The sequence below is a fragment of the Rattus norvegicus genome, chromosome 1 (genome assembly GCF_036323735.1).
Source record: "Rattus norvegicus strain BN/NHsdMcwi chromosome 1, GRCr8, whole genome shotgun sequence".
Classification (NCBI taxonomy): Eukaryota; Metazoa; Chordata; class Mammalia; order Rodentia; family Muridae; genus Rattus; species Rattus norvegicus.
Window position 1 is genome coordinate 38,688,765 of NC_086019.1, and position 72,089 is coordinate 38,760,853.

Below are 72,089 nucleotides of genomic sequence, written 5' to 3' on the forward strand. Positions count from 1 at the left end.
CTGGCTTCTGCTTCTCTAACTTTCTTATATATACTAGGCTCACCGGCCTAGTAATGGTGAGTCACCACTGCCTGAGTCCTCCTACATCACTCATCAATCTAGGCAGTTTCTGACAGGTATATCCACAGGCTAATCTTATCTGGGCTATCTACTAGTTGGTAGTGCTTATATGTATTAAGGGATGGCCATTTGGCATTGCAGTCACCTAGTACATGGTTCATATTTGAAGAAGACATTTGCCTTTTTTCAGTGTCCACTAATTGCCTTTTATGAAAGAGGCCATGTTAGACTTCCCTTGTTCACATTGGCATATCAACTGCTATTATCATTGTGTATATCTTGCATCAATAGCAATAATTTTAAAATATTGTAAGTTCAGCCTCCCTGTCATTCCTACAAAACACCATCTCTCAGAAGTTCCTTGGTTATCTGGCTCTTAGAATCTTCCTGTTCCCCCTTCTGGATATTTCCTTAGAGTCTTAGATACAAGTGTCTTACTGTAGATGTACTAGTTGTGCTTTGGCATACCATGCTCAGTTGTTCTCTGATGAGTTGTGGATTTAAGCAACAGTTTCTGTAGTGATGTAAATGAGAATGCCCAATATTATATTTGGCATTTGAAGACTTTGTCCACATTTAGTGGAATTGTTTGGGGCAGCTAAGGAGGTGTGGCCTTGCTAGAAGAAGAAAATCATTAAAGGAGTTACTTGAGAATTTATAAACTTGCCATTTTGAGTTTTTCTCTCTCTCCTTTCTGTACATGGTCTCTCAGCTTAATATTTTAGTCACCATGTTTGCCTGATAGCCATGTTTACCTGTCATAATGTGTTGAAATCTCATCATTGTGAAACCATAAGCTCAAATAAATGCCTACATGTATAAGTTGCTTGGGCCAAAATGTTTTTATCAAAATATAATAGTAACTTATACAATCTCCAACAATTGCCAATTGAATCTTCCTTTATGAAAACTGAAAACTACATGTTCTGTTGGTATAAGGTTAAGTACGTAGAGTGTAGTTAGAAATTATACTGATCTTGGAAACTGGCTGTAGTGGGTTCTCATCTAGGACCCATGATCTCACCATTTATAGTTTGGCTGATTTTACAGTACTCAGTACAAATGCCCTCCCATTGAGAAGGCCATAAATTACATTAGATTACTGTTGGCTCTTCTCAAGAAATAAGTTCCACTATAACATCCTTGAAGTCATGCTCATAATTATTGTTCATGTGCTTTACAGCTATTTACTGTTTTAATGAATATTCACTCTTAATTGCTTTCTCCTTTGACAGTTTCAATACTTTGAATACTATGAGAGCTAGCCCTCATAAGTAAGGTTTCCAGTGTAGTTCCACCTCTATTCCTACAAGTCCTGCTGTCTAAAATGTGGTGTCTCAAAATAATATGGTCTCATTTTCTCGCCCTGGGTATCAAGTAAGGGCAATTGCAGTAGTATGTATTATTTTGTGAATCTCTTTAATTTTCCCTCAGGAATAACCTGAATCCCTATTGTTGTAAAAAGATTAAAAAATGTTTTCCTACAGCTTTCTCAAGCATCATTTATGTTATATATCCTTCTTCCTTTACAGTCTATATTGGTCTGCCTATCCACTTTAAGCAGATTTCCCATTTCGCATAGTATAACTCAACAGGATCTGTGTCTTAAATCACCTTTACAAAAACCTCTTCTCCACTACACTGATGGCTCTTTTTAAATTTCCTTTTTTTATTTATTCCAGATTATGTATTTATATTCAAAGTTTCAGAACAGGAATATAAAGGTAAGGGTGAACACATGGCTTAATCTTTCTGGCTCTGAGTTACTTAAATCACTCTTCTGGTCTAATCTATTTGGAGTTCTGAAGACTTTTTGTATGTTTATGGGCATCTGTTTCTTTAGGTTAGGGAAGTTTTATTTAATTTTGTTGAACATGTTTAGTGGCCCTTTAAGTTTCTATTCATATTATCCTTAGGTTCAATCTTCTTATTTTGTTCTGGATTTCCTGGATGTTTTGGGTTAAGGGCTTTTCATTTTACATTTTCTTTGATGGTCGTCTCTATGTTTTATATGGTATCTTCTGCCCCTGAGATTCTCTCTTCTCTTTCTTGTATTCTTTTGGTGATGCTTGTGTCTGTGTCTCCTGATCTCTTTCCTAACTTTTCTATCTCCAGGATGGTCTCCCTTTGTGATTTCTTTAATGTTTTTCTTTCCATTTTTTGATTCTGGATCGTTTTGTTTAATTCCTTCACTATTTTTGTTATGTTTTCCTGTTATTCTTTAAAGGATTTTTGTGTTTCTTCTTTAAGGGCTTCTATTAGTTTACCTGTGTTCTCCTGTATTTCTTTAATTCTCTTGTATTTCTGTATCTGTTTATGTTCTTCTTAAAGTCCTCTACTGTCATCATGAGATGTGATTTTAAATCCAAATCTTGCTTTTGTGGTGTCTTGGAATATCCATTATTTGCTTTGGTGGGAAAACTTATCTCTGATGATGACAAGTAGATTTGGATTATGTTGCTTTGGTTCCTGTGCTTGCCTCTTGCCATCTAGTTATCTCCAGTGTTAGGTGGTCTTGCTGTCTCTGATGGTAGCTTGACTATCCTGTAAACTTCTGTGTCAGCACACCTGGAGATAGGCTTTCTCCCAGCAGGCTCTGGGTACAGAGAGGTGTATCACAGGGTCAGCTCCTGGCTCAGGCAGAAACCTGAAGGATCCTTTCCCAGTCTGCTCCCAGATTCTTGTATCCAGAGGGCACCAGATGGGTTCCTGTTGGGCCAGGAATGTGAGCAGAAGTGGTGGTCTCCCCTGTGCTTTCAGGATTGTCCGCACTTCTGAGTGTCCTCCTCTTTCCCCATGCGATCTGGATACAGAGACCTGTGGGACAGTGTCAGCTCCAGACACTGGCTGAAACCAGAAGGATCCTGTCCCAGGCTGCTCCTGGGTTCTTGTGTCCTGAGGGTTCATGTCAGGTCCCTCAAAGCAGAAGTGGTGGTCTTACCTCTTCTCTCAGATGTGTCAGTGCTGCTAGGGACTGGCTTTCAACTCTGGGTACATGACTAAACTGAAAAGATCCTGTCATAGTCTGCTCCCAGGTTCCTGTATCCAGAGGGCTCCAAGTGGATTACTCTTTGGTCAGGAATGTGAGCAGAAGTTGTGGTCTCCCCTGTGCTCTCAGCATTGTCCATACCTCTGAGAGTTAAGCTCTCTCATCCATGGAATTTAGGTACAGAGAGCTGTGGGACTGGGTCAGCTATGGGCACAGGCAGAAACAGGAAAATTTTTCTGTAATTCTTACTAGTAATATGTTAGAAACATTTAATCAATGTTACATGCTTTTTAAAATTATTTTAAATATTTCTCATATTCTTAAGATTGTAGTAAGTATTCGTTTACTATTTTGAATAAATATTATTTATGTTTGCTTTGTAAATTTTAGGTGCAATTATTATGTTTCTTTTACATATCTTTGTTGTTTGTTGATTTTTTGAGCGTGGTCTTGTGGAAAATTATTTTTTTCACGGACTTGAAGTTCTTGTCATACAAATCTTTTCCATGTTCGAATAGAGATACAAGATATTTTCTATTATTTGCGGCTAAGATGAAGGGTGCTGTGTTCTAAATTTCTTTCTATTCTCATTTGTCATTTATACTATGTAGAGCTCCTGATTTGAGTTAATTTTATATCCGGCCATTTTCTTGACAATGCTTATAAGCTGTAGGAATTTTCTGATAGATATTTGGGGGTTATTTCCATATAATATCAAATCACTCGCAAATAGGGATACTGTGACTTCTTCCCTGGAAATGTGTGTCCACTCCATCTCCTTTTGTTTTCATGTTCCTCTAGCTAGAACTTCAAATTATATAGTAAATAAATAGGGAGAAAGTGCACAACATCATTTTGTCCCTGATTATGAAGGAATTTTATTCATTTCTTTCCAATTATTTGATTTGATTATTTGCTTGCTGTGTATTGCTTTTACTATGGTGAGACTTGTGCCTTGAATCACTGATATCCCCAAGACTGAGTTTATCAAAGGCTTATTCATCATCTAATAAGATGATCATTTGATTTTTATTCTTTTATTTTTTTTGCACAGTGGATTATGTTGATGGATTTTCATATATTGAACCATCCCTGCCTCTCTGGTATGAAGCCTACTTGATCGTAGTACATAATGTTTTTGATATGTGTGGATTTGGTTTGCAAGAATTTTATTGTGTAATTTTTTGTCAAAGTTCAAAAGTGAAATTGGTCTGAAGTGCTCTCTCTTTTTTGACTCTTTGTGTGGTTTAGCTATCAAGGGAACTGAGGCCTCAGAAAATGAATTAGTGTCCTGTCTGTTTCTATTTTATGGAATAGTTTGTGGAGTACTTCTTTGAACATTTGGTGAATTCTGCACTAAAATGATCTGGCCCCATGCATTTTTGGGGGGAGGGATGAGAAAAATGTAATGACAGCTGCTATTTACTTTGGGTAAACAGTGTTGTTTAGATTGTTTACTTAATCCTGAAATAACTTTGGTATGTGAAATATGACTAGAAATTAATTTATTTCATTCATATTTTCCAGTTTTGTGGAGTAAAGGCTAGACAAGTCAGAGATAATGATATTTTGGATTTTCTAGGTTTCTATTCTTATGTCTCGCCTTTTATTTCTGATTTTGTTATGTGTATATTATCTCCATTACTTTTTACTAAGTTTGCTAAGTGTTTGTTAATACTCTTGATTTTCTCAAAGCACAATCTCTTGGTTTTGTTGATTATTTTTATTGTTCTCTTTGTTTTCAATTGATTGATTTCATCTTGAGTTTGACACCTTTCTGCTTTCAACACCTCTTGAGTATATTTGCTTCTTTTTGTCCTAGAGATTTTAGGTATAGTGTTAAGTTGCTAGTATTAGATCTCTGCATTTTCTTTATGAGAGCAGTTAGTAGTGTAAATTTTCCTCTTAGCACTGTATTAACTTAGTGCCTTAAGTTTGGATGTGCTGTGACTTAAAATTGATTGAATTCAAGAAAGTCTTCAATTTCTTTATTTCTTTACTGACCAGGTGATCATTGAGTAGAAAGTTGTTCAATTTCCATGAATATGTAAGCTTTCTACATATTCTTCTGGTTTTTGTTGAAGTTCAGCCTTAATATGTGGTGGTCTGAGAGAATGCAAGGTGTTATTTCAGTCCCTTGTATCTGTTGAGGTTTGCATTGTGCCTGATTATATTTTGGAGAAGGATCCCTGAGGTGCTGACAAAAACATATACTATTGTGGGTTTTTGTGAAAGTTTCTGGGAATATCTGTTAAATATATTTGTTTAAAAACATTTGTTACTTTTATTGTGTCTCTGTTTAGGTTCTGTTTTAATGACTGTCCAATGACGGGAATGGGATGTTGAAGTTTTCCTCTTCTACTTTGTCGTGTGGGGTTCAATATGTGATTTTTACTTTAGGAGAGGTTTTCTGTTGTTGCTGTTTCTGTTTGTGAATGTGAATGTGGTGGATTTTTTTTTTCAATTTGGGAAGTAGATGTTCAGAATGGAGATGTCCTCTTGGTGGATTTTTTTATGATGACTCTGAAGTGTTCTTGTACATCTCTTTTGATAACTTTGGTTAAAAGTCAATTTTAGTAGATAATACAATGTCTACTATTGCTTGTTTCTTGTGGGTTTTTTTGGGAGAGGGGGTGGGTTGGAAAACCTTTTTAAACCATTTAATCTGAGGTAATTTTTTTTGTTGCTGTTGTTTAGGTACGTTTCACATATGTAGCAGAATGATGGATCCTGTTTAATTATACAATCTGTTAGTCTGTGTATTTAATTGGAGAATTGAGTTCATTAATGTTGAGAGTTTATTATTGACTAATTATTGTTAGTTCCTGTTATTCTGATGATTGAGGTATTACTATATGTATATGATTTTGTCTTTTGGGTTTGCTATGAGGTGATTAATTTCTTGTAATTTCTTGGCTGTTGTTATCCTCCTTGCATTGGAGTTTTCCTTCTAGTAGCCTTCCTGGAGCTAAATTAGTAGAAAGATACTGTTTTAATTTTATTTTGTCAAAGAATATCTTGGTTCCTCCATCTAAGGTGAATGAGAGTTTTGCTGGGTACAGTAGTCTTGGTTGGCATCTGTATTGTCTTAGGGTCTTCAAGACATCTGTGCAGGATCATCTGGCTTTTAGAGTTTCTGATGAGTAGTCAAATGCAATTCTGATAGGCCTGCCTTTATAGGATCTTGACCATCTTTCCTAATAGATTTTAATATTCTTTCTTTGTTCTGTCCGTTTAGTGTTTTGACTATTATGGGGCAAGCGCATTTTCTTCTCTGGTCTAGTCTGTTTGGTGTTCTAAAAATTCCTTGTGCTAATGTACTGTTGTTATACCTGTAGATCGGTGCCATGTTCAGCCTTCATCAGAGAAGCTGTCTTTCAGTTGATGGGAACTAATGTAGAGTTCAGATAGTGATGGAATTTTGAGCTCTTTAACATAAGTGAGATTTTTTTTTATCATACCCCTTACCTAAAATGTCTGGCATCTATATGGAAGAGGAGGCAGGAAGAATGAAAGAGCCAGAGGTATTTGATGACTTCAAAGAAACCGTATTTTCAAAACACAATCATACAGATACCCATATGAAGTCATAGGAACTGTGACAGCTTGTATAAGTTCTGCGTAAGCTCAAACTAGATTAAAAATCTAGCACGGAGAAGGAAACATATATACATAGTCTCATCCCCAGGCAAGAAGCTGTTGGTGATTGAAACTTGCTGACAAGGTGAAAACCAATTTTCTCCAAAGGAGTATCATGGTATATCATTTTCACTCACCAGAAAGGATAAAAAAAAATGCTCTGGAGTGTTGGGCAGCACATCATTGACTCTACAATTCTTTGTGTGTCTCTGTGTATACCTTGTCTTATTTTGTTTGTTTGGGTATTATTTTGTCTTATTACTTTTGTGTTTATTTTTAGTTGATTTTTGGGTAGGCTTTATATTCTTGTGAAAGGTAAAGAGTTCTAGAAAAAGCATAAACACGGATTTGTAGATAGGTTTAAAGTATTTGTGTAGATTTCAATGAGAAGAAAAAATATAGCCAAAATGTATGTTCTGTAATTTTATTTTGTTAATTAAAGAAGTAAAACTTTAAATAGATAAATAACAAATAAGGTAGGAAAGAAATGAAGAAGACATTGGATGTCAACCTTTAGTTTCTACAGTCACCTATACCAAAAGGAATGCACACTAAGTAAACACTAAATTTCTACAAATAACAGTGGATAATAAAAACACTATACTCACATAAATAGAAAAAATTAGGGTTTATCAAGTAACATATAGAAAATATCATTGTATTGCCATAAAAATTTACTTAATCTTGTATGTTTTAGAAAAGTTAGAAGGCATAAAAGGTTTGACTCTTCAGGCCTTTTTTTTGGTTTTAGAAAAGAGTTTAATTTAAGAAACACGTCTACCTGCAGCATGGTCTTTATACTGGAAGCACAAATTCTTTTTCTTTTTCTTTTTTTTTTCGGAGCTGGGGACCGAACCCAGGGCCTTGCGTTTGCTAGGCAAGCGCTCTACCACTGAGCTAAATCCCCAACCCCACAAATTCTTATTTTATTCTTTTCATGGCTATTTATACACATCATGGTGATTAATTTTGTTGTCAACTTGACAGGATCTAAAATCACCTAGGAGACAAACTTCAGGAAATATCTGTAATGTGGGTTCTGAATTTAATTGATTAATGGGGAAAGACTCCACCTATGTATAGGCAACATCAGCATTCACCTCTTTCTACTTGCTGACAATAGAGGGTGGGTTACTAGCTGTGTATTATTACTTCTCCTGTGCACTGTATCATCAACTCTAATCTCAAATAAGCCATTTATTTGTTAAGTAGTCTTTTTCAGATATTTTGGCATAAGAACAGGCAAAGGAAAAAAGATATTTCATCTGTAATTTGTCATAATTATACAGGTAGGATGTTAGAAAGAAACATGGTCCTTTGTCCTCATGTCCAATGATAGTGGCAAGATGGATCCTTAGATAATCCCAATTTGGTCCTAACAAATATTCCTTGGCCCTAAGGTAAAAACTATCTTTAATCTAGTCCTAGATTATATTTGATATTAAAAACAATATTGGACCCTTACGTAAGTTTACATACATCTATTTCTTGACCTTGGCTTTATCTTCTCTGTAAAGTATGGCATGGGTATGTCTGAATATATGTTTCCTATTTATGTGGTAGAATCTTTAAATAGAAGAACCTAGCTTTATGATAACACATACTGCTTTTTTTTTATCTTTATTAACTTGAGTACTTCTTATTTACGTTTTGATTGTTATTCCCCTTCCCGGTTTCCAGGTCAACATCAACCTAACCCTTCCCCCTCCCCTTCTATATAGGCTTCCCCTCCTCATCCTCCCTCCAGTACTACCCTCCCCCCAACAATCACGTTCACTAGGTGTTCAGTCTTGGGAGGACCAAGGGCTTCCCTTTCCACTGGTGCTCTTACTAGGCTATTCATTGCTACCTATGAGGTTATAATCCAGGGTCAGTCCATGTATAGTCTTTGGGTAGTGGCTTAGTCCCTGGAAGCTCTGGTTGGTTGGCATTGCTGTTCATATGGAGTCACGAGCCCCTTCAAGCTCTTCCAGTCTTTCTCTGATTCCTAGAACAGGGGTCCTGTTCTCAGTTCAGTGGTTTGCTGCTGACATTTGCCTATATATTTGCTGTATTCTGGGTGTGTCTCTCAGGAGAGATCTACATCCGGTTCCTGTCGGCCTGCATTTCTTTGGTTCATCCATCTTATCTAGTTTGGTGGCTGTGTATGTATGGACCACATGTGGGGCAGGCTCTGAATGGGTGTTCCTTTTGCCTCTGTTCTAAACTTTGCCTCTCTATTCCCTGCCAAGGGTATTCTTGTTCCCCCTTTAAAGAAGGACTGAACACATACTGCTTTTAGTGTGTGTGTGTGTGTGTGTGTGTGTGTGTGTGTGTGTGTGTGTGTTTGTGTGTGTGTGTATGTGTGATATATACAATGATAATGTATGGGTATGTTTGCTGACAGAGGACAGAGGAAGACATAATGCATCTTTCTCTACCACTCTTTCTTTTTCCCATGATACAGGGATGCTCTGTCCTAAATTTTGCAGACATATTAATAAATATTTTTCCATAGCTACTCAATTTGAACCATTACTTGTACGGGAATTTCCCTTAATTAATTGATTGGCTAATAAAGATGAAAAGAAGTCAATCATTGAATGAAAAGAGGAGGTGAATCTTCTGTGTCCTAGAGAGGAAAAGGGGACTAAGGAAGAAGAAACAGGCTTTATAGAGGGAGGCAAGAATGAGAGGAAGCAGGATATAGACTGGGAACTGTTAGCCCTGGTAGCAGCCTCCACCACAAGAAGATTTCTAACATAGAATAATTGGTAAGTTTAGGAAGATAGATTCCACACCAAGTGGTTGTGTCATCTGTTTATTTTAAATAAAGAGTACTGGAGCTTTCCATTCTCAGTGACATAGATGAGCATGAGGGAAAGAACATAGTCAGGTGGCATTCAGCTAGGGTTTTGAATGGGAAAACTGTACAAAAGTCCAAGCTCCAGAGGAGAGGAAACCAGTGGAGAGAGCAGGCTGGCAAGAATGTGCCCGTTACTGGCTATGGGGTGGTGAACTGGCAAGAGAGTGATTTTGGCGATCTGTAGAGGTCATTTTGGCATTTGTGAGTGAGGCGTTGGCTAGGAAAAACACACAGTCATGAGTCTCAGACTTTGTACCAGGATAGGAAGAGAGACCGCCAATGCCAGTACATAGCTGACTTTAGCATGGGTCCATTTTTAAGCCTACATGGCTACAATTATTCATATCCTCCAAAGTGTGTGAATAGTCCAATGGACATAGTAAGGTTTTTCAAAATTTGGCTTAAAATGTGTACCTTGTTCCATCGGCTATACTATAAAGAATGTGTAAAAAAACAAATCTAGCTATAATCCCAGTAAGGAAAATATACATTATTTATTTGTTTTGATGAGCATTCATTTTTTTCTATGCCTTTTATAAGTTTTGGTATGTCTTGATAGAAATTCATATTAAAAAATGTTCGTACCACAACTTTTGGTCTCAATTAGTCTTCTAGTTTTCTTTATGTGCTATGAAAAACATTAGAACTAAAAGCAACTTGGGAAAGAAAGAGTATATCTAGCTTAGACATTTAAGTCAAACCCCATCATTTAGGGAAAGGTTGAAGTAGGCTCTTAAAACAGTAACAATGGAGGCAGGCTGCTTGAGGGCTCACTCTGGTTTGCTCAGGCTCATACTTAACTAACTTTATAATACATCCTGAGTGAACCTATAGAGAGATTGGTGCCACCAATAATAGACTGAGTCTTTCTAAATCAATGACCAAAGCAGTCTCTTACAGACAGGATGTTGAAGACAGGTTATTTCATTGAGATGTCTTTTTTGGATGAATCTTGGACATGTCAAATTCACAGGTCTAGGGATGTCATATACTCCCTCTATGTCCACAAATGCACACTGATCTGTTTTATAAATTGGTAGGTTTCTTTCAGGAATACATGTTTAATAAATTTAGAAGAAAACTATTACTAACTTTATAGAACTATTACCCTACTTAGAAAATCTCATCATTAGCAATTTTCTGAGGAACCAACACAAGACAAGGGAATTATGGCATTTGTACACACACACACACACACACACACACACACACACACACACACACACACACACGAATTGATAATAGAGAGACAAAGTTCTGATTTTTCTCTAAGAAGACACCATTGGATTATATAGAGCTGAATATTATATTTTATGAACACAGTCAAATAAATTGGTTTTCCTGAAACTCATAAAGTTACAGTCTGAACTTACTTATCAAATAGTTATATACATGCTTGTTGTGTATCTGTGAGAATTGGCTACTGAAAAATGTCTCGGTTTCTCTTGGAGATCCTATCTGATATCAGTGTTGTTAGTGAGCTAATGATCATTAAGACAATTTCAGCAACTAACCCAAATACTATAATATTTGAGTTTTCAGAGTACTCAGGATATGTAGTGGAGACAAAAATGAGATTAATTTATTTAATATTTGTATGAAACAAGTTTTAAAAAGTTTTATTTTTTTCTACATTTGTGGGTACATATATATGCATGTGGACAGATGAGAGCAGTCGCTCAAAAAATTCAAAAGTGGGCACTGGATTTTTCACAGTTGAATTCACAAACTCTTGCTATCGACTAAGTGTGTTTGCTACAAACTGAACTAGAGTCCAGTGAAAAGCTGCAAGCACTCTCAACTACCAAGTGATCTCTCCACTTCTTATATAGTATACTTTCAATTATCACCTGAGGCATTATTAAATCTTTCACTGAAAATAGCATGAGCATTCTTCTTACCAGAAGAATCTTTGCTTAAATTTGTTTTTGACAAAATGTGTAGGAAAAGTTATTCATGTTTCCACAGTCACCAAAATAGCCGAAACACACACACACACACACACACACACACACACACACACACACACACACCCTGTTTCTCTCCCTTATACATTCAACCAATGTTGTGTTGAGACGATTGAGTGCAACCATTGATTGTAAAAGTTTAAATTCACAGAGGAAGGAAGGAAGATGGAGGAAGACAAAGATGATCCAGATTCTGTGTGGCTTTAAATAGCCCACAGGTAGCTATGAATATCTTATAAGGGATGGATAATTGCAGGACAATTTGCCTTATCTAGTTCCAGAGGGAGAAGACTTCATCATGGCTAGGAAGTACCAAAGTAGGACGAAAAGCTGCAAGATCACATCTTGTAACAGAAATCCAGAGCAGACAGAGAGAACCAGAAGTAAGCTGCCTCAGGCTCCTGTCACCATAGCCAGAGCTGCTCTGACTGCCCTGCCTTCCCCTCCTCCATGAGGCGGGTGTCCTAACTGGCTTCCTCAAACAAACCATGGATAAGTTGCTTTAGTCAAATATGTTGTCACAGCAATGAGAAGAATAACGAATACCATCATCTCCCTGAAGCAAGAAGTGCTGGCCACCTCAACAGATTCCTGACTTTTCACAAAGCATTCATTCACAAGAAAGAAGTGAGTCTCTGGTATCATCAAAAGACCAAAGCTGTTAAAAGTCAATATTTGTACAGTTTCCAGGGATGACAAGTTCAGGTTGAAAAGAGAGCATCAAAGTTAGTTATTAAAAAGCTCTTAATGTTGCACAAAACCATTTTCACTACAAAGCCTTAATTAAAAGTTGCCACTTAATTATGTATGTGCCACCCAGTGCATTCCCATGATTTCCCAAGAAGTGGCAGCTAACCTTCTGCAGAGTAGAGAGCATTGCATACAGTGACTCCATGACATTCATTCAGACTACTCCCTGGTTCTTACAGTCTGCCTTCAGCTGCAGAGTAAGCTGAGAGCTAATGAGGACTCCATGAGATTAAGAGCTCAGAAAGTGCCTGTATTTGGGAATACTCATTGAAGGCCCAGAGAAATGTAAAACACTAAGCTTTTTGTTTGTTTGTATTGTTTTGTTTTTGTTTTTTGATTTTTTTAAAAACTCAGCTCACAGGAGAACAATCAGGCTGAGACTGGAGTAGATTTTAAAGAACTAATAACAACCCTGGGGAAAGTAAAGTGATCAAGTTATCTAATGCAGCCTCCTGGTGAGCAGACTGACCCTGAGGTGGCAGGTTTGTCTGGCAAATTCCAGCCCAGGGAAGCTGAGCTAAGAACACTTGAGAGAGAAGGATCCCAATCCAGGCCATCTCCTTAGTCCCCAAAGCAAAGAGCAAGGTTTCATGGGATTCTTACATTGCTAGCTCTTGGAGGGTGGAAGCAGGAGGAGCAAAGTGCTCAAGGTCATCTTTGGCTACATCAGTGTGTTTGAGGCCAGGCCGAGCTTTGTAACACCTTATCTCAGAAAGCAAATATGCAAAGGAAAATCCCAGAAAACAAACAAATGAGCCTTATAGGCACTCACAACACCTCCAGCATCCTAACAGGACAGGAGAAATGAGCCGCATAGGCACTCATAACAACTCCAGCATCCTGACAGGATCGGAGAAATGTCTTTCCACTTTGAAATCTATAGCAGGAAAGCTACAGACCATGAACTTTCACATTTTGATGAGTAGAGAGAAAAATTGAGGATGTATCCTGGTGTCCACGAAGCAGGTCAGCCAACATCTGTGCAGCTGCTGGTGGGAGGTGGTGGGAGAAGGCATTGTGGGAAGCTCTGTGACTAGTGAGACTCAGGATAGGAAAACATCCAGTCTGTAAAACTGAATTTTGGATTCCCAAATACGGAGTCAAAAAAAAAAAAAAGAAAGAAGGAAAAAGAAGGAAAGAAAGAAGGAAAGAGAGAAAAGGAAAAAAGAAAAAAAAGGTCAGGTTTAGGGCTTTTGGTCTTTCAGTGATTTGAGTGAAGTCCTTGATCCCTTTGGAGTTGACTTGTGTTCAGGGTGAGAGATATGGATCTACTTTCATTTCTCTGTATGCTGCTATTCACACCATCTGTCTGTCAAGATGCTGACTTTTGGGGTTGGGGATTTAGCTCAGTGGTAGAGCACTTGCCTAGCAAGCACAAGGCCCTGGGTTCAGTCCCCAGCTCCGAAAACAAAAAACAAAACAAAACAAGATGCTCATTTTTTCCCAGTGTGTAATTTTGTTTTCTTTGTCAAAAACAAGGTGTTTTTACATGTATGGAATTACATCTGGATCTGAGTCTTCAATTCTCTACATTGATCAATGTGTCTATTATGTCAATAATATGCTTTTTTTTTATTACTGTAAGCTTTGTAATACAACTTGAAATCTGGGGTAAAAAGTTTAAATCCGCTGTAATGACATGTATTCACTGTTTTTCTACAGTTTACCATACAAAGTTATCCCTTCTACCTTTTCCATGGACATAAATATCAATAATTTATCAATTAAATTCAAATACATTCATTTAATCAAAATCAGGTTAGTCTACCAAATCAACTGCAAGACCTCAACTCAAATATGAGGGATGATTTCTACCACAGAAATCATAACTTTTAACAACTTATGACATCTATAATTTATTATTTGAGTATGTGCTTAGACAATATGCCCTGTAAACTTAGCTTGGCTTAAAACTCATGAACAATAAAATGTAGCAGTTTGATCCAGTTCTTCCACACAGTACCATGCTCTAAGTCTGAGTCTAAGACTCAGACTCAAGACATATTTACAAATACCTTGACTATATAGTGAGGCTCTTCTCTAACTAGATCACAATTTAGAAGAACTGACTTATTTTAACCTACATTCTGTAACATGCCTACTTAACCATGTTCAGGTACTATGAGTCTCTCTCCTCACATCTTCCAAGGTGAATCTCATGTCGCGTTCTATCTCAGAATTATGATTTCAACTAGATTTCCCACTTCTTATTTACCACCTAAATAATAAGCCATCAGATTTATTATTAACAACTGCCATAGTCTTATAGACATTAGATATTCTCTCAATAACCCCCCTTTGAAGTACAATAAATGTCTCTTTTTCAAATATAAATTGAATAAAAATATAAAAATTATAATAGTTATAAGGTATGATATATATTTACAATGTCAAGTCCATAGTATGTGGTAATTAAGAAAAATATCCTATTATCTATCCTATCCTGGTGAGTTCAGAGTTCTGGATCTAAATCAAATGTTATCCTAACTTGCATTAACAACGTAAAACCATCTATATAGGTCTAATAAATCTTCTTAAATATAACAACTTAAGCTTTTATTGAGACTATGATTATCTTGTATTCAAACCCAAAAGACATCTAAGAAGAAATATTTCCTGATTAAGTAGGAAGTGCAGACAAACGCTATCAAAGTTTTGAAAATGGCAGATAGTTGGATGTCGAGACCACTTCAAAGTATTCTAAGACATTGGAGCACTGTCTTCAGCCCTCTTCTTCAAAGTATCTGACAAACCTTATGTGAAGCAGGAATTACCAAGGATTTGGTTACCCTGTATTGGCAAAGCTTGGCAATCAAGTTCCATGCATTTGTTTTTGTTTTGTTTGTTTTCTTTTCTGGATGGCATTCTGTCTCCCGATTAAGTTAGGGCACTTTCTTTGCCCAGAGGCTGTCTTGCCACAAATGAAGACAGCTCTAAATGGAGTTTCTTTGGAGCTCATTATCTTCTTCTTCTAAGTTTAATGATGTACAGCTGGGATCTGATATGTTTTGAAAGACCCTCAGACTGAGGAGACTCTCGCTCCAATCCTGAGGACACCAACCACCCCACAAACACGCGGGACTCAGTCTTGATGGAAAAACAAGAGGTTTACTTTGGGATACCAATGCACTGGGGCTTGACATGGTCCTCACGCAGGAGGGATGTGAAGAGCCCAGACCAGCAGAAATGTACAGCTTATATAAACATTTAAGGTAACACAGTTTCTTTAGCTCAGCTATTTTGGTGCCAAGGATATATGACTAGGCAGATGCTTCTTGTTCTGGAGTTGCTGGGACAAGGATGTACCCATATCAACACAGCCATTTAAGTACCAAGGATGTCTGACTTGATATATGTTTTTCTGTCCTGGGGTTCCCAGGCAAGGACCAAGGATATCTGACTTGGCAAATGTTTCTCTTCTGGTGTTCCCAGGACAAGCTATAGCTATGTCAGCAAAGCTATGTCAGTACCAAGGACATCTAACTTGATATATGTTTTTCATCCTGCAGCACAATCTATAGTGGTCAGTCAGGTGCCCAGAGATATTTCTAGCCTTGTAATTGCCCTGCAGCAAATACGATCTATACCATCTGTTTTATGGTTGGGTACCTTCCTAGAGAGTGGGTGGAAAAGTGCTTTCTGTACTCTCTGGTCTATTGTCTAACGTCTAGGTGCTAAGCATAGTACAGCTTCAAAGATTCTCTTTCTTAAGAAATGGTTGCACTCGATCAATTCTTATCACCTTGTACAAAGCTTGGGCATATACCCAAAAGTTGCCCCAACATATAACAAAGACACGTGATCCACTATGTACATAGCAGCCTTATTTATGAGAGCCAGAAGCTAGAAAGAACCCAGATGCCCTTCAACAGTGGAATGGATACAGAAAATGTGGGATATCTACACAATGGAATACTACTCAGCTATCAAAAACAATGACTTTATGAAATTCATAGGCAAATGGATGGAATTGGAAAATATCATCCTGAGTGAGGAAACCCACTCAAAGAAAAACACACATGGTATGCACTCATTGATAAGTGGATATTAATCTAAATGCTCGAATTACCCTAGATGCACAGAAGACATGAAACTCAAGAAGGATGGCCAAAATACGAATACTTCACTCCTTAAAAGGGGAACAAGCATACCCTTGGCAGGCAAAGTTTAGAATAGAGACTGAGGGAACACCTATTCAGAGCCTGCCCCACATGTGGCCCATACATATACAGCCACCAAACTAGATAAGATGTATGAAGCAAAGAAGTGCAGGCTGACAGGAACCTGCTGTATATCTCTCCTGGTAGACACAGACATAGTATGGCAAATACATAGGCGAATGTCAGCAGCAAGCCACTGAACTGAGAACGGGACCCCCATTGAAGGAATCAGAGAAAGGACTGAAAGAGCTTGAAGGGGCTCAAGACCCCATATGAACAACAATGCCAACCAACCAGAGCTTCCAGGTACTAAGCCACTACCCAAAGAGTATACATGGACTGACCCTGGCCTCCAACCGCATAGGTAGCAATGAATAGCCTTGTTAGAGCACCAGTGGAAGGGGAAGCCCTTGTTCCTTCCAAGACTGAACCCCCAGTTAAAGTGATTGTTAGGGGATCGGTAATGGCTGGGAGATGGAGAGGGGAACACCCATATAGAAGGGAAGCAGGAGGAGTTAGGGGGATGTTAGCCCAGAAACCAGGAAAGGGAATGACAATTGAAATGTAAATAAGAAATACCCAAGTTAATAAACATGGAGAGAAAAAAAAAAGAAAAGAATGGCTACACTAATATCAAACAGGTATCTTTCAGTTTCAATATAAATAAAGTACTTAAATTAATAAAATTATGTTTAAATGCCATATTCTCTGAGTGTTTGGTACTTTTGAAGGACTTCTACTTATAGCCTATTTGAACAAAGAAACATCGTTAGGCCTTTTTATAAAGGCTTAACCTGTAGGATTGTAAGAATTATCTGGAATAGCCTTCATGCCATAATGCCCATGAAATTGTATTTTAATGAACCTATATTGCTAAACATCATCAGTTTTAATCTGTAAAGGTATAACTAAGATAGCCATCATTTCTAATAAATGTGTAATCTCAGCATTATCCTGCTCAGAACTCAAGGCAGAAAGCCATTGTAACATTTACCAATGTTATAATGTATCAAATTTTCCAAATAAAATTAAAAAACAACCTATCGTATGGCATTGCTTTAATTTAGGATTAATAAGCAGAATCTGGATTCCAATTTCAATATATTATATGCCTACGAGCTGCCATCTTAATTTCTCAAGCTCCCGTGGAACCATTCTAACTGGAACTACATTTTTTTATTTTACTATAGTAAATTACAGATTGTATTCTTCCGAGGGTTTCCTGTTATGATTTAAAGATGCTTTCAACCTGTTTTATTATCTTTAATCTAGTACTTAATTTCTCAATCTCCCACATCTTCCTTATTCTGATTTCTTTTCAAAGAGCAAAAAATTGGTAACAGTGTCTTCTATTGTGATATGGCTTCTATAAATTGAGGGGATGGACATGCTTCATGAAGCTCCCACACCCACACTAGAGATGAGGTAGAAACTGCAAGCTGGGCCTGTAGTTGTTCTCAAATAGTGGGCTGTATCCTTTCTCAATTGCTCTATCAAGTGTATGTAAGACAAAGCCTCCTGAATCATTGGAGGGTCACAATCACACAACTGTTTCTGCCTAGTGAAGAAAATATTCAAGAGAATTCAGCCTGTCTATGGACTGCAATAACACACCTCAAATGCATGAAAAGAAGATGGAAAGAATGAGCCGTTTAGAAATTCATTTGTCAAACACTGCATACTATTATTCTTCTCTAATATCCAGTTTGTACCATATTTCTCACCAACAAGGACTAGAGATTATTCACATAATAGCCAATGTCTATGCTTCAGAATAAGTTGTTTTCAGTTCCTTTGATTTAGGCACAAGCATGTAGGACACTCAAAGCAAATGACAAGCAAACAAAGACCACTGAGATACTTGCAGGAAAGTGTTTCTGCATTCTTTAAACAAGGCTTTGGAAGAAATGCCTTTTAATGCCCTATTGAGTATGTATAAAATTGTATGTGAAGTCGTGATTCTCCGCAGCAATTTTGAAACTAATAGAGCAATATGAGAGCAAGCAGAACTATTAGTGAAGTGCAGAGAGAAGAGAGGAAAGATATTTGCTGTGACTTAATGAAAGTTGGATATTTCAAATATGATGAGATTTATTATCCAACATTAAAAATTAATTTTCCAGGTTGTAGAGATGTCTAAGTGGGTCATAACCCTTGCTATGCAAGCATGATGTCCTGAAATCAGATCTAAACTCACAATTTATTTTTAAGTCCCTGGGATTCTTTCCAAGAACAAGAGGTTACATTTCACTGGAAAAAAAATTCCACAGTTCATTGTGTTCTCTTATCTCAATATGCATTCTTTTGAAGAATGCTGACCCATAAATAAGTTTGGAAATTTATCAAGAAATGAACCTTCAAGGTTATCATAATGATTTGGTCACTTTAAACTGACTGCCACTATAATCTTTCTGTCAGATTTCACATGCATCCTTCAAAGGATTTTTGCATTTGTGTAGCCTGTTTTCTTAACTATTTCCTAACTGTTATGGACATTTTGAAGTACCAGAACAGGCATTCAGTCATAGTACTTTCTGTATCTAGCATAACATTCTAGAAGCTGATGGACGTCTTAAAAATTATTGCTCAATTAAAATACAAATTGAAACACTTCATATCTTACATTATGCTATAGATATAGCCCTTTGAACTAGATAATGTGAGAGGTTAAAAATGCAATAATTTACCCACGATTTGTTGGACTTCAATGTTTCTTTTGTACTTTTTGTTGTACTGATTCATCCCTAGGGTCTTTACTCTTCACATATGTATTTAACTTCCCAGGTTTGTGACACTGCCTTTTCCTCTCTTCATTGTTCTTTAATCTCCTAAGCCAAGCATTACATTATTATGACAAATGTTCCAGGAACTGAAAATTAATTTTGATTTATGGGATGGGCTATTTTTAAAATTCAATTAATCTGCTCTTTTAAATGGCTCCTGAATTAAAAAAGAGACACATTTCATTTTATTTTTAATTCAACATTTAGATCAGCTCTACCATGCCTAAATAACTCTTGAGAAAATCCCACTCTTATCAAACCTTTGATAACTTCTGAAATACCCTTCAGTGACAATCCTGATTAATACATATATATATGTGTGTGACTGTTACTTTCTTGTGTATGTGTGTGCGTGTGTGTGTGTGTGTTTGTATTTTATATATGTTTATGCCTTCGTGTACAAAGTTCATGTATGTATGTATGACAAGTTTGGAGATGAGAATCAAGCACAGCGCATCTTATTTTCATTATGTATGTATGTATGTATGTATGTATGTATCTATCTATCTATCTATCTATCTATCTATCTATCTATCTACCTATCATCTATCTATCTATCTTTTGAGAATGGTTTTAGAGTTTCCAGACTCAGCTACACCATAAGTCCAGCAAATTTTAGGGGTATACTTGTCTCTGCTCCCTTTGCACCCATGCATACTGCTAAGGTTACAGACTTGTATAATCTAGGTCTTCATAGATGCTCAGTACCAAAAGCCAAGGCATCATGTTTTGATTCTGCCCACTGAACCATGTGTCCAATCCTGCCTACTACTGTCTCAACATAAATAATTGTTGAACACAGCTCTTTACACTATGAGTCAAATCATTTACAATGAGCCAGACTACTTCTAGAAACTTTCTTGGACTGCTATTGTGCAGTATATGGAAGAATTGGAGGGTTGATAAAATATTTAAAATGCCATTCATAATATAACTCTCTAACAATCTATAGACAAAATGAGAGCAATCTCCCACTTCCCCTAGATACCTGTGTTCTACCCTCCCCATGTACAGAGGGGACTTTAATTTAGGAGAGGGAAGGATGAATGAAGAATATTAAAGATGATTGAATAAACATAGAAAATATTTATATTTACTTTGACAGGCCACCCCACCCGACATAAATATTTTAAAATAATTATTTACTGTAGTTAGCCTGTCCAAAAGATACATAATCCCAGTATTTTATTTACATACTGTAATACTAGATTTGTCAGGTTTTCTCACTATTCTAAATTGCAAACCAACATATTTTCCTTGTTACATGCTTCTCTTGGTTACATGCTCATGTCCACTCCCTCTCATGGTGTGCCTCTCCTTCTTTCTTCTCCTCCCATGGTCTGTCGTGAGACCCCTTACTCAATTATCAAATCCCCCTTTTTCTCTCTACTGCCCAGTCATAGGATCTAACCTTTCATTAACCTTTAAATTGGAGAGCAGTGTTTACATAACAAAATTTGGTGTACATAAGAATGCACTTGTCTTGGGGAAACCAGAGATACAGAATTTAGCACTGGGTATACATAGTAACCAAAGTAACACCAGACTAACACTGAACACACACACACACACACACACACACACACACACAGAGAGAGAGAGAGAGAGAGAGAGAGAGAGAGAGAGAGAGAGAATAATTTAAAGGAATAAATATTGCAAATAATTTAAATGAAACTATGTCTCATTGTGATAATGCTTTACCAAATGTTATAGCCTAAATTTAAAACGCCAGTACGAGGCACGGGACATTCTTCAGTCATTGGTCAGGAAGTTTGAGAGACTCTTTATAGTATAGGATATTGTCATTACATTTTCTTGCTTCCCAGTAAATAAAGATAAGAACTTATTGTAGAAGACACTATGTATTTGGAACACAAGACTTAAGGAATTGAGTGAGAATTGACCTAGAAAATACTCCCTGAACATTACCTCTCACAATATCTGATGCAATGTAAGCTACAAATGGAGAAAAGCAAGAAATAGTCTTACTCAGCAATAAAGTCCATGAATTGAACCAATGGCCAGATGAGCCAGATATCTTCAAAGGCCAAACAATGGCATTTATATTCTAGGAAAAATTATCTTCATGGTTTTTTGTCCCAGTCCATGCAATAATGCCTGATACTATATGTTTAGGCAATGATGTGTGGTTGTGGGTGGCATGGGCATTAGATGAGAACCTACTATAGCCACATTTCTAAAGCAGTACAATGTCCAACTCTATTCTGTATGCAAACCCTTATAGCCACAGAAAATTGTAGATCTATTTGTGAAAAATAGAGAAAATTAAAAAGTCTAAAATATATGTAAATTAAAAGAACAGCTGACAATGGAGTACTCAACCACCATTGACATACCTGCAATAGAAACTCTGTACTTCAGGCACAGGGAACATCAAAGAAGATGGCATGGAAAAATTGTAAGATCCAAGGACAAGGATCTCTGTGATGAGAAAATCTCTTTCATGTATGACAGGGAGGTAACGAAACATTAACAATAAGATGATTTAAACAATACCTGTATTATGACAATATCTGCTGGTATAAAAACATGATGGGATAAATCTCACTAACTCTTGGTAAACTGTTGTTGTGTATCTATATATAAAAGTATGGTTGTCTTTTACCTCACTAGCTTCAGCACTGCAGTGCCCCAAGATATCTGCTAGATATTTCGGCGGAAACACATGCCAATTCTTCGGTGGTGGCTCAGTGTCTCCAGCCACTTTCCTACACTCAAACTGTCACATAAAAGAAAACACAACACAATAACCTTTGTCTCGATTGATAAGATATAATTGCCCACCTAAACATACAAAGCCCAATACACATTCATCCCTTAAGGACATTAATAACAACCTGTATATACACAGAGAGGAATCTTAATATCATCCTCCATTGTTGTTCTTTGGCTCCTCTCCCTGTCCATCCTGTCTCTTCCTCCTTTCCGTTCCAGTCTCCTCTTCTTCCTTCATACTTCTCTCCTGCCCATCCTTCCGTCTCATCCAATGCCAGGCCTCCTTGTATCCTGTACCTGCTCCTCACCTGTATTTTACAAATTCAATGGGGAGAAGTTTCTGGTGAAGTCACCTGAGTCCTGATTATGTGACTAGGTAGTTGTCCTTGAGGCAGTGAAATTAGCATTAAAATACAAATAACTCCAAGGCAAACCACAAAAATAAATAGCTCTATTCAATTAATTGACAGCAAGCGAGGGAGAATCTGTTTTCTCTTGGTATAAGTCTCAAGATACATAAGCTAATTCAAATTGTTTAGGTCTAAACACATAATCACATAACACACAAGCAGCACTAATGGAATTCAGCAAGTTTTATGTATTCATATGTATGAGTGTCTGTTTGTCTTCTCTCTCACTCTGTGTTTGTGTGTGCTGTGTGCACGTGTGTGTGTGTGTGTGTGTGTGTGTGTGTGTGTGTGTGTGTGTGTGTGTCCTGTGTTCCACCCTGCCATAGGGGTATTCGGCAAGTCAGCTGGAGAGGCATTTAGTGGTGACCTTGTCTGCTTTTATCTGCAGTCTGGTGCTGAATTCAGGGAAGTGCCACACATGGCACAGAGCATGAAAGAAAGAAGTATAAGATGGGGATAGGGTGCAAAGCTGAGGTTCCCTTACTTCTAAGCCTGTAGTTGCCACTGGATAACCAAACAGAAGTGTGTGTATGTGGGAGTGGGCATTCACAGGCTATATTGAAGCCAGGATAATTGGGGGCCCTTGGGCTGAGGACAACTTCTATCTTAGGGCTGCTGAAATGGGAGCTCCGGCTTAGCTCATTGGTGATTTTAAGTAGTTTGGTGTCAGTTGTCAGTAAGCACAGGGAGGACTTCTATGGGAGTCATAGACTATAGCTCTTTAGGACAAGGCCTTCTCTATGTTGTCCACAGTGGTTCTTGATGAAAGAGATAGTCTATGTTTATCCATACAATTTATTGACTGTCTATCATGGAAAAATGGATGCATAGCAACTTCTCAGGGTGGCCCAAAGATTAAATACTTTTTGCAATGTGAAATGTTCAGGAAAGTAGATTATACAGTAAACATTCAGGGCCTCTACGTTCCACATTAGGATCGAGAACCTCGTTTTCAACTATGTGACTGTTGTAGAGTGTATAGGACATGCTCCAGGCCAAGAATCTGTCAGGGAGTAGAAAGGAATCTACAGTCTCACATATGTAACCAAGTTTCTGGAGTCTCAGACCCACTCTACCTTACTAAGTTGCCTACAATGGTCAACTGATCGATGTGTGTGTCAGGGTATAGGGGTGTGTATGTGTGTATGTATGTATGTATGTATGTATGTATGTATGTATGTATGTATAACAATAATAACTGAAGAATAAGCCATGAATTTGAGAAGGGGTCACGATGGAGGTTGAAAAGGAAAAAAAAATATAGTTATTTATTTAGTGGTTCTTATCTTTCAAAGGGAATCTCATGCATCACAGGATAGCCTTGTACTCAGAGGGTAGCTTTAATTATTGATCACTATGGTTGTATTTACGTGTTGGGATTATACGTGAAAACTATACTCTTGATTTATATGATCTGGGGTACAATCTAACTCTTTGTGCAAGTGAGGTATACTTCAAAAGAGCAATCATTCCAGCCTTATTCACTTAGCATAGAAACAGCAGCTCCAGTTGCAAAAACTTGCACTGGCTATACCGTGAAAACGATGCCTGCTACAACTGAGTCCCACATGTATCCAAGTAAATTCGCCAAGAAACTGCAATTCCATTGGCCAAATGCTTCCTTAGTATATATCCTCAAAATTATGCCTGCTCCAAATGAATCCCTCTTGGAACGAAGATTATTAGCATAAACACTGCAGCTCCATTGGAAAAAACTTGCCTTGGCTACATTTTGAGAACTATGCCTGCTGCAATTGACTCCCACTTGGAACGAAGTTAATTCGCCAAGAAACTGCGATTCCATTTGCCAAACTCTTCCTCAGGCTATGTCCCCGCTAGTGGGGACCCAGCTATTCAGGGTCCCGAACAGGCTTTCTACCTGTGGGCCAAAATGGGGGTGAAGAGAAGAAGGAGACCAAGCAAGAGTTCTGTTGTCAAGGTCTTGTTTATTGGGATGAACGTTACAGCTTTTTAGGCTTTCAGGTAGGGGGAGTGAACTTTGTGAAACATGAAGGAGGGGGAGATGAGGATATAGGCAGTCTGGAGGCAAAGAGGTCAGGCGATGAGGTCAGGTGGTGGAGACACCGGGTGTAGACTGAGGAGATAACTGGTATCTGTTCGAGCTGAGGCATCCCTTGAATGTTATCTTCCTGTGCTGTAAATTCATGGGAGAGGCTTTGTCCAACAATCTTAAGACTTATGGCAGTCATCTTAGGGGTGAGTATCTGTGGCCAAACAGCCCAGAGTCACCTAGTCACTTTGAGCCATGCAGTCAAAAAGCGGCTAGGCCCAAATCCAATATGGCTCCGTGCATCTCCCCCATTTTTCTTTTATAAAAGACCATTACGTGGAAGTAGTGGTCTGAGAGAGATCAGACATGCCTCACAGAGTGCCCAGCTCGGCCATGGTGAACCACTCTTGCAGTTAGGACTGCACCCCAATGTCTAGGAATGAACTTATGCTGTAACACACCATTCTGGGCTATACGTGTGTGTTATTTGGGGGAGAAACTGGGCAGAGGAGCATTTGACCGGCCCGCACGTTTAAACGGGCTGTAGCCACCTCTGTCTTAGGATCGACCTCTCGAACCCCAGCCTTATCCGTCATAGGATCACCTTGTCGCCCCCAAGGTTCCTGTCTTAGATTGGTCAAGGGTGAGAGGAAGTTGCCCGTCGCTGAGGAAAACTACTTTGGATCATCTTCTCATTCCTCTTATTTGAGCCCAGGGGCGAAAGAGCAGGGGCCAGATGGCATTAATATAAGAGATTGTGGAAATTGAGCCTCTCCCGATGAGTAGTGGGCACCTCAACTGGTTCTCCTCAGGTGCTACAGACATAGCACCAAGGGCCGTAGGCAAGCCGCTCCTGTAATAAAATTTAGAATTCCCAATTGTTAGCAACTACTCCAGAAAGTTCACCCACTGTGCTTGCCTAACAATAGATTGGGGGAGAGTAACTCCAGAAACTGCAGTAACAATGGCTGCAGCAGTAATGGCTCATACAATAGCGGCAAAAGTGCCAAGGTCTTTCCCTGGACAGTTCAGGATCGGTCATTCTTCTCTGCAACAAGCAGCAGGAAATGGAACCATGTCTGAGATCTGCAGAACCAGATCAGAGTTCCCCAGTCCACAGCAGCTTCACACAGATGGCATTCCTGTGAAGCTACAGACTGCAAAATGACAACACCAGTTAAGGCAGCAAGAGTAGCCAGGGGAATGAGGGGGGGGGCAAGGGTAATGGCTGGAGTCCAGTCTTCTCCAGCAAGCAGCAGTGCACAGAGGGTCGGAGCACAGGCCATGGTGGGGTGGGACACACGCAGTGGTAACACTGACTGCAGCAACGCCAAAATCTCTGTGATGACAAAAGATGAGGGGGAATCTTCCATCTTCCTCTCAGGGCAGAGGAATGACTTCAGGGACCTGAACCACAAGAGCTGAATCTTCATGCTCCCAGGATCAGCATGGCTCACCAGCCACTCGGGCAGCTGGCACACTCCTGTAGCATCCTGTAGAAAAAACACAAACATTCCCTCTTCCCCATATAAAATATCTGAACAGGATCGTGCCAATATGTGGATCTTTCTATTTCACCTAGGCAGAAATATGCCTAGTTGTAGGGTGCCATAAACACTCAGAGTTCCTTGGCATCCAAATTTTAAAATTGAAATAAAAGGAGCATTATTAAATAATTGTATAACATACAGGGATATAACTCCCCTCCTTTTTTTTATTAAGATATTGTTAAGATATTATTTATTAAGATAAGTCCTTGAGGATTAAATTGAGGACACTGAGCACTTGTATTTATAAATTGACTTGTATACCTAATTATTGTTTCCAGCATTATTGTTTTGGTGATATAAAGAATGAGATTTTTTTGACTAATTGTTTCTATGTAAGGCCTATAATTGCCTGGTATCATTGTCCTTCCTTGCTAAGGGGTCCAGGCAATCCAGTTTGAGTTCTTAAATGGCCTATAAAGGAACAGTACTTAGTGCTCTTAACCATTAAGCCATCACTCCAGCCCCTCACCAGGTTTATTTACCTAAACATAAGCATCCAGATTCAGTCGTACTAGAAATCCCTGAGCTGGTAAGGTGAGGATGGGAGTTGAAAGTAAGCAAATGGAGTCTTCCTCTTTTTGTGAGGGAGTGTTATCAACTCCATTATCATTTTCAAAGAGCTGGGTCTATGGTTTTGTTTAGTTGTGTGAGCCAGAGCACTGAAAGGACAGTGAGTTGTCAGACATTCACACTGAAATCATCACTCACTGATTTCAAGTAGAAAACCTGCCTCTAATATAGCATTAAGTAATTGTATAATTGGAGGGCTAGTAGTATCTAAAAAGGGAAACTTTTTAATCAACTGTAAACCATAAGCCATACATTGGCTATCAGTATATGACTTAAAAGTTTGATTTTTTTTTTAAAACAGTGGCTACAGCAAGTAATTTAATAATCTGTGCTGAAGCAGGGGAAACTGAAGAGAATAAACAAGTGATCCAATCATACATGTAGCCTTTTCATTAGATGAACCACCTATAAATACAGTAAGCTCATTTCCTATGGGTTGCATGCACAAATTTATAGGAAATACAAAAGCATGCAAAGAGTAAAATTACCAACTTTGCCTGAAAAATTTGTATATGTGATAGGCCAAATATCAGTATTTTGTAATAACCAATTTAATTGCTGTTTGGAATAAGATATGTTTTACCAGGTTTCTTTTTTTTTTTAAATACTTTCAAGACTCTAGCCTACAATTCTGTATTAACACAACTGAAGCTTTATCTCCATAAGCCTTGTGTTGCTGGGCAACAGCAGATGCCCTTGCAGCACCTAGCTGATCTCCACCTTAAGATAGCCCTAAGTAATTCTCAACTCTCTTTTGTGTCTTACTAAGTCTTTAGCATCAGGATTCCAATCTGGACACTATCTGAACCTCTACACAAAGGTCATGACTGCCTTTTAGAACTTCTAAACTTATACAGGTTGTGATCCCAGAGGCACAGTCCCAAGAAGTGTTAGGAGTACTAACATATGCAATGTTATATCATTTGCAATAGAAATCAAGCCTATCCCCACACCTATCCCAAAGGAACCCAGGGCAAACCTGAAATTCTTGTTTCTCAAGCACACTCAAGTGAGCATTATAGATTTCCTGTAACAGCCACTAACAAGCATCCCAAGTGGGATGGGGAGAAAACAAGAAGAGAGTCCAGAAAATAGAGGTCTGCTGAAGAGGGCAAAAGCATTTAGTCACATAGAAAGACAATCAAAAGATTAACAGACAAAAAAACAAAAGTGCGCACAAAACAAAAAACAAGCGGCCTCCACAAGATTGCCACAAAACTGAGCTGATTCAGATTGGAGCTTCCATGAACTCAGCAAAGACAGATGAACGGGAGCAGATTCCACACCACTCCTCCTTCCCAACCAGAATCTTCTCATTGTCAAAGTCACAAGTAACACAAAACAAAGACCTAAGAAACACAGACAAGGGCCACTCTGGAAATACAGACAGCCAGAAATGCGGGTCTTTTCTCCAATCCATGAGAATCGCCGAATCCTCACTGGCACCCAGACCGGAATCTCCCAGGCGTCCCTGGGGTCCCTTCTTACCTCCTGGGGCGTCTCCCAGGGCAGCGCAATCAGTGAGTCCCTGGCACATCTACTGCTCACATTTGCGTCTCTCCTGAGACACGATCATCCCTCTCAGCCTGAGATGGGAGCAGCTGCAAAACCAGAACTCCAGAACTCCAGAACTCGTGAGGAAATAGAGACCCAGAGTTTAGCCGGCACAAAACACAAAGACACAAAGACACAGACACTACCTCCTGAATCGGAACGGCCTAGGATCCTTTTTCTTACAATAAGACATTTAAACACTTTCCAACCTTATTCCAACTATAGGAATTAATTTCTGCTCCTTCAATAATAAACCAAGGACAAGTTTCTCACACAAAGACAAAAAAAATTCACATAAAATTAACCAGGGACACTTTTCATCAATAAAATAAAAGAACATGATTAAATCCTTTTTCTTAACTCTTAATCCTCTCTCCCTGAGTGAGCGCTTGAACTCTCCTATGAAACAAGCCTCCTAAATCCATACATTCCCCATGGCAATTAGATGACAATTATTCGACCGGTCCTTACCTCCCTCTCCAGCGACGCACAAGCGATGCAGCCTGAAGAGTCCTCGATTCCCGCAGCAGCTCTCTTATCTCCGTCGTCCTGTAGTCAGCCTTGCTTCAGGGTCCCTGTGTTCGGGCGCCACTTGTCCCCGCCAGCGGGGACCAAGTTATTCAGTGTCCCGAAGAGGCTTTCTACCTGTGGGCCCAAATGGGGGTGAAGAGAAGAAGGAGACCAAGCAAAAGTTCTGTTGTCAAGGTCTCGTTTATTGGGATGAACGTTACAGCTTTTTAGGCTTTCAGGTAGGGGTAGTGACCTTTGTGAAACATGAAGGAGGGGGAGATGAGGATATAGGCAGTCTGGAGGCAAAGAGGTCAGGCGATGAGGTCAGGTGGTGGAGACACCGGGTGTAGACTGAGGAGATAACTGGTATCTGTTCGAGCTGAGGCATCCCTTGAATGTTATCTTCCTGTGCTGTAAATTCATGGGAGAGGCTTTGTCCAACAATCTTAAGACTTATGGCAGTCATCTTAGGGGTGAGTATCTGTGGCCAAACAGCTCAGAGTCACCTAGTCACTTTGAGCCATGCAGTCAGAAAGGGGCTAGGCCCAAATCCAATATGGCTCCGCGCAAGGCTATATCCTGAAAACTACGCATGCTGCAAATGATTCCCGCTTGGAACGAAGAGAATTAGCTTAAGCACTTCAGCTCCATTCGCGAAAACTATTCCTGCCTAAATCTTGAAAACTACGCGTGCCACAACTGAGTCCCAATGGGAACGAAGTAAATTTGCTAAGAAACTGTGATTCCATTCGCCAAATGCTTCTTTAATCTGTATCTTGAAAACTATGTCGGCGACAAATGAGTCCCGCTTGGTTCAAAGACAAATTGCTTAGAAACTTCAGCTCCATTCGTGAAAATTACCCCTGCCTATATCTTGAAAACTATGCCTGCTACAACCGAGGACCACTTGGAACGAAGTTAATTCGCCAAGAAAATGTGATTCCATTCGCCAAACGCTTCCTTAGTGTGTATCTTGATAACTACGCCTGTGACAAATGAGTCCCGCTGGAACGAAGAGAATTGGCTTAGAAAAAGCAGCTCCATTTGGGAAAACTAGCCATGCCTATATGTTGAAATCTACACCTGCTACAACTGAGTCCCTCTTGTAACCAAGTTAATTCATCAAGAAACTTCGATTCCATTAGCCAAACGCTTCCTTAATATATGTCTTGAAAACTACGCCTGACACAAATGAGTCCTGTTTGGAACGAAGAGAATTCGTTTAAACACTACAGCTCCATTTGGAAAAACTTGCACTTCCTATATCTTAAAAACTATGCCCTCTGCATCTGAGTCCCACTTGGAACGAGGTTAATTCACCAAGAAACTGTGATTCCATTTGCCAAACGATTCCTTAGTCTATATCCTGAAAACTACGCCTACTACAAATGACTCCCGCTTGGAACGAAGGGAGTTCGCTTAGAAACAGCAGCTCCATTTGCTCAAACTTGCACTACCTAAATCTTGAAAACTACGCCTGCAGCGACTGAGTGTCACTTGTAACGAATTTAATTCACCCAGAAACTGCAATTCCATTTGCCAAACGTTTCCTCAGGCTATATCCTGAAAACTACACATGCTACAAATGATTCCCGCTTGGAACGAAGAGAATTCGCTTAAGCACTTCAGCTCCATTCGAGAAAACTACCCTGCCTAAATCTTGAAAACCATGCCTGCTACAACTGAGTCCCAATGGGAACGAAGTAAATTTGCTAAGAAACTGCAATTCCATTCGCCAAATATATATGCTCAAAATTACGCCTGCTACAAATGAATCCCTCTTGGAACGAATATTATTCGGTTAAACACTGCAGCTTCATTGGCAAAAACTTGCCCTGCCTACATCTTGAGATCTACGCCTGCTGCAATTGACTCCCACTTGGAACGAAGTTAATTCGCCAAGAAACTGCGATTCCATTCGCCAAAAGCTTCCTTAGTGTATTTCTTGAAAATTACTCATGCTACAAATGATTCCCGCTTGGAACAAAGAGAATTCGCTTAAGCATTTCAGCTCCATTCTCGAAAACTACTCCTGCCTAAATCTTGAAACTATGCCTGCTACAACTGAGTCCCAATGGGAACAAAGTAAATTTGCTAAGAAACTGTGATTCCATTTGCCAAACGCTTCTTTAATCTGTATCTTGAAAACTAGGTCGGCGACAAATGAGTCCCGCTTGGTTCAAAGACAAATCATTTAGAAACTTCAGCTCCATTCGTGAGTATTACCCCTGCCTAAATCTTGAAAACTATGCCTGCTACAACCGAGGCCCACTTGGATCGAAGTTAATTCGCCAAGAAATTGCTATTCCATTCGCCAAACGCTTCCTTAGTGTGTATCGTGAAAACTACGCCTGTGACAAATGAGTCCCGATGGAACGAAGAGAATTCGAGTAGAAAAAGCAGCTCCATTTGGGAAAACTAGCCGTGCCTATATGTTGAAATCTACGCCTCTACAACTGAGTCCCACTTGTAACGAAGTTAATTCGTCAGGAAACTTCGATTCCATTCGCCAAACGCTTCCTTAATCTATGTCTTGAAAACTATGCCTAACACAAATGTTTGGAATGAAGAGAACTCCTTTAAAGACTACAGCTCCATTTGGGAAAACTTGCACTTCCTATATCTTGAAAACTATGCCCGCTGCATCTGAGTGTGACTTGTAACAAATTTAATTCGCCAAAAACTGTGATTCCATTTGCCAAACTCTTCCTCATGCTATTTCCTGAAAACTACGCATGCTACAAATGATTCCAGCTTGGAACAAAGAGAATTTGCTTAAGCACTTCAGCTGCATTCCTGAAAATTACTCCTGACTAAATCTTGGAAACCATGCCTGCTGCAACTGAGTCCCAATGGGAACGAAGTAAATTTGCTAAGAAACTGCGATTCCATTCGCCAAACGCTTCTTTAATCTGTATCTTGAAAACTATGTCAGCAAGAAATGAGTCACGCATGGTTCGAAGACAAATCTCTTAGAAACTTCAGCTCCATTCTCGAAATTTACCCCTGCCTATATCTTGAAAACTATGCCTGCTACAACTGAGGCCCACTTGAAACGAAGTTAATTCGCCAGGAAACTTTGATTCCATTCCCCAAACACTTCCTTTGTCTGTATCTTGAAAACTTCGCCTGCTACAAATTAGTCCCGCTTGGAAGGAAGAGAATTCTCTCAGAAACTGGAGCTCCAATCGAGAAAACTTGCCCTGTCTATATCTGGAAAAGTAAGCCTGCTTCAATTGAGTCCCACTTGGAACGAAGTTAATTCCCCAAGAAACATGCGATTCCATTCGCCAAACACTTCCTTAGTCTATATCTTAAAAACTACACGTGCTGCAAAGGAGTCCCGCTTTGAACAAAGAGAATTTTCTTAGAAACAGCAGCTCCAGTTGCAAAAACTTGCACTGCCTATACCGTGAAAACGATGCCTGCTACAACTGAGTCCCAAATGTATCCAAGTAAATTCGCCAAGAAACTGTGATTCCATTGGCCCAATGCTTCCTTAGTATATATCCTCAAAATTACGCCTGCTACAAATGAATCCCTCTTGGAATGAAGATTATTCGCATAAACACTGCAGCTCCATTGGCAAAAACTTGTCCTGCTACATCTTGAGAACTACGCCTGCTGCAGTTGACTCCCACTTGGAATGAAGTTAATTCGCCAAGAAATTGCGATTCCACTTGCCAAAAGCTTCCTTAGTGTATTTCTTGAAAACTACGCGAGCTTCAAATGACTCCCGCTTGGAATGAAGAGAGTTCGCTTAGAAACAGCAGCTCCATTTGCTAAAACTTGCACTACCTAAATCTTGAAAACTACGCCTGCAGCGACTGAGTGCCACTTCTAACAAATTTAATTCGCACAGAAACTGCAATTCCATTTGCCAAACGCTTCCTCAGGCTATATCCTGCAAACTACGTATGCTACAAATGATTCCCGCTTGGAAAGAAGAGAATTCGCTTAAGCATTCAGCTCCATTCGAGAAAACTACTCCTGCCTAAATCTAGAAAACCATGCCTGCTACAACTGAGTCCCAATGGGAATGAAGTAAATTTGCTAAGAAACTGTGATTCCATTCGCCAAAGGCTTCTTTAATCTGTATCTTGAAAACTATGTCGGCGACAAATGAGTCCCGCTTGGTTCAAAGACAAATCGCTTAGAAAGTTCAGCTCCACCTGCATAGCCATAAGAAGCTGCTGTGCATGTGCATGTGTGTGCCTGTGTGTCTGTGACTGTGTGTGTGTGCAAAAAGCATGTGAGGAGAAAGTTGTGTTTCCCTACTAGAGCCATAAAGGCCTTCATACACATGCTCACACACATGCATGCACATGCACATGCACACACACACACACACACACACACACACACACACACGCGCGCGCGCGCGTGCACACACAAAAACTGTCATCCATTCACTCCGGTTCTTCACTGTCTCCTTTGATGCTTTCCAGAAATATCAAAATTGTGGGAGAGGGGCAGAATGAGCTGTAACTGGAGTGACTGATAAAATGAACCAAAATACAAACAACCAGGTAACATGAAATCCAAGTAAGAAACACCCTATCTACTCTGCATAAGAGATCACCCCTGTATCCATACTTCAGAGCTGTATTGACTATGGCTCAGCCATTTAACTCTGACATAAGCACGTTTTATAATTTCGGTAAGACTATTTGTAAAACTGGGAAGATAGTTATACTTACCGCCTATAAGTTGAGAGAGTTTTAAGATAATATCTGCAAGTTTTATCACAATGCCCTGCAGATAAAGTGATCAGCAAATTTTTGCTCTATCACTCTATCTGCCCACGATCTAGTTTTAGTTTGACTGAGAAGTAACTATGGGGAGCCACAAAGTAACTACTATGGGCTAAGCTTGTATTGCAGAATACAAAGACAAAAGAGCCCACCTGAAGTCAATAGTCTCATAGGAGCACCAACTGGACAGACACCTGCAGAATAGCCTACTGCAGCACTAGCAGAATAACCCACTGGGGAGACTAAGAAATGGATTTGTCTCTGGCAACGCTGTGGGTAAACCAATCAGCATGATTTCAGGTGATGATGCCAGGAGAAATCTGAGACGACTAAAAGCCTCATCTACCTCCCCCCCATTATAGTACTCATAATTTAATCCTTAACAATACCTGTTTGAAAGACTGAATCATTATGCCTCCTCTCCGGAAATCATTAACCTGAAAAGCTTCCACTGAGGCAGTTAGTTATGACTGGATATTTTTGTGTAGCCCCAAGAACAATGTTTTTCACAGCAAGCCCCAGTAGTTCTGCAAAAACATATAATCACTGCTGGTTCTGGTTTCTATGCCTGACAGATAGTGCAGGAAAAAGAAAGAATCTTTTACATCTTGGAGACCCTGAAGCTCCAGAGGGCCAGCTTAGCTCTTGGTTTTGAACCAGAGCCTTTCTTAGAAGCCACCAAAGGTTATTATCAAATGGTTTCTGGCCACTAGAGATAGTGTCCCTCCTAAATGTCCTTCCAGTGCATAGCACAGTCACACACTCCACATTAGTCACTGGTAGAGATTCTTCACCGATTGCTCACTGTTAGTCAGGCTGAAATACAGGGCTTTTCTCTTCAGGTCATCTGCTTCCCCTTGGCAGAAGCCCACCTTAGCAGGAAGCTGCAGCTGGACACTGTAGGATTCTTTGGGGCGAGTTCCAAAAAGTGAAGACCATTGGCAGGATAGAGAAAGAGGACATAGGAATCACATTCATCAGATGCCAGAACTGCCTGGAAAGTGTTAAGCTGTGGAAAAAAAGGAATTGCAGACACCCTTAAACAAAGAAATAAACAAAAGAAGAAAGTCAGAACACAGGTAAGGTGTTCCAACAAGGGGGCGGACGCCAGATCCTTTTTAGGATTTCCCCATGTTGGTTTTGAACATAATCTCCTTTAGAATCCCCTCTTCAAATTACAAATATAATTTTGTAAACCATGTGTTATTTTTTTAAATCTTTTCTACCAATTTAGATCAATAGTTAAATAATGCATAAATGAAACACTGGTTTAAAATCTTTAGGATTGCAGGGAAGAAGATGAAGAAGAACTAACTAACACTAAGGATATTTGAAAAAGTCATATGAAGGGCCAGAGAGACGGAGAGTTAAGCGCACAGGCTGCTCTTCCAGAGGTCCTGGGTTCAATTCCCAGCACCTACTCACCCATGGTAACTCACCCCTGCTTGTAACTTCAGTTCCAGGACTTCTGACAGCCTCACACAGATACAGGTAGGTAAAACATCCACGAACATTAAAATACAAAAGCCATATGAAAAGCTACTTGCCAACTTACAATGGACGTTTAAAGGGAATTGACTTATAAGGTGGGTAATTCTCCTTCCATTGGCTACAAGTTCTCAAAAAGGCCAGAGCCAGATGTAGGACACCTCGCTCTCAAGTTGTTGGTCAAGGATGTCACAGAGATGATACCAGAGTTGTCAATTCTCATGGCTCAGGGCTACCCATCAGAATGTGATGGTAAGATCCTATAGCTGATGACACCACACAAGTAGGTCAAAAAACTTGAAGAAATAACAGAGACCTGCCTGCACAGTACTTAGCAGGAAGCTTCCACCCCTGCTAGCTACCCTTTATGATGCTAGAAGATGCTATGCAGACTATTCTCACTCCACTGTGACTACTCTGGGCTCTATAACAATAGTCCTGGCAAGAGGTCCTCATGGGTGTGCCATGAATGCCAGGAATGTTATGAGGATCACCAATCACTTTCTGGGTGGATTGAAGGTCTGCACTACAAGAGGAAACTTTTGCCTGGCATTGTAAATCTGGTCAAGAAACCATGGTGGAGAGGCTCATAAGCCCTGGGAGTGAACAATAACTACTATTTTCTTAAACGGATATATAGTATCAAACTATACCAGTTACAAGCTCATATATTAACACAGCTCTCGGTGGTCATTGAGGGAGGATCTTCATACAGTGGATGGTAGTTAATACACATTCATAACCAGTCTAAACTCTCTGTGGAGAGCTCAGCCACAGATGCTCCCACCATATCAAGTTCCCTCAATGCTCAGGGAATATTGGAAAGAAAAGAGGTGGAAAGAGTTTAAGAGCCAAAGGTCGGAAGGAATTGGGTCAAAACAATGACATGTGCTCATGATATGGTCATTGAACTCCCAAACTCAGTGCAGTTGGTGTACAGCAGAAGAGCAAACCACTCAACAGTCCAGCACGAATGTGGTAGGGCACTGAAGCCCCTGCCTGCAGCTGAGAAGATTCTGACAGTTGAGAACTGCTAGGGGAGGGTTTACTTTGGGGGGGGTTCCCTAGTGAGTGGACCATGCTGCAGTGGTGGCCCCTCACCCATGAGTAGGCTTCACTGTATTCAAGGGATTCTTAGAACAAATACAGGGGGTGAAGTGGATATACTGAAATATACTGTATCAATGTATGAAATTCTCAATAAATAACATTAAAACACTGTATTTAAAAGTGTTAAGGTTGTAAGCTTCTCCAGTCCAAACTCTTTTGAGAGTTCTGGACAAGGAGCAAAATTGACTTGCTCATTCCATACCCTCAGATTTTATTTTGTGCCTCAACGGCTTTCACATCCAGATATCATATTAGCATCCATGCATGCACCCACCCATGCACCCATCCATCCATGCATCCAACCATCCCATCCATGCAACCATCCATCTATGCATCCATCTATCCAACCATGCATTCAACATCCATGCATCCATCCATTTATGCATCCATCTAGCAGGCATCCAGCAAGCCATGCATCCATCCATCTATGCAGCCATCCATCCATCTATGCATCCAGCCAGCATGCATCCAGCCAGCCAGCTATGCATCCATCCAACATCCATGCATCCAACATCCATGCATCCAGCAAGACATGCATCCATCCATCTATGCATCCACCCATTGCCTACTGCAGGCAACACTCAGTCAGGAAGCAGCTGATCAAAAGGCATCTTTACTGATCTCACAGCCAAACTCCCTTTCCTCTTCAATCTATTTACACATTGCAGATGAAGAAAGAGACAAAGGGGCTTGCTTAAGGTCAGGCAATGATTAATGGTGGAAGCCAGCCAGACCCAACAGCTCATCCCCTACAATAGACAGTCATCTGAAAACTACCAAAGAAGCCATTCCAGGACACATGCTCTGACCCAATCTCCCTTCCCTGGCTCAGCTCCACTAAGGCCTCCACACAGTGTTTGAGGGTCCCCACTCCTACTAAGTGCGTTGATGCTGTGTTCATATTTCCCTGCACCAAGAAAATCCTAACCAGCAAGCACTGACTCCTGGGGGTCGAGGACTGTGATTCCCTGTGGAACCCCTTCCATCCTTCAGCACCCACTTTGTTGGTTTTCCAGTATGTATTTGGCTCCTGTTGGTTGTCTGGTTTGGCTTTGGCCTCCACTCACTAAACCATCTGAATAGTAATTCATTGGGGTTGGATACCCGCTAAACCACATTATGTTTGATGCTGCAGTCAGGACAGAGCCAAAAAACTATGCCCCAAGAGCCTGAATTATAGGAGAGGAAAACAGCCAGGAGTGGAATTTTAGGAGAGTGACTGGGGACAGGCATGGTGGCAGAGGCCACAGAAAAAGGAGAGTGTCCAGGACATCAGAGTGGGGGTGGGGTAGCATCACAGTGGCAGCCAATGAAAGAAGATAAACACTGTGGGAGCCAAGGCAGACTTAGATGAGAGTTGGAGTCTGAATTAACACCAGGGTGACTGTGGAATTATTCCCTGATATTTCGTTTAGTGAGTTTCAAAGGGACCTTTTCTGCCATTACCACTTTCTTCCACCAAAGAATTAGTTAAGGGATGCTCCACTGTCTTAGACGCTGTAGTTGGCTTCTCTCACTAGATCATATATGTTTTACAATTTAATAGGGAACTGGGGAGACATTTCTCTTACAAATACTCGCTTTATAAAGAAGGTGGATGACAAGAAGGAAAAGAAATCACTTATTGGTATCATTACCTCTTCATTTTGCTAAACAAGACAAACTGACACACCAAGAACCTCAAAACTGAATACAAGGAATGAATGTGTCCTTGTGTTTTTTTCTGTCTTGTTCTAGAACATCTCAAATGTCACTTTTACCTTTCTGACACATAGTGCTAAAATACAGCTTTGAGGTTTGGGTAATAAGACAAAGAAATGCAGATATTAATATGGTTTCAAGAAAAAAAAAAGCTCTGTAGCTCCTCTGTATTCTCTAAATGGAAGAGTAGGCTTACCTTCCTTGTTTTGACCTCCCCAGAAAGGTCAAAACCTCTAAGTTTTCAACTCAGGTACACGAAGAACATGCGTCATCCATCATCAGTCAGGGTAGGGCCAGAGGCTGCCAAAGCTTTATTTCAGTCACAACAAAGTTCAAGTAGGAGATGAAAAGTCGAACTAATAATCCCATCCTTAAATAACCAATTGTGGAGGCTCCTGATAGGATGGCCACAGTCAACATCACAAGATAAGGGAGAACCAAGGTTCTAAATTTAGAGAAATTCCCTATGATAAGGGCTGTCTACATGTGGAGATCAGAAGGCAGTGGGGAGGAGGTCTGGGAAGAAGTGAGGAGGCTGTGATGGGAGAGCCTGACTTTTAACCTGGAGATGTGCACATGTAGTGCCTTACTTGTTCTATATCATTTCTGTGTCACCTTTTGGCGAAGCAGTCACTTCAGATGGCAAGTTTTTCATTTACTCATCTCCATTAAAACAGGCAAATAACGGAGGAGAAAACAACAAAAACTTCCTTTTAATATAGTTTATGATCCCAAAGTACATTCCGGAAGAGTTGACCTGCTTGAAATCTGCCACACATGAACCCCTTGTCAGGGCTACAGACTTCCACACAGAATCGCTAAGAGGCCACTTCATAGACCCTGAAGAGCCCCTCCTTAGAGACACGTTCTGTCTGACTCTTTTCCAAAGGGAAAGGCCCTCACATTTCCAGATACAAGTTTTCCAAGAGTCCTCCACACAGGTTCTGAAGGTAAGCCCTCAGCTGCACTGCCAAAACCTGTACAAGAGTCATGGCCTCCCAACTTCCTCAAAGAGAAAGAGAGAGTGCCAGCTAGGAGAGGAGCTCGTCACAGGGTGGGGAGCAGTGCAAAGAGGATCAGGTCAGAGTTGCCAGCTGCAAGGTCTCCAGTTTCCTGTTCAGACAGAAAACCAGAAGGCTTCTCAAACATACCATCCAACAAGGGTAAAACATCAACCAGCAGAATGTCATCTTTATAACAAGGGATTTGTCTATCCAGCCTTACCAAAATGATAACAAAATAAGAAATGAGGTGATTCCTTCCTGGGGGACAAAGTTCAATGCTCAGTCTTCTTAAAGACACATTCTATGGAGGTGTAAGGCCACTGATTCTGGCCTCCGATGTTTGGTATGAACACCAACAACCACTTTGTATGTTATTTTATCCCCATCCCATGGGGACACTGATGTGCTTAGGGTGTTCCAAATTCACCCCGGTACTGAAGAGTCAAGAGAATGCCTAATGCTTTCACGATGGCATAGTGTATCCTCCTTCATATGTAGTCTTCAAGGACACCTAAGCAGTTTTCTTCAACCCATTTTCATATATCTAGTTATTCTCTATCCTCTCTGTCTTCACTGACATGTGGTACATTACACACATACCCTTTCTGTGAACTCTAGCTCCATAAATTAAAAGCTCCAGCTAAACCTAAAGTTCTTGATCAACAACTGTCACCTCTGCACCAACTCAACACCCACCATTCCATGTTAAAGTGTCCAGGGACCAGCTGTGATGCATACTATTAGCTGTCAATCTGACGGTATCTACAACCATCCAGGAAATAGTCACCAGGCATGTCTCTGATAAAGTATCTCGATTAGATTAATTAAGGAAGGAAGACCCACCCTAAATATAGACACCACAATTCCCTGGGCTCAGGCTTGCACTGCATACAAAGAAAAAAGAAAGCTTAGAAACAACACCCATCTTTCTCTGCTTCTTGACTACAGATACAATGTTTCCATCCTTTTCTGAAGCAACCTCCACACTCCCATCCTTCTCCCAAGATGCAGCCCAGAAGAGGGCAAGCTCTCCTACCACTCACACTCAATTCCCATTCCTGTGGTCCTTCCAACTCAAATGAAATTCCTCATCAACAAAAACCTTCGACATACTATCTAACTCAGTTCTAGATAACACCCTCCTCCCCAGTGAGAACACAATAGCCTTCCCCTGACACCAAAAACACACAGAGCAACAACGACAACAAAAACAACAACAACAAAACAAAACAAACAAAAAAAAATCGGCACCCATCATTACTCAGATCTTCTAGCCATAACCTTTTTGCTCTATGAAGTGACAGTTTAAGAAATCTCAGATTAACTAAATGAACAAACACTTTATTTGTTCATTTTTTTAATGTAGTTGCACCATGCCATTCTTGGATGCCAGGTAGAACACTCTGTCATACCCAATGTGAACATCCTGGAGGGAATGAAGAGAGCAGAAACATTTCACACTGTAAAGATATTATTCCTCTGATGTCATTTCCAGTGCCTAATATTAATATTACTATACCAGATGTAAGAAAACTATGTAGAGATCACAGAATCTTCGAGGCAAAGGAGATTGGTGTGTGCCAAAATCTACCTCAAAAATAAAAAAAAAAAATCTATCAAAGCAAGAGTTCAGTCCCAGGGCCTTCAAAGTATTCAGAAGAGCCTTCCACAGGAGTAATTGAAAACACATCCTGTGCTCAAAACCTCATCGAACGGAACATGTCCTGAAGTCCATTCAGCCTATGGCAATATCTGAAGAACAATATGGATGTTTGGAAAAGTTAAAAGACAAGAAAGCCACAGAATTTTCTCCACCAAATTCCCCTACAAAAAGATAAGAAAAACAAAGGGGAAAAAACCCAAAACAGTAATTTGGAAAACCCTCCATTTAAAAAGTACTTATAGAGAGGCCCAGAGAAGGCTCAAAAGGTAAATAAATCCCTTGCCTTGAAATCCGAGTTCAGTTCCAGGAACCCATGTAAAAGGAGAGAACTGGTACCGGGAGGATCTCCTCCCAATCTCTGCATGTGCACACATAAATCATACAAAACTACATACCATACATGTCCTACACACCTACCATACACACACCCCACATATATATCATGCACACACAAGTGGCCTCAATGCAGTATGCACATACCGTACAAACACCATACACTCACACACAACCTGCATACACCGTATGCATATAAACACACATTACAGACACACACAAGCACACACATCATGCACATAGACACATCATACACATAAACCATACACAGACAAACACATCACACACACACATATACAAACACACACATAATGCAAATATGCAGACATACATACACATCATGAACATGTAGACACACAATTTCATATACAGCATAAACAGATTATTTACATACACACACAATACATAGACATACATATTCACATGTAGCACATAAACATATACATACACATACATGCACACACACACAGAGAATAAAATGAAATAAAAAAACCAAGTCCTTACATAAAGGAGTTCTACCACAAGATCGTTACATGGCAGGAACAACACATTGCCTTGGTTAATTCTCATGACAACCCTAAGAAGTCAGCACTACCATGTCAATCTACAGCTTAGAAAATGAAGACTGAGGGCTTGTGTCTTCCAAGACCACTGCTGCAAGTGTTTTCTGCCTTGTGCCTGACTACACAAGTACCTGGAAGGTGTAATGAATGAATTACTGTGCCTATGGGTGTTGCTCATTCATGAAGGACTTACTTAGCTAACCTTCATGAGGACTTGTGTTTAAGTCCCAGAACTGCAAAATTGAAGGAAGAGCTGGGAAAATGGTTCAATGGTTCAGTGTGAAGAGTTGCTATTCAAGCATGAGGACCTAAGTTTGATCCCTAGAATACACACTGAACAAAAACAGTCATGGTGTCTGTCAGTCCCAGATCTGTAGTCCCACAGGAAGGAAGGCAGCTCCATGAGCCTCATCACCCAGCAATCAATCCTAGATTAGCTGCTGAGTACTGGGTCAGAGGGAAGTGTGCCTGAAAATGATTTGAAAGGGAGCTGGATAGAGTGTTCAGCCGGTTAAAGGCGCTTACCTCAGAAGCCTGATAACCAGAGTTCAATTCCCAGACCCCATGAAGGAGAATTAGCAGAGAGCTGACTCTGAAGCTGTGCTGTGACTACCACAGTGTCAAAGCATGCACATGTACGCAGAACAAATAAATAATTTTTAAAAGGTGGAGAGTGCCTAAGGAATGACACTCAAAGTTCTTCTCTGGTCTGCACACACATGCATCTCCACACAAATGTGAGCCAGGCATGAATGTCTGTGTGTGCCTGCACGTGCGCACACATGCGCAGGCACACACACAGACACAGGTACAGCGTGCACGGACACCAAAAAGAAACTGACAAAGACCGTTTCTAATGAAATATTGCTGATAAAATGAGAATCCTAAGTAGTAAACTCATCTCTCTGGGGCTGTAACCTTCATGTCAAATAAACACTAAAACACTTGAGACCCACCGCAGCCTCAAGACCCCGGAGCCTCAGTGCAAATGCTTCCTGCTCTAATTTTTTTTTATGTGTTTGTTTTTTCTGTTTCAAGAGGCTAGCTAATTCAGCTGAATTTTCCTTGGGAGCAGCAGAGCAGTAATTTCAAAGTGAGGTTATCATCAGAAGCATCCTTCACAGCAATTTCACTCCAGTTCACACTTCCTTTGAATGTGGCTCCAAGAACTGTCCTAGCACCAAAGCCGCAATGAACACTAAAACGCTAACCTTATTTATTAGATGTCTTCAGAAAAAGCACAGCGATTTTTACTGTAACTACTGTAACTATGATTCATGTACAGAAATGGGTCTTGCATGAAAACTGTAAGAAAGGGGAAAAGTATGTCTTCTAAGGTGACTTTGCCTCACTTAAGACAGATTTGGAAATTATTTTCTCTTCTGTGATATAAACAGTAATTACTGTACTTATCCTGTGGGACTGTGTTGAGAAGACAGTATAAAACAGTCCTGCAAGAAGGTAAGGAGAGGCGGGCAGAGGGATGGCTCCCTGGTTGAGATAGATCATTGGCTCTTCCTCCAGAGGACCTATGTTCATTTCCCAGCACTCACATGACAGCTCACAACTATAGATAATCCGGTCCAGGGTATTCCACGGGCATTGCATGCAATGGTGTGTAGGCATATGTCCCATGTGCATAAACACAATTTTAAAAATTTAAGGAGAAGTCTGATGGTGTGAACAAACAGACTATTTAACAGTTGTCTAAGAAGTTGACCCTTACTAAGTTCACCAGAAAGACTGTGGCTCAGCCTGCACTCTGGGTTCAGTTCCCATCAAATGGGTAGGTTGTGATGCTGCACACTCACTATCTCAGCACAGGTCAGTCAGATCAAAGGATCAGAGATTCAAGATCATCCTCCATTATGAAGTTTGAGGCCAACCTGAGATGCATGGCGGGAGGGGGGGGATCAAAGCAAAACAAAAGGAACAACATAAACATCAGACTTCCCCAACTTCAAATCATTCAAGGCTGCCTACTTCCAGGAACCAATTGCAGTCCTCAGAGGGGACAACGTCTCTACCCTTGAGTGCTCCTGCATCAGATCCCAACACCCTGCTCTTCTGAAAGACACTGTGCCTGCCATGCCCCTAGTACATTAACCTCCAGCGCACAGGCTGATACATGCTCTGCCTTCTATCCTGGAGAAATTGCTTGCTCACTGAAACCTACCCAAATGGAATCCCTGAATCAGGATGGGTTAGGAGGAAGCTCTAGCTGGAGAGTCTACCATATTACCACAACAAAAGGTTATCAATGGTGTTCCTACTGAATGTAAGAGAGGCCTTTCAGAGTAAAAGCATTCCACTCAGAGTCTATGTCTATTTCAGTGCCGATCTAAGGAAAATATGTAAAAATAGTTTCTGAATTAACAAATATTGACTATGTTTAGATAGAGATTATATATGATATATATGACTCTGCATATATAACCCTAACCCTAACCCCTTACTCCTAACCCTAACCCCTAGCTCCTAACCCTAACCCTGTGACATAAAGTTTTTTAACATTACAGGAGAAGCTGGGAAGGCAGCACACCCTATGAAGTGCTTGCTGTGCATGCATGAAGTCCTGATTTGAATGGCAACACCCAGCTGAAAAGCAGGTCATGGCAGCACACTTGTAATCTCTGCTCTGGAGAGAAAAACAAGCAGATCCTTAGGGCTCACTGGCCAGCAAGCCTAGCCTAACTGGGGAGCCCCAGGTCCCAGAGAGACCCTGAGTAGAAAGACAAGATGGCTCCCAAGCAAAGACATTTAAAATTGACCTCTGGTTCACACATGGATATGCACACAGGTGCATGCACACCCACACTCTCACTCATAAATGAAAAATTTTTTAAAAAGACCGTAAGAAAATAGAAATATTAGAAGTGGCCACCTAGTTTCTTGTATTAGAAAAGTTTATTTTTTTCACTATAAGCTTGTTATACATGATATTAGATAAACGTTTTAAAAAGAATGTATGAATGAATGACTGAGCAAATGAAACTTAACAGTGGGGACTGTCTTCTCTAGCCCTCTAGCTGGCTGGCCTGCCCCAAGGAGGCAGTGTTTGAGTTGAAGGTATTCTTTTGAACTGTAATTGAGATGTCAAACCCAAGGCATTACAAGGCTAGTCAGTAAACAAAACTGGATGTTAACCTGTCAAGTAAAAAACTGTAGCTTCAAACAATGTTTATTTCTCCATCTCTGCTGGTGCAGGCTTTAGGAAAACATGTCTCTTCCTTTAAGTTCATAGAACAAACACAGCCACTGTCAGTGACAGGAACAATGGGCAAGCTCTTAGGGAAGACATCACTTCTGTAGCTCAGAGGCTCTAGGGGAGTTAAAGCAAACACAGATTTGTTCCAGGTCTATGGCATTTTACACCCAGGTAGAATTTCACAGGAGGACTCTGTCTCTACCTACACCAGGAATGAGGTCATTTACCCTCACCCACCCATACCCACTTCACATGTTGCCAAGACCAAAGCCAGAGCAGAGTTGTTGTTTTCTCCAGGGAGACTGCAAAGCAGGCTCCTGCAGACAGAAGCATATAAACTGTTACAAAGGCAATGTGGAGAAAGCTACAAGGAACTTACTAAGAAGTTCATGGCATGCTTGCTCACTTTCCTGTGATGTCAGCTAAGGCTGTGCAGTGTTTTGACACTTTAAAAAGTGTTGGCTTTGAAGAGGTGGCTCAGCAGTTAGGAGCACCTTGTAGTCCTTTCAGCATGCTACTCAAATCTCTGTATCCATTCTCAGTCAAGCAGTTCACAACTGCCTGTATGTAACAACTCCAGCTTCAGGGGGCCCAAGCCCTCTTCTGGCCTTACCAACACAGAGAAAGACAAACACACACACACACACACACACACACACACACACACACACACACACACACGAATAAAAAAACCTTATAAAGCATTTTATAGTATTAATTATAGTAAAAACGTCATGCGAGCAACCTTAATGACCACTAGGAAGGGTGAGATTTTATACGGTTGTAATAAATGTTACAGAAATACACTGACCAGAGCATACTATACAGCAGAACAAGCAAGTGAAACTCTAATATGGGCACTGTGGACCCACTGTAGTCAATGGCAACAATATGCTAAAGAAATAACTAGAAATGTACACAGGAACCTACATGTTATTTTTGATTTCTCCAGACAGGGTTTCTCTGTATTCTGTCCTGGAACTCACTTTGTAGACCAGTCTCGACTAGAACTCACAGAGATCTGTTTGCCTCTCTGACTCTGCTGGGATTGAAGGCGAGTGACACCAAACCCAGCTCATACAAAAAAAAAAAAAAATCCCAAATTTTAACTTTTTTCGATGAATATATCATTAGAAATATTTGTGTACTTATAGGTGATTCCAGAAAACAGAAAAAACCCTGTAAATTGTCTTAAGTTCCCTCAGGGTCTTTGGTATCTGCACCTTACTCCCTCATTTTGCTAAGTGATTTTCTTAATGTTGAGGAGCAGAATCAAGGGAATGCCTCCTAGCCAATGCCTTAGTTTCTGGTTCAAGCCCAACCCTTCTGTTTATTCAGCTGCAGAGTATCCCTCACTTACCTCTCCAGACCACGCAGCCCCAAGACTGTCCTCCTCCTAGGGGCCCACTTGCTCCCAGGTGGCCAGGAAGAAGTGGGTAGGGGGGAAGCTGGACCCGGTCAGCAGGAAACCTTGGCACAGGTAGCAAGCAGCCAGACTCAGCACAGCCCAGGAGGTGTCCTCCATACAGGATCTGGCCACTGCTGTGACTCGAGTGGATGTCAGCCAGGAATGGGGCAATGACTAGGAAGTAAGTAGGAAAATCATCAACGACATATTAAGTCTCCCTGAGTAAGTCCTGGGTGGAGATGATGCCATTGGTGCCCACCTACAATAAGACCACAGGACGGTGAGACAGTTCAGCAGGTAAGGGTACTCTGCAGTCAAACCTGAAGACTTGAGTTTTAGGACCCGACAGAAGGTGGGATTAAAAAAAAAATAAAAACAAAACAAAACAAAAAAAAAAACTGGTTGTTCTCTGCTCTTCACACTCATGAGGTGGCACGTGAATCCCGCCCCACATAAACATTTTTAAAAGGGCAAAACATGGTCACTCAAGTCCCAAGGGCAACCACCAGTCGAACGCACCTAAGGTCCTAGTTCTACTAGAGTCAAGAAGAGTCCCTTGGCTCTTTGCAGGTTGAGACACATCCAGGGTAACAAACTCAACTTTGGCGACAGTCCTCAAGTGCACTGCGACCCACAGGTGCGGCCGCTCTCGAACCCGCTCATCTTTCTCCACCACTGCACACCTTGGGCGCCGTGTCCTTAATTAGATTACTATGCCTGCATGCACAGCCTCCCACCGCCCCTAAACGCAAACCGCACTAGCCGCCTCAACTTCATCTTTCTGCTTGTGAAGTCGAAGTAGACAGGGACGGTTCCAGCTCTCCCTTGAAATGATCCTTTTTCCTCCACAGTAAGGATCAAGAAGCTGCAGCGCCACTGCTAAGCCTGGTCCCCAGCGGCGATGACAGTTAAACATGGAGGTTAGCTGCTCCACACTCTGGGAAGAAACTACGACCCCACACCAAGCCGCGCACCTCTGGGAGCTGAACTTATGTAGAGGTTGCTGAACTGGACACGGTAGAAGCGTAGAGGTACTGCTAGCTTCAGAGGCAGAGCTCTCATCGTCGCCCTCCTGTGGCAGTCGGTCTCCCCACGACTCCCCGTAAGGAAAGAGCTCTTCAGGACGCAGAGCCCCAGCTCCGGACAGCAGCACCAACACCAGGAGCAGCGATAGCGGTGATGGCGGTGCCAGCCGCCTGGCTGTCAGGTCCCAACACATGCTCGCCCCTCCCTGGCTCTGCCCTCCACACATCAAGTCTCTGCAAGCCTCAGTGCCCACCAGACGCCCACGCGGACCTTCTGTCTGCAATGCGGGCGGAACCACAACACTGATTGGCTACAGCTCTCGGCCACTGACCAATGAGCGAGTCTGAGAAAGTTTGCCAGCGGCCACTAAAACTGGTTCTCATTAGGTTTTCTAAGACTGCTGTAGTTTGGTGGAGCAGCCAGCCTGGGAATGTGAGACTGTTGGCCTGATCTGGTCTGGGCTGTCCCAACTACTCCTGGGCTACCCACAACTCTCCAGTATGGGTTATGGCTCTGCAGGAGGTGACCTCATGGGCTGGAGGGACACTAGGCGCGGGCAGCTGTAGGCTGTAAGCGACTGTGCGCACAAGGTTGGCAGAGCGAGGGAGGGTAATGAGATTACACACTGGAGTGTGCTCCCTGCCCTGGCGTCCCGGGTACCCCTCTTGCAAGAGGCCAGGCCCTCTGATATAGATTCAAAGGAGCTTCCTCTCTATCCTGGGACTGCTCTGCCCCACCCACATTTCCTGCTGAGAAGCATGCCTCTGTGAAAGGCTGACTGCCAAGTTCTATCCCCAATCACTGGATAAACTTTGGGAGGATACTGCCACCCTCTGAAATGTCCTCCCCAGCTGTTTACCTTCCCTGGGGCAAACCACCCTAGCGCAGACTGTGCATTCAATTGGAGCCTGGAGTGAAGCTGCCTGGTGCCAGGGCAGGACAACTGAGTGTTTTCTCCCAAAGCATGGGAGTAAAGGAACTGCACTAGCAGGAGTACACAGAGTCCATAACCCCAGCTGCCCTGTAGGCCTGGAAAACCTCACAACCTGGAAAGCAGCTGCAACTGTGTTGGGGAATCCCCTCCACCATAAACATCCCCTCTGCTCTAAGCCTGGGGAGCCTGATGAGATTTTATTACTATTTTATTATCAGGAGCATGAAATTTCCCACATACAGCCAGTTTTCTCTCAGCTAGGCCAACCCCCCACGGGCTCCTAAGAAGTAAAGGTAGCTTTTAAAAAAGCCTTAGAGATACTTTAAAGGACTCCCAAAACCAGCTTTCTCGTGTTTATCCCAACCATGTAATTCTTAATTATTTATATATTATTTAATATATTTCTTTATTATTTGGCCCCAAGAGGCCAAATACTAAAATCCTTGAAGATACCAGACTGACAGACTCCGAATCAACACAACAGAAAAGGCCCAGAGCAGTTTCTCCCCGCAAGCTGGAGAGAGCTATGTTTTCTCCCTCAGAAAACAAACTGAAGATTGCACTTTTTTTTCTCATTTGCCCCCCCTGTGACCAAGTATTTACATTTTGCTGAGGACAAAATGATGTCTCAGAGGCAGGAGGCGATTTGACTTGTCCAAAGTCACCTTATTTACTCTTCCACCCACCATACATTCTGCCTCTGGTTCAGCATCCCTCCATTCAGCATAACAATAGCTCTAACATTGACTGGAGGTCTAGCCTACAAATTAGAGGCAAACCAAAATCCAAGATGGAATCCCCACAGCTTGATTTCCTAGTGTTCTCTTTCTTGTATAAACCCCCATCCTCCCATGCACTCCTACTCTCCAACAACCCACCCCTGCCAACCTGAGAAGAATAGGCTTGCTTGTGAATTCTGACCAACAGAATGAGGCCATAGTGATCAGAATTCACTTCAATGGCCTTTCTGGCTTGCCAGTCAACACCATATCTCCACTGGTTCTGAGGAAGTCATATACTGCATCAGGAAGGCAACACATAGTAAAGAACTCCAGAGATCCTCTGGTCACCAGCCAGCAAGAACCAAACTCTGCCAAGAGACCTATAAATGAGCTTGTGGAGTCTTGAGATAGCACCACAACCCTGGTTGACTTTGTTTGCAGTCATGTGATAGACCCTTGAAGCAAAGGCCTCATTTAAGCCATAACACATTCTTAATTCATAATGACCCTGAGAATTACTAAATATGTGTTGTCTTAAGGCATTTCATTTGAGAGGAGTTGCTGGACATCAATAGATAACCAAATCAGGAGGACACTGTGCTAAGGAAACTAAGCTAATGGCAGGGAACAGCATTCAGCCAGATTTGATATTAGAGAAGGAGCTAAGTGTTCTTCATCTTGATCTGAAGGCTGTCAGCAGAAGGGTTGAATCACACTTGCCAGACTTGTGCACATATGTGAGACCACAAAGCCTACCATCACAGTGACATACTTCTGCTAACAAGGCTACACATCCACCAAAAAGCCATAATTCCTAATAGTGTCACTTCTCAGTGTTCATTCAAACTACCACACTATCCATCTGTTTGTTTGTCAGAATCCATATTGTATGCATTAACTATCAATCATCTACAATCAATCTATTAAACCATTGTATATGATTTGCCAGTCTATGTCATCTACTTTTTTATTATTGATCTATCAATTTTAGGTCAGTGAATATCTGACAAAGACAGTTTGTGCTCTATGTGTCCTGCTTTAGACTAGACATTTTTTGGAACACCATACAGAACAACTTGCTCAAGTACAATGACTTACCAGCATCATGTAACATATAGTTATTATAGAGGCTGTCGAATTTTTTTTCATGTTAAAATATTCCACCTGGAACACCCACCTGAGAAAACTGCATGCAAGGGAACTAAAAAGTTGAGGGAGCTCAGTTAGAGGAGTAACAAAATGGTTATGATTTTTCATAATGATTACATACTATGTAAATAGGACAAATAATAAATTAAAGGAACATCACTTGTCATTTGTGTAGCAATAGCCTCTGAATTGTAAATGCTGTAGGCACTAATATATCTGAATTCTCTGTAACAAATTGGACCATCAAAATCTATAATAAATTTTATTTTCTTATTTTTCTGCCTGACAGATTTGTTTATTCTTTCCTCTATGTTTCTCCTACTCATCAGCCTTGACTTGTAGCATAGGCAGAGGTAGGAGAGAGAATAAGTTAAACCATGTTGTGAAAGCAGGATGACAACAACCATGGTGGGGGCATGGGGTATCTTTGCCAACACTAAGGAACGACTTGAAAATTGAAGCTGGTAGTGAGGTAGCAACAAGTCTTCACTAGGCATGGTTCATTTTTCTTGTTATTTCATAGGAAAAATAACTGTGGGTGGAGGTACCATGAAGGTGGGTTTCAACATGTTTGTTGAACAGTGTACAGCATCCCATCTGGGTTAGTAACAGATGTAATGGTTTGAATAGTTTTGATGCAGTGAGTTGCACTATTAAAATCAGTTATGGTCTTATTGAAGTAGGTATGTCACTGTGGGTATGGGCTCTATAGTATGTGTGTCCCAGTTTCCTGGAAACCAATATTCTCCTAGTGGCCGTCAGATAAAGTTGTATAATTCTCAGTCCCTCCTACATGTCTACGAATGGCTTGATGATGTGGACAAAACCTCTGAACCTGTAAACCACCCCCAATTAAATGTCATTATAATAGTTGACTTGATAATGATGTCTGATGAACAGCACTAAAACACTCATTTATTTATTTTTTTATTAATGATTTAATTCAATTTAATGTATTTAATGTATCAGTGCCCTTTTGCATATACTCTGCCTGCCTGAAGAGGACACCAGATCCCATTACAGATGTTTGTGAGCTACCATGTTGTTGATGAGAACTGAACTCTAGACCTCTGGAAGAGTAGCCAGTGCTCATAACCTCTGATACGTCTTACCAGTCCCCTAAAACACTAATTTAGACAGAAGTTGACACAAAGGACTAGGCTATGGTTGTGATTGGCCTGATCATGCTTTTGCTTAGAAGAATGTGGATTCTGGGACTTTGGATTTAGAAAGTATTGGAGTGCTTTAAATGAAGCTTAATGGCCTATGCTACAAGGACTGTGAAAGACTTTGTTGTCAAAAGTGATTTTAACTGTGCAGACCTGGCCAAAATGGTTTCATTGGAGAATTTCAGTATTTGGTACAGAGGCAGTTTTTGTGGCATTTTGGTGAAGAATCTGGCTGGCTGCATTTGGCCACTGTAGGAAGAGTCTGCCTGAAGTTAAGGTGCAAAGATGTAGATTAATTGCTTTGGATAGGCAAATCTCAAAATAGCCAGGTATAAATTCTGTTGTGTGGTTACTAAAGCTTACTTTTAGGAAGAACATTTTAATGAAAAAGAGCAAACTGAGAAAGGAAAAATACAAAATATATGGTTCAAATATTAGAGGGGCACCAGGAAGCACAATAGAGGTGTATCCTATGTCCTAGGCGATAACAGATTAAGAGATTTTAGGGCAAGATCCCACCGAGCTAAGATTAGATCCAGGCATGGCAGTATACACTTTTAATCCCTGGATGCAGAACCATCTAGATATTTGTGTTCAAGGTTAATATACAGAACAAGTTCTTGGACAACTATGCATAAATAGTGAGGAAGTTGGAAAACAAAAAGCTGTAACAGCATAAGGGGTGGGGATTTGAGCGGGTGAGGACATGTTCCAGCCATAACCGTTAGCAGAACAAGGCAGCCTTATCTACATGGTTCCCTGGAATTAAAGTACAGAAGGGACTATTGCAACAATTGTTGGTGGTTAGCGGTGCTAAGAAGTTAGTGGTGATTATAAAGACACCAGCATTACTGAGGTGAAGTCTGGCAGTAGTTTTCTGAAAGGACAAAAAATTTGTGTTCCAAAGATAGCGAAGATTGTACCTTATGCTGTAGCTGAACTTGGTAACTTGTAAGAATCACCTAGGTAGTACTTTTTGAATATATGGAGGGGACATGAAGAGTAGGTAAGACCAGGGACAGTCATTTGTGAAGTTGCAGTATCAGTTACAGTTCATGGACAAATACTTAAGTGGTCATGGGAAGATATTGAGGTTTGGCAATATAAAGAGACATTATAAGAGTCTATTGGTGAAGCATAGTTGAAACAGAAGATCCCTGAGTATTGGAGATGCCAATACCATGAGATTGCCATCCATAACAGCAATAGTACCTGAGTTGAGTCAAAGAGACCATAGAGTGCCACAGAGGGCAGAACTGAAGAAGTAAGCCAAACCATTTGGAAGAGACCAGAAGATCATGTTTGGATCCCAGACATTGGAACAAGAATCTGTGAGGTTGACTTATAGTACTCAAATTTTAAAGATGCTATGGACATGGGATACATTCCAAGAAAAGCTGCTAATAGAAAGAGAAACCAGCCCAGGAGAAAGAATTTTGTCACAGTCAACAAAAATGAAAAAGGAGTTTGATATCTGAAGACTGCTTTGACATTAGACATGGAGATATTTGGTGTATGGCCAGCTGGTTTCCAGTCTTGGGTTGGATATCAGAGGTAAGTAATAAGATAAATCTCAGAAGAGTTTTTGAACTTTGGACTTCTAACATTATTGAGACTGTCATAGTATATGGGATTTTTGAAGTTGGCCTAAATGTTTAAGCATTATGTTATGGCAATTTATGGCACCATATACTCTGGTGTTTGAAAAGACCTAAGTGGGCCACGGAGTATAATATAGTAGTTTGAATATGTATTGTCAAAGGAATGGCATTATTTGAAGTTATGGCCTTGCAGTATGTAAGTCACTGTGGATGTGGGCTTTAAGACCTTCTCCTTCTGACTGGAAGCCAGTCTTTTGTTAGTAGCCTACAGATGATATGTAGAACTCTCATCTTTTCTTGCATCATGCCTTCCTGGACACTGCCATGTTCCCACTGTGATGATAATGGACTGGACCTCTGAACCTATAAGCCAACCCCAATTAAATGTTGTCCCTATAAGAGTTGGCTTGGTCATGGTGTCTTTTGACAACAGTAAAACCCTAACTAAGTAAGACACCTTTATTTGAGCCAACTGAAGACTGTGGTGTGTGTGTGTGGGGGGGTTAATAAAATGCATTGACAGGCCAAATTTATTCATTAAAGTATTAAAAGAAGAAAAATACTAGGTGATAAGTCAGCAAAGTTGTTTCTGTGTTGTAATAATAAGACAGTTTAACTTACTATGTCCTGCATGTACTTTTAAAAAGCAAACTAAAAAGAAGGGAGAAAGAGTAAAGTTTTTCATACATAAGCATAAGGATCTGAGTTTAGAATCCCAAAGGAAGCTGGGAACACCATTCCACACACAAGTCTGTAATTCAGGCTGGGTGCAACAGACAGAGCTTTACTGACACAGTGGATGGTGTTAGAGAGAAAGTGCCCAATTCTGACATACTTCTAGCTTTGATGTGTGTGCATGCATGCACATACAAACACACACACACTCACAGACACAAACACAATATTTAAATGAATAAATGCAATAAAAACAATTTTCAAATACACCTTCTGTTAATGGAGATCAAAAACATAATGCAAAACACCAGGAACAGTTCTGTCTGAACATTTCATTATTAAACTCTTCATTGTTTTCTACATATGTGTAATCATGTACAGAGGTCTGTATCTCTCTTTTTTTTTTCTTTTTTTCGGAGCTGGGGACCGAACCCAGGGCCTTGCGGTTGCTATGCAAGCGCTCTACCACTGAGCTAAATCCCCAACCCCCGAGGTCTGTATCTCTTATAGTTACCTGCCATTCTCTAAAGTTTTCTGAAATTGTTGTAAAGACCTTCTGAGATTTGACTAAAGAATAGCTTAGTTCTAGAAGAAAGAGGCTTTGCTACTGTAAGTAGACCCATCTAAGTGCTGGCCATTGAAGTGAGATCACATGGCTTGGAACTAACCATAGGTGTGAAAAGCTCAGAGAGTCTCCCCTTTGGACAAATGAGTATAATGTTAAATGAACAACTAAATTAAACATTTACCATGAAGAAAGATTCAATCTGATGAACTGGTTTATTGTTCTTATCGATAATTTTCACTGTCAACTTGATTTAATCTGGAATCAACTAAGAAACATAGGGCTATGGGCATTTCTCGGGATGTTAGTCTATCTCTTTCCCATATCTAAGCATGATATACTTTCATAGACATTATTATATTTAATGTGCTCACCTTGCATTTTTAAGAGAATAAAGCCTTACAGAGTTAATAGATTATTAGTGAAATCATAGCTGAGGTGAAAGATAATGAAAAGTTAATTCTGTAAAAGATCCTATTCATTCCAGGAGCTCTGCATGAGACAAGTACTCATTCCATGACACTGAGCTAAAACCTTCTCTGAAGTATAGTTTCTTTTGGATGCCTGAAAATATAAAGTGCAGCTACTTGTCAGAGAATACTAAGTCTCAAGGGAAAGTTGTTTTTAAATTTGTCTTGCTGTACTTATATCCAAGTATCAAAGAAAAAGTATAGTATAACCTATTGATAAATTCAGTCACATGCTTCAGATAAATCATAGCCTCCAGGAAGAATTGTGGCTGTTAAGACTTCTCAAAGTGACTGTAGGGTTGCTACAAGTTTTCATCCACTTTCAGCACGATAAATGAACCTCTGAGATCAGAAGGACTGCTTAGATGTGTTAGGTATGAAATAATCACAGGCTTGTTCCTTCTTTGAATTGTGTAACTAGGAATACAAAAGGGGAAGTTTTTTTTAAATATGTGAAAGTAGCAACTTATGCAGCAAGACCAAATTAAATATAGGGTATATGAAAAGACCTTTGTCAAGATAGAAGCTGCTGTGATAAGATGTAAAAAGGAGCTGCCAAAGGCAGTGCATGCATTCTTAGAAACTAGGAAAGATCTGAATGGTGAGGAGCAGGGCTCAGAAAAAGACAAAGAACAGTGGTCAAGGGTGGGCTGACACAACTATTAGTACTTGATATATGATCACTTGGTCCCTATCAAATTTGGTAGCTATTATTTCTTCATATTATATGTTGCTTCTTGTTTATAAGATTCTTAGTTTGTAGTCTTCTACTTTCTAAAACACTGAAAAAAATTAACTGAAATATGATGGGTCAAATGTTTTTATTGATGTATATGTTTTTTGTTTTCCTGCGTCTTCATATGTCTGTTTTTTCTATCTTTCTCTCTTTGTGTTTTATGAGTTGGTTCTCCTCTCTGTCTCCTTCCCTGCCATTCTGTCTCCCTCTGTCCCTCTGTGTTGTTATCATGCCAAAGTCCTTTTCTACTGTGAATTCATGCTTTCACATTTTATTGTTTGCTCTGAAATCAGTATGACAACTGGCATTGTCAGAGTTGGGGGTGTCTCTGCCAAAAGTTGGGGTAGGACATGAGACTTGAAGCAATTGGTGAGGTAGCAGAAACTCTTTACAAGGCATTTTTATTTCCCTTGGCTACTCAGAGAAAAAAGTAACTTGAGAATATTTAACACAGTTTAAATCTTTTTGAGAATTTGTTTAGAAGCTTCTAAACTATGCTATAAACTATATTTTCACTTTATTAAATTGATATTTGCACTCATCTATCATATGTTAATTTTAAATTTCATTAGCTTTTGGTTAGAGAGAATACATAGAACACTCAATATATTGAGGTATTCTATGTTATATATTTCACTATTTTATATACTTTGGAAAAAATTTTGTTTAATAAAAATGATTTTTCATAAAGTATATTCTAACTAGAATTTCCACTTCTCCAAATCTTCCCAGATCCTCTTCTCCTTTCCACCAATGCAAATCTTCACACTTTCTTTCTTTCTTTTTTTTTTTTTGTATTAACTTGAGTATTTCTTTTTTAAATTTCGAGTGTTATTCCCTTTCCCGGTTTGCCGGCAAACATGCCCCTAATCCCTACCCCTTCCCTTCTTTATGGGTGTTTCCCTCCCCATCCTCCCCCCATTGCTGTCCTACCCCAACAATCTAGTTCACTGGGGGTTCAATCTTAGCAGGACCCAGGGCTGCCCCTTCAACTGGTACTCTAACTAGGATATTCATTGCTTCCTATGAGGTCAGAGTCTATGGTCAGTCCATGTATAGTCTTTAAGTAGTGACTTAGTCCCTGGAAGCTCTAGTTGCTTGGCATTGTTGTTCATAAGGGGTCTCAAGCCCCTTCAAGCTCTTCCAGTTCTTTCTCTGATTCCTTCAACGGGGGTCCTATTCTCAGTTCAGTGGTTTGCTGCTGTCATTCACCTCTGTATTTGCTGTATTCTGGCTGTTTCTCTCAGGAGAGATCTACATCCAGCTCCTGTCGGCCTGCAATTCTTTGCTTCATCCATCTTGTCTAATTGGATGGCTGTATATGTATGGGCCACATGTGGGGCAGGCACTGAATGGGCGTTCCTTCTGTGTCTGTTTTAATCTTTGCCTCTCTATTCCCTACCAAGGGTATTCTTGTTCCCCTTTTAAAGAAGGAGTGAAGCATTCACATTTTGATCATCAGTCTTGAGTTTCATTTGTTCTAGGCATCTAAGGTAATTCAAGCATTTGGGCTAATAGCCATTTATCAATGAGTGCATACCATGTGTGTTTTTCTGTGGTTACCTAACTCAGGATGATATTTTCCACTTCCAATCATTTGCCTTCGAATTTCATAAAGTCATTGTTTTTGATAGCTGAGTAATATTCCATTGTGTAGATGTAACACATTTTCTGTATCCATTGCTCTGTTGAAGGGCATCTGGGTTCTTTCCAGCTTCTGGCTATTATAAATAAGGCTGCTATGAACATAGTGGAACACGTGTCTTTTTTATATGTTGGGGCATCTTTTGGGTATATGTCCAAGAGTGGTATAGCTGGATCCTCAGGCAGTTCAATGTCCAATTTTCTGAGGAACCTCCAGACTGATTTCCAGAATGGTTGTACCAGTCTGCAATCCCACCAACAATGGAGGAGTGTTCCTCTTTCTCTGCATCCTCGTCAGCATCTGCTGTCACCTGAGTTTTTGATCTTAGGCATTCTCACTGGTGTGAGGTGAAATCTCAGGGTTGTTTTGATTTGCATTTCCCTTATGACTAAAGATGTTGAACATTTCTTTAGGTGTTTCTCAGCCATTCGGCATTCCTCAGCTGTGAATTCTTTGTTTAGCTCTGAACCCCATTTTTTAATAGGGTTATTTGTCTCCCTGCGGTCTAACTTCTTGAGTTCTTTGTATATTTTGGATATAAGGCCTCTATCTGTTGTAGGATTGGTAAAGATCTTTTCCCAATCTGTTGGTTGCCGTTTTGTCCTAACCAGAGTGTCCTTTGCCTTACAGAAGCTTTGCAGTTTTATGAGATCCCATTTGTCGATTCTTGATCTTAGAGCATAAGCCATTGGTGTTTTGTTCATGAAATTTTTTCCAGTGCCCATGTGTTCAAGATTCTGCCCTAGTTTTTCTTCTATTAGTTTCAGTGTATCTGGTTTGATGTGGAGGTCCTTGATCCACTTGGAATTAAGCTTTATACAGGGTGATAAGCATGGATCGATTTACATTCTTCTACATGTTGACCTCCAATTGAACCAGCACCATTTTCTGAAAATGCTATCTTTTTTCCTTTTGATGGTATTGGCCCCTTTGTCAAAAATCAAGTGCCCAAAAGTGTGTGGGTTCATTTCTGGGTCTTCAATTCTATTCCTTTGTTCTATCTGTCTGTCTCTGTACCAATACCATGCAGTTTTTATCACTATTGCTCTGTAATATTGCTTGAGTTCAGGGATAGTGATTCCCCCTTAATTCCTTTTATTGTTGAGAATAGTTTTAGCTATCCTGGGTTTTTTGTTATTCCAGATGAATTTGCAAATTGTTCTGTCTAACTCTTTGAAGAATTGGATTGGTATTTTGATGGGGATTGCATTGAATCTGTAGGTCGCTTTTGGTAAAATGGCCATTTTTACTATATTAATCCTGCCAATCCATGAGCATGGGACATCTTTCCATCTTCTGAGGTCTTCTTCAATTTCTTTCTTCAGTGTCTTGAAGTTCTTATTGTACAGATCTATAACTTGATAGGTTAAAGTCGCACCAAGGTACTGTATATTACTTGGGTCTATTATGAAGGGGGTCGTTTTCCTAATTTCTTTCTCTGCTTATTTCTCTTTTGTGTAGAGGAAGGCAACTGATTTATTTGAGTAAATTTTATACCCAGCCACTTTGCTGAAGTTGTTTATCAGCTTTAGTAGTTCTCTGTTGGAACTTTTGGGATCACTTAAATATACTATCATATCATCTGCAAATAGTGATATTTTGACTTCTTCTTTTCCGATCTGTATCCCCTTGACCTCCTTTTGTTGTCTGATTGCTCTGGCTAGAACTTCAAGAACTATACTGAATAAGTAGGGAGAGAGTGGGCAGCCTTGTCTAGTCTCTGATTTTAGTGGGATTGCTTCAAGTTTCTCTCCATTTAGTTTAATGTTAGCAACTGGTTTGCTGTATATGGCTTTTACTATATTTAGGTATGGGCCTTGAATTCCTATTCTTTCCAGGACTTTTATCATGAAGGGGTGTTGAATTTTGTCAAATGCTTTCTCAGCATTTAATGAAATGATCATGTGGTTTTGTTCTTTCAGTTTGTTTTTATAATGGATCACGTTGATGGTTTTCTGTATATTAAACCATGCCTGCATGCCTGGGATGAAACCTACTTGATCATGGTGGATGATTGTTTGGATGTGCTCTTGGATTCGGTTTCCCAGAATTTTATTGAGTATTTTTGCGTCGATATTCATAAGGGAAATTGGTCTGAAATTCTCTTTCTTTGTTGTGTCTTTGTGTGGTTTAGGTATAAGAGTAATTGTGGCTTCTTAGAAGGAATTCGGTAGTGCTCCATCTGTTTCAATTTTGTGGTATAGTTTGGATAATATTTGTATGAGGTCTTCTATGAAGGTCTGATAGAATTCTGCACTAAACCTGCCTGGATCTGGGCTCTTTATGGTTGGGAGACCTTTAATGACTGCTTCTATATCGTTAGGAGTCATGGGGTTGTTTCACTGGTTTATCTGTTCCTGATTTGACTTCGGTACCTGGTATCTGTCTAGGACATTGTCTATTTCCTGCAGATTTTCAAGTTTTGTTGAATATGGACTTTTATAGTAAGATCTGATGATTTTTTGAATTGCCTCTGAATCTGTAGTTATGTCTCCCTTTTCATTTCTGATTTTGTTAATTTGGACACACTCTCTGTGTTCTCTCATTAGTCTGGTTAAGGGTTTATCTATCTTGTTGATTTTCTCAAAGAACCAACTTTTGTTTCTGTTGATTCTTCCTATGGTCCTTTTTGTTTCGACTTCGTTGATTTCAGCTTTGAGTTTGATTATATCCTGCCTTCTACTCCTCCTGGGTGTATTTGCTTCTTTTTGTTCTAGAGCTTTTAGGTGTGCTGTCAATCTGCTGACATATGTTCTCTCCTGTTTCTTTCTGCAGTCACTCAGAGATGAATTTTCCTCTTAGCACAGCTTTCACTGTTTCCCATAAGTTTGGGTATGTTGTACCGTCATTTTCATTAAATTCTAAGAAGTCTTTAATTTCTTTCTTTATTTCTTCCTTGACCAGGTTATCGTTGAGTACAGCATTGTTCAACTTCCACGTATATGTGGGCGTTCTTCTCTTATTGTTATTGAAGACCAGGTTTAGGCCGTGGTGGTCTGATAGCAAGCACGGGATTATTTCTATCTTTCTTTACATGTTGAGGCCTGTTTTTTGACCAATTATATGGTCAATTTTGGAGAAAGGACCATGAGGAGCTGAGAAGAAGGTATATCCTTTTGCTTTAGGATAGAATGTTCTATAAATATCTGTTAAATCAATTTGGCTCATGACTTCTCTTAGTCTGACTACGTCTCTGTTCAATTTCTGTTTCCATGATCTGTCCATTGATGAGAGTGGGGTGTTGAAATCTCCTACTATTATTGTGTGAGGTGCAATGTGTGTTTTGAGATTTAGTAAGGTTTCTTTTACGTATGTAGGTGCCCTTGTATTTGGGGCATAGATATTTAGGATTGAGAGTTCATCTTGGTGGATTTTTCCTTTGATGAATATGAAGTGCCTTCCTTATCTTTTTTGATGACTTTTAGTTGAAAATTGATTTTATCTGATATTAGAATGGCAACTCCAGCTTGCTTCTTCCGACCATTTGCTTGGAAAGTTGTTTTCCAGCCTTTCACTCTCAGGTAGTGTCTGTCTTTGTCTCTGAGGTGTGTTTCCTGTAGGCAGCAGAATACAGGGTCCTCGTTGCATATCCAGTTTCTTAATCTATGTCATTTTATTGGGGAGTTGAGGCCATTGATGTTGAGAGATATTAAGGAACAGTGAGTATTGCTTCCTGTTATATTCATATTTGGATGTGAGGTTATGTTTGTGTGCTTTTCTTCTCTATGTTTTGTTGCCAAGACGAATAGTTTCTTGTTTCTTCTAGGGTATAGCTTGCCTCCTTATGTTGGACTTTACCATTTATTATCCTTTGTAGTGCTGGATTTGTAGAAAGATATTGTGTAAATTCGTTTTTGTCATGGAATATCTTGGTTTCTCCATCTATGTTAATTGAGAGTTTTGCAGGATACAGTAACCTGGGCTGGCATTTGTGTTCTCTTAGGGTCTGTATGACATCTGTCCAGGATCTTCTGGCTTTCATAGTCTCTGGTGAAAAGTCTGGTGTGATTCTGATAGGTCTGCCTTTATATGTTACTTGACCTTTTTCCCTTACTGCTTTTAATATTCTTTCTTTATTTTGTGCGTTTGGTGTTTTGACTATTATGTGACGGGAGGTGTTTCTTTTCTGGTCCAATCTATTTGGAGTTCTGTAGGCTTCTTGTATGCCTATGGGTATCTCTTTTTTTAGGTTAGGGAAGTTTTCTTCTATGATTTTGTTGAAGATATTTACTGGTCCTTTGAGCTGGGAGTCTTCACTCTCTTGTATACCTATTATCCTTTGGTTTGATCTTCTCATTGAGTCCTGGATTTCCTGTATGTTTTGGACCATTAGCTTCTTCCGCTTTACATTATCTTTGACAGTTGAGTCAATGATTTCTATGGAATGTTCTGCTCATGAGATTCTCTCTTCCATCTCTTGTATTCTGTTGGTGAAGCTCGTATCTACGGCTCATTGTCTCTTCTTTTGCTTTTCTATATCCAGGGTTGTTTACATGTGTCCTTTCTTGAATGCTTCTATTTCCATTTTTAATTCCTTCAACTGTTTGATTGTGTTTTCCTGGAATTCTTTCAGGGATTTTTGTGACACCTCTCTGTGGGCTTCCACTTGTTTATTTATGTTTTCCTGGAATTTTTCAGGGATTTTTGCGATTACTCTATGTAGGCTTCTACTTGTTTATTAATGGTTTCCTGTGTTTCTCTAAGGAAGTTCTTCATGTCTTTCTTGAAGTCCTCCAGCATCATGATCACATATGATTTTGAAACTAGATCTTGGTTTTCTGCTGTGTTTGGATATTCCCATTTTGCTTTGGTGGGAGAATTGTGCCCTGATCATTCCATGTAGTCTTGGTTTCTGTTGCTTGGATTCCTGCGTTTGCCTCTTGCCATCAGATTATCTCTAGTGTTACTTTTTTCTTCTATTTCTGACAGTGGCTATACTGTCCTATAGGCCAGTGTGTCAGCGGTGCTGTAGACCTGTTTTCCTGTTTTCTTTCAGCCAGTTATGGGAACAGAGTGTTCTGCTTTTGGGCGTGTAGTTTTTTCTATCTACAGTTCTTCAGCTGTTCCTGTGGTCCTGTGTCTTGAGTTCACCAGGCAGGTCGCTTTGAGCAGAAAAGTTGGTCTTACCTGTGGTGCCTAGGCTCAAGTTTGCTCGTGAGGTGTTGCTTATGAGCTCTCCTTCGGGGCAGCAACCAGGAAGTTCTGCGATGCACGTTCTGGGATCTTCCGTGCACCAGGGTTCCAGATGGCATTTGGTGTTTTCCTCTGTAATCAGTAATGTGTGCACAGTGCAGTCTCTTCTGGTTTCCCAGGCATATCTGCCTCTCTGAAGGTTTAGCTCTCCCTCCCACGGGATTTGGGTGCAGAGAACTGTTTATCAGGTCGGTCCCTTCAGGTTCAGGCAGTGTGTCAGACACAGGGGACCTTCTGTTGCTGTGCCCTTATCCAAGGGAACCCAGAGGCCGTATACAGTTTCCTCTTGGACCAGGGATGTGGGCAGGGGTGGGCAGTGTTGATGGTCTCTTCAGCTCTGCGGTCTCAGGAGTGCCCACCTGTCCAGGCGGATCTTCACCCTTTCTTGCTCTCTCACTAGAAAATCATTAGGGACTCAGTAATCATCATCATCATCATCATCATCATCATCATCATCATCATCACCACCACCACCACCACCTACCACAATCCCCCACTTGCCAGGAGCAGTAAAGCAAGCAGTCAAGACATCTACCACATCTTTTCTGAATTCCAAGTTCTGGTCCACACCTTTAAATGCAATCCTGCACCTAATCCCACAGCTATGCCTGGCACCTTGGAAGCCTGTGCCACCTCACAGAAACAATCCCTGAGGCTTGCTCCTCTCTGGGACTACCCTGAAAGCCAATAAAACAGACAACTAGATGGTTAAAGACAAGCACAACCACACACTCAACAGAAGGTAGTGCAATATGGCAACATCAGAACCTAGTACTACTACAACAACAAATTCTGGTTATCATAACACACCTGAAGAGCAAGACTATGACCTTTCATTTCATGAAAATGTTAGTCTTATAATGAGAAAATAAATAAATTAAAGAAATTCAGAAAAATACAATGAAAAATATAAATGCCATTAAAGAGGAAGCAAATGAATCCATTAAAGAAATAGAAAAAATGCAATCAAGCAGTTAAAAGAAACTAATAAAAAGTCCAAGACCTGCAAAAAAATAGAATCAATAAAAAAAATAGAAACAGGCAACATTGTAGATGAAAGACTCACAAAAGAGAACCAAATCTACAAATGCAAGCACCACCAACAGATGACAAGAGACAGAATACAGAATCTCAAATTAGAACATACATTAGAAGAAATAAACAAACAATACATCAGTCAAAGATAATACCAAATCTTAAAAGTTTCTAACCCAAAACATTCAAGGAATTTCATGACAGAACCAAATTGAAATAATATCTTTTGAGTAATGCATGGATATCTCAAGCTGGCAGGGCTGGCTTCATGGGGAGGCATCTCTAAGACATACCAGAGACTTGGAATGGAGAAGGCTTTGACGACTCAATGCAGGTGACCATAGATGAGACACATATCTCTGGGGATATGGAACGTTCTGAAACAAGGCATGTTGTGGAGGGATAAGAGCAACAACCCATCCACAAAACATTTGACTCAAAGTTTGTCCTGTCTATAAGAAATGCTGAGACTAAGAATGAAACAGAGACTGAGGGAATGGGCAACTAAAACTAGCCCAACTTGATGCCCATCCCATGTACAAGCACCAGTCCTAGACCTTTAAAGATTCTATGTTATGCTTGAAGACAGGAGCCTAGCAAAACTATTCTCTGAGAGGCTCCACTCAGCAGCACAGAGACACGCAGACTAACATTGGGTAGAGTTAAGGTGTGCCTATGGAAGAGTTGGATGAGGATCCCAAAGGGGATAGAAACTAAAGAGGAAGTCCACTAGAGTCAACTAACGTTTAAATTTAGGGACTCTCAGAGACTGAGCTACCAAAGAAATATTCATGGGTTTAACCAAGACACCCCCCACACACACACACATATATATAGCAGATGTATAGTTCAGTCTTCCTGTGTGTTACCCAACAACTGGAATGTGAGCTGTTCCTAAAGCTGTTGCCTGTCTGTTAAATTTCTTCCCTAAACTTGACTGCTTTGTATGGCCACAGTGGAGAAACAGGAGAAGCAACACCTAGTCCTGTCTTGATAGGTCAGGATAAGGGGATACTCAGGGGCTCCCTACCTTCTCAGAGAGGAAGAGATGGGATAGGAGTAGGGAGAGTGTAAGGGAAGATAGGGAAGGGGCAGCAATTCAGATATAAAATAATGAATATATTAATTAATGGAAAAATAATATGAACAAACATGAATAGAAGAAAACAAATAAATTAAATTTAAAAATTGAAGCCAATAATGTCCAAGAAACATACATGACTTATAGACATACATGTTGGCAAACAGAAATCTCATAAAGAAAGAAAATCAGGAATCACAATATATTAGTAAAAAAAAAAACTTTTGGGGAAAAACAAACAAAAATAGACAAAGCATTATAAGGCACTCCCTCCTATCTCCATACTCTCAAAAAATTTCCATTGAGCTACCTTTTTTCAGTTTTCCTGAAATCTATGTAAATTCTTTAAATTAAAAGCTCATTTTTTAAATATTATAGATTGATTTATTTAACATTTTTTTTATTAACCTGAGTATTTCTCATATACATTTCGAGTGTTATTCCCTTTCCCAGTTTCCGGGCAAACATCCCCCTCCCCCCTCCCCTTCCTTATGGGTGTTCCCCTCCCAACCCTCCCCCCATTGCCGCCCTCCCCCCCACAGTCTAGTTCACTGGGGGTTCAGTCTTAGCAGGACCCAGGGCTTCCCCTTCCACTGGTGCTCTTACTAGGATATTCATTGCTACCTATGAGGTCAGAGTCCAGGGTCAGTCCATGTATAGTCTTTAGGTAGTAGCTTAGTCCCTGGAAGCTCTGGTTGCTTGGCATTGTTGTACATATGGGGTTTCGAGCCCCTTCAAGCTCTTCCAGTTCTTTCTGTGATTCCTTCAACGGGGGTTCTATTCTCAGTTCAGTGGTTTGCTGCTGGCATTCGCCTCTGTATTTGCTGTATTCTGGCTGTGTCTCTCAGGAGCGATCTACATCCGGCTCCTGTCAGTCTGCACTTCATTGCTTCATCCATCTTTTCCCAATCTGTTAGTTGCCGTTTTGTCCTAACCACAGTGTCCTTTGCCTTACAGAAGCTTTGCAGTTTTATGAGATCCCATTTGTCGATTCTTGATCTTAGAGCATAAGCCATTGGTGTTTTGTTTAGGAAATTTTTTCCAGTGCCCATGTGTTCCAGATGCTTCCCTAGTTTTTCTTCTATTAGTTTGAGTGTGTCTGGTTTGATGTGGAGGTCCTTGATCCACTTGGACTTAAGCTTTGTAAAGGGTGATAAGCATGGATCGATCTGCATTCTTCTACATGTTGACCTCCAGTTGAACCAGCACCATTTGCTGAAAATGCTATCTTTTTTCCATTTGATGGTTTTGGCTCCTTTGTCAAAAATCAAGTGAGCATAGGTGTGTGGGTTCATTTCTGGGTCTTCAATTCTATTCCATTGGTCTATCTGTCTGTCTCTGTACCAATACCATGCAGTTTTTATCACTATTGCTCTGTAATACTGCTTGAGTTCAGGGATAGTGATTCCCCCTGAAGTCCTTTTATTGTTGAGGATAGCTTTAGCTATCCTGGGTTTTTTGTTATTCCAGATGAATTTGCAAATTGTTCTGTCTAACTCTTTGAAGAATTGGATTGGTATTTTGATGGGGATTGCATTGAAACTGTAGATTACTTTTGGTTAAATGGCCATTTTTACTATATTAATCCTGCCAATCCATGAGCATGGGAGATCTTTCCATCTTCTGAGGTCTTCTTCAATTTCCTTCTTCAGTGTCTTGAAGTTCTTATTGTACAGATCTTTTACTTGCTTTGTTAAAGTCACACCGAGGTACTTTATATTATTTGGGTCTATTATGAAGGGTGTCGTTTCCCTAATTTCTTTCTCGGCTTGTTTCTCTTTTGTATAGAGGAAGGCAACTGATTTATTTGAGTTAGTTTTATACCCAGCCACTTTGCTGAAGTTGTCTATCAGCTTTAGTAGTTCTCTGGTGGAACGTTTGGGATCACTTAAATATACTATCATATCATCTGCAAATAGTGATATTTTGACTTCTTCTTTTCCGATCTGTATCCCCTTGACCTCCTTTTGTTGTCTGATTGCTCTGGCTAGAACTTCAAGAACTATATTGAATAAGTAGGGAGAGAGTGGGCAGCCTTGTCTAGTCCCTGATTTTAGTGGGATTGCTTCAAGTTTCTCTACATTTAGTTTAATGTTAGCAACTGGTTTGTTGTATATGGCTTTTACTATGTTTAGGTATGGGCCTTGAATTCCTATTCTTTCCAGGACTTTTATCATGAAAGGGTGTTGAATTTTGTCAAATGCTTTCTCAGCGTCTAATGAAATGATCATGTGGTTTTGTTCTTTCAGTTTGTTTATATAATGGATCACATTGATGGTTTTCCGTATATTAAACCATCCCTGCATGCCTGGGATGAAGCCTACTTGGTCATGGTGGATGATTATTTTGATGTGCTCTTGGATTCGGTTTGCCAGAATTTTGTTGAGTATTTTTGCGTCGATATTCATGAGGGAAATTGGTCTTAAGTTCTCTTTCTTTGTTGTGTCTTTGTGTGGTTTAGGTGTAAGAGTAATTGTGGCTTCATAGAAGGTATTCGGTAGTGATCCATCTGTTTCAATTTTGTGGAATAGTTTGGATAATATTGGTATGAGGTCTTCTATGAAGGTTTGATAGAATTCTGCACTAAACCCGTCTGGACCTGGGCTCTTTTTGGTTGGGAGACCTTTAATGACTGCTTCTATTTCCTTAGGAGTTATGGGGTTGTTTAACTCGTGTATCTGTTCCTGATTTAACTTCGGTACCTGGTATCTGTCTAGGAAATTGTCCATTTCCTGAAGATTTTCAAGTTTTGTTGAATATAGGTTTTTGTAGTAAGATCTGATGATTTTTTGAATTTCCTCTGAATCTGTTGTTATGTCTCCCTTTTCATTTCTGATTTTGTTAATTTGGACACACTCTCTGTGTCCTCTCGTTAGTCTGGCTAAGGGTTTATCTATCTTGTTGATTTTCTCAAAGAACCAACTTTTGGTTCTGTTGATTCTTTCTATGGTCCTTTTTGTTTCTACTTGGTTGATTTCAGCTCTGAGTTTGATTATTTCCTGCCTTCTACTCCTCCTGGGTGTATTTGCTTCTTTTTATTCTAGAGCTTTTAGGTGTGCTGCCAATCTGCTGACATATGCTCTTTCCTGTTTCTTTCTGCAGGCACTCAGCGCTATGAGTTTTCCTCTTAGCACAGCTTTCATTTTGTCCCATAAGTTTGGGTATGTTGTACCTTCATTTTCATTAAATTCTAAAAAGTTTTTTATTTCTTTCTTTATTTCTTCCTTGACCAGGTTATCATTGAGTAGAGCATTGTTCAATTTCCAAGTATATGTGGGCATTCTTCCTTGATTGTTATTGAAGACCAGTTTTAGGCCGTGGTGGTCCAATAGCACGCATGGGATTATTTCTATCTCAAAGTGAGTTTTAACTACCTGAAGATCCCACCCCCCAAGTCAGGCATATGAATGAAGTTCTATGCAAATGCAAGAGTTCAGGATCCACCTTCCATCAGCCTTTCCTGGTGAGTGACTGGAAGGTGACCCTGAATGGCTATAGCAAACAGATTTTAGACTTTAAGAGGTACAGGTTACATCAGCAAGTTTACAGTTTAAACTGATATGTCATACCTTTGAGCTCTATCTGGGAAAAGAGGGTCAAGTGACTGTCCGTCAGTACATTCTGTAGATTTTCAAAAATGTCCCTGCTCCTCCCAATAATTGTGGATGGAGAGTGGAACTTGACCTAGCCTTGACCTGAGACAGGAAGCTGGTGCTTGGCCTAATCTTGATCTTACACTTCTGTAAGAACTAGGGCATTTCATGCTGAAAGGTGAAGGAAGACTGCAGGGCTGCAGCCTGCTTTATCAATTCTCTTTCCAGGGAGGAAGATGGCACATGTGTGGGGGCATGTCTAAAAAACAGAGAATGGCGGAGAGCTAGAGGCTTTGTGATTTAAACTTTTTCAATAGCATTTTTGCTTGAGTGTTTTTGCTAATACAAAGGGGAGACTTTGTGGTTAATCATCAGCTTGAGAACAAAAATAAATATATCACTAAGCAGAGTTACCACAGTCATTTTGATCCAATAGTTTGAAGTAGCCACTGATGATGATATAGTGACCTATTTCTTCTTATTTTTGGAATTTATTACATGGCATGATAGTGTATCAGGATGCAGACCACAGGCTATCTTAAGCCTCCAGCTTCAACATTACTACTACCATCACTCCTATAACCCTCTGTTCCTGCTACTATGTTTCTTTAGCAACAAAAGCATAAGTAACTGTTTTTTTCCATTATCAAACTCTCTGTCTCTCTCTGTCTCTGTCTCTGTCTCTGTGTCTCTTTCTCTGTCTCTCTGTCTGTCTGTCTGTCTCTCTCTCTCTCTCTCTCTCTCTATATATATATATATGATGTATATATATATATATACACTCTCATCAGTAGACAGACCATGGAAACAGAAACTAAACAGAGACACAGAGTCAGTAACTGAAGTTATAATAACAGAAGTTATAAACCAAACAGATATCTATAGAACATTTCATCCTAAAACAAAGATATCTATATCTATATCTATATTTCTTTATTTATATCTATATCTATATCTATATTTCTTTATTTATATCTATATCTATATTTCTTTATTTATATCTATATTTATATTTATATCTATATCTATATCTATATCTATATCTATATCTATATCTATATCTATCTTCTTCTCAGCATCACAGGGAACTTCTACTGAATTGACCATATAATCTGTCAATAAACAGGCCTCCACATATTCAAGATTAAAAATAACCCCATGCATCCTAACAAATCACCACAGGCTAAGGCTTGTCTTCAATAACAAAAAAACAAAGAAACAAACAAATAAAAAACAAGAAAAAACAACAACAATACACACCTATAATTTCTAGAAGAAATAGAAACAAATACACCGAACAGTATTAGATAGCAGGAAATAATCAAACTCAGGGCTGTAATCAACCGAATAGAAACAAAAATAACTATACCAAGAATCAACAAAATAAGGAACTGGTTCTTTTTTAAAATCAACAAGATATATAAACCCAGACTAACCAGACTAACCAGATTAACCAGAGGGTACAGAAGAAGTAGCCAAAATAACAAAATCAAAAATGAAAAGGTAACATAACAACAAAAACTGAGGAAATTCAAAAAAACATCAGATCTACAAATGCCTATACTCAGTAAATTTGGTTAATCCAAATGAAATAGATGATTTTCGAGACAGATGAAAGCACCAAAATTATAGAAGCAGTTATTAAAATTCTCCCAACTGAGAAGTGCCCAAGGCCAGAAGGATTTAGTGCAGAATTCAATTAGACCTTCATAGAAGACCTTATACCAATACTCCCCAAAGTATTCCCCAATATAGAAACAGAAGGAACACTATATAATTCATTTTCTGAAGTCACAGTTACACTTATACCTAAACCTCATAAAGACTCAATAAAGAACAAAAATCAGACCATTTTACTTTGTGAATATCGATGCAAAAATACTCAATAAAATTTTTGCAAAATGAATCCAAGAATACATCAAAAAGATCCTTCATCATGATCAAGTATGTTTTATCCCAGGGATGAAGGGATGATTCAATATATGGAAATCTATCATTGTAATCCAATATATAAACAAACTCAATGAAAAAAAAAACTACATGATCATCTCATTAGATGCTGAGCACTCATTTGACAAGTTAAACACTACTTCATGTTAAAAGTTTAGGAAAGATAAGGAATGCAAGACCCATATCTAAACATACTAACAGCAATATTCAGCAAACCAGTAGCCAACATTAAATTAAATGGAGAAGCAATCCCACTAAAATCCCACTAAAATCACGGAGTAGACAAGTCTGTCCACTCTCTGTCTATTTAATATAGTACTAGAAGTCCTAGCCAGAGTAAGTAGGAAACAAATGGATGTCAAAGGGATACAAATTGGAAAAGAAGAAGACAAAATATCACTATTTGAAGAAGATATATTAGTATATTTAAGTGACTCCAATACTTGTAGAAGAAAACAACCAAGCCTGAAAAATAACTTCAGCAAAGTGGCTGGGTATAAATTAACTCAAAGAAATCAATAGGCTTCCTCTACTCAAAAGATATACAGGCTGAGAAAGAAAGGACACTGTCTACACGAGTCACAAATAATATAAAATATCTTGGTGAGACTCTAACCAAGTAAGTGAAAAATCTGTATGACAAGAATTTCAAGTCTCTGAAGAAAAATTGAAGAAGATCTCAGAAGATGGAAAGATCTCCCATGAACATAAATTGGGTAGATTACTATTGTAAAAATGGCCATCGTGCCAAAAGCAATCTACAGATTTAATGCAGTCCCCGCCAAAATTACAATTCTTCATAGAGTTTGAAAGAGCAATTTGCAAATATATTTGGAATAAAAACAAACAAACAAACAAACAAAAGGGGATAGTTAAAACCTTACTCAAGGATAAAAGAACTTGTGGGGAAATCACCATCCTAGCAAACAGGGTATATTACATACCAATAGTGACAAAACCTGTTTGGCACTGGTACAAAGATAGTAAGGTAGACAAATGGAATAGAATTGAAGGACAAAATATGAACCTACAGACCTATGTTCACTTGATCATTAACAACGTTGCTAAAATCAAACAGTGGAAAAAAAGGTAGGATTTTAAACAAATGGTGTTGGTTCAACTTGTTGTCAGCATGTAGAAAAATGTAAATCCATCAATCCTTATTTCCCTGTACAAAGCTTAAATCCAAGTGGATCGAGGACCTCCACATAAAACCAGATATAGTCAAACTAATGGAAGATAGTGTGGGGAAGAGCTTTGAATACATGGGTTCTGGGGAAAATTTCCTAAGCAGAACACCAATGGCTTATGCTCTAAGATCATGAATTGACAAATGAGACTTCATAAATTTGCAAAACTTGTGTAAGGCAAAGTACACTCTCATTAAGATAAAATAGCAACATACAGATTGTGAAAAGATCTTTACCAATCCTACGTCCAATGGAGGGCTAATATCCAATATATACAGAGAGGTCATGAAGTTAGACTGCAGAGAATCAAATATCCTTATTAAAAAATCATGTACAGAGCTAAACAAAAACTTCTGAACTGAGGAATATAGAATGTCTGAGAAGCACCTAAATAAATGTTCAAAATCCTTAGTCATCGGAGAAATGCAAATCACAACTACCCTGAGATTCTACCTCACACCAGTAAGAATGATTAAGATAAAAAACTCAGGTGATAACTGATGATGACATGGGTATAGAGAAAGAGGAACATTCTTCTATTTTGGCTGTGACTACAAGTTGGTGCAATCATTCTGGAAATGTCTGGAGGCTTCTCAGAAAATTGGACATAGTACAACCTGAGGAACCAGCTATCCCACTACTAAGCATATACCCAAAAGATGCTCCAATATAAAACATGGTAACATGTTACACCACATTGATAGCTGCCTTATTTATAATATAAGGTGGAAAGAATCCAGATGTGTGGTTTAATTACACAATGGAGTACTACTCAGCTTTAAAAATCCATGACCTCTTGAAATTCATAGGCAAATGCTTTGAACTAGAAAATATCATTCTAAGTGAGGTAACCCAATCACAGAAAAACACAAATGGTATGCACCCACTCCTAAGTGGATATTAGCCCAAAAGCTCAGATTACCTAAGTACAATCCACAGAAGACTTAAAGCTCAAGAAGAAGGATGACCAAATTGTGGGTGCTTTAGTCCTTATTAGAAGGTGGGACAAAAATAGTAATAGGAGAAAATACAGAGAAAAAGGTGGAGCAGAGACTGAAAGAAAGTGCATCCAAAGACTTCCCTGTCTGAGGATACAGCCCATTCACATACTGTCTTCAAACCCAGAAAATATTGCTAATGCCTAGATGTGCATGTTGACAATAGCATAATATAGCTGTCTCCTAAACATCTCTGCCACAGCATGACACATACAGATGCAAATGCTCTCATCCAACCATTGAATTTAGAAAGTGACCCCCATTGTAGGACTTAGAGAAAGGATTGGAAGAGTTGAATGGGTTTGTAACCTCATAAGAACAACAATATAAACCAACCAGATCTTCCAGGGACTAAACTGTCATCCGAAGCATCCTCGAGGAGAGAGCCATGACTTCAGTTGCATATGTAGCAAAGGATGGCATTGTTGGGCATCAATGGGTGGAGAAGCCCATGGTCCTGCCAAGTTTGATTCCCCAGTGGAAGGGAATGTCAGGACAGGGAAGCAAGAAGGGATGGGTGGATGGGTGCAGGAACACCTTCATTGAAGAAGGGAGAGTGAGGAAGGCATAGGGGTGTTATGGACAAATAAA

At 39.9% G+C, this 72,089-nt stretch overlaps 1 protein-coding gene across 1 annotated transcript; it reads right to left on the reverse strand.

The window, feature by feature from the left end:
• Positions 1-28,716: 28,716 nt before the first annotated feature.
• Positions 28,717-47,071, reverse strand: LOC134484986 (nidogen-2-like). Its single transcript, XM_063280806.1, has 2 exons — positions 45,719-47,071; positions 28,717-28,945 (listed from the first exon to the last, which is right to left on the reverse strand). The coding sequence occupies exon 1, from the start codon at positions 47,016-47,018 to the stop codon at positions 46,509-46,511; it is 510 nt and encodes a 169-aa protein (XP_063136876.1). The 5' UTR covers positions 47,019-47,071; the 3' UTR covers positions 28,717-28,945; positions 45,719-46,508.
• Positions 47,072-72,089: the final 25,018 nt, after the last annotated feature.

Excerpts from the sequence above, each read along its gene's own strand:
- LOC134484986 (XM_063280806.1), bottom strand. The coding sequence starts at position 47,018 with ATGTGTGGAGGGCAGAGCCAGGGAGGGGCGAGCATGTGTTGGGACCTG.